Source organism: Triticum urartu, chromosome 7A (assembly GCF_056163025.1).
Source record: "Triticum urartu cultivar PI428250 chromosome 7A, HENAU_Tu73, whole genome shotgun sequence".
Taxonomy (NCBI): domain Eukaryota; kingdom Viridiplantae; phylum Streptophyta; class Magnoliopsida; order Poales; family Poaceae; genus Triticum; species Triticum urartu.
Genome location: NC_141879.1, coordinates 232,626,210 through 232,697,954, shown reverse-complemented (window position 1 = coordinate 232,697,954; position 71,745 = coordinate 232,626,210). Strand labels below are relative to the sequence as shown.

General features: G+C 50.5%; 3 protein-coding genes across 3 annotated transcripts; 1 reads left to right on the top strand and 2 right to left on the bottom strand.

Moving 5' to 3' along the window:
* Window positions 1-20,329: 20,329 nt before the first annotated feature.
* Window positions 20,330-20,951, top strand: LOC147959142 (uncharacterized). Its single transcript, XM_087532502.1, has 2 exons — window positions 20,330-20,881; window positions 20,938-20,951. Exons 1-2 carry the CDS (start codon window positions 20,380-20,382, stop codon window positions 20,949-20,951), a joined length of 516 nt encoding a protein of 171 aa, XP_087388628.1. The 5' UTR covers window positions 20,330-20,379.
* Window positions 20,952-50,456: 29,505 nt separating this feature from the next.
* On the bottom strand, window positions 50,457-51,524 carry LOC147959141 (uncharacterized). Its single transcript, XM_087532500.1, has one exon. It carries the CDS (start codon window positions 51,522-51,524, stop codon window positions 50,457-50,459), a length of 1,068 nt encoding a protein of 355 aa, XP_087388626.1.
* Window positions 51,525-51,572: 48 nt separating this feature from the next.
* Window positions 51,573-52,244, bottom strand: LOC147959140 (uncharacterized). Its single transcript, XM_087532499.1, has one exon. The coding sequence runs from the start codon at window positions 52,242-52,244 to the stop codon at window positions 51,573-51,575; it is 672 nt and encodes a 223-aa protein (XP_087388625.1).
* Window positions 52,245-71,745: the final 19,501 nt, after the last annotated feature.

Below are 71,745 nucleotides of genomic sequence, written 5' to 3'. Positions count from 1 at the left end.
TGTAATGCCTTCTAGCCGGATTGTAGATCGTTTGTCGTTGCCGACCTTTTCGCTTCAACCTCGGGACCTGACGGTCCAGAGTGTGTCCGAATACCATAGCGGTTATATAAGAACCGTGGTATGCGTGGAGACCAGGCGTAGGGGTCATTAGTGCTTTATCAGACAAGTGCCCAACTAGTTATGTTATATTACATGGTTAGTAAGAAACATCTTCCAGAGAGAATAGTTCCGTTAGGGGTTCCTTTCGCTGGGAGGCATGCCCTAAAGTGCATGTCCGGAATACGTAAAAAGACGCAGAAAAAAGCATCTGGGGGCGCATAAAATGAGTAAAAAGATCATCTTTTATCTCACCGACCGAATATTCCCTTAAGAACGCTAGCTTTCGGCTTCACCCAGTCTGAGGTACACATCTGGCTGACCCGGCAGTAACAATCGCAGAGGTGCTCCCTTTACCGCCTAGCTGAACAATCGGGAACGTAGGGGTAAGCACAGGAGGCAAGCAACCCAGCTTGGCCAAAACTTAAGTCATATCGATGCATATAATGGTGAAGAAAAAGGTACATGCGGAAGTTTGACAAATGTGTTGGGCGTGAAGCCCGTATAAATAAGCTTCTGTTAAAGAAGCCCCCAGGTTTAATGAGCGCGAGTGGCGCGTCACTAGATGAGCCTTCAAGGGCTATAAAAGAAAAGAGGGGAAGGAGAGAAATGTAAGACAGAAAAATGCAAAAAATGGACAGAGGAAGGAGACGAACACAGAGTCCGACGCTAGGCATAGAATCTTCGGAGACGGGTGGCATTCCACGGGTTCGGCTCGAGTCGGTTATCCGACGCATCTCGCAGGCGGTACGCCCCGCCAGTCAGGACTTGGTCGATTATGAATGGACCTTCCCACTTGGGCTTGAGTTTGTCCTTTTTCTTATCCGGCAGGCGTAGAACTAGTTCGCCAACATTGTAATTTTTGGCCCGTACTTCTCTGCTTTGATATCTTCGGGCCTGCTGTTGATAAAATGCGGAACGGGCTTTTGCCACGTCACGCTCCTCCTCCAAGGCGTCCAAGTTGTCCTGCCGATCGAGCTCGGCTTCTCTTTCTTCGTACATGCGCACTCTAGGTGAGTCATGAATTATGTGGAGGGCAGAACTGCCTCTGCGCCGTACACCATAAAAAATGGTGTGTATCCGGTGGTGCGATTTGGCGTGGTCCGCAGCCCCCACAGCACGGAGTCGAGCTCCTCTACCCAGTGCGTGTTAGATTCCTTGAGGGACCGCACCAGTCTGGGTTTAATACCGCTCATGATAAGACCATTTGCATGTGTGACCTGGCCGTTGGTTTGTGGGTGATAGACGGAAGCATAATCGAGCTTGATGCCCATGTTTTTGCACCAGAGTTTTACCTCGTCGGCGGTAAAGTTTGTACCGTTATCGGTTATGATGCTGTGGGGGACGCCATAATGTTGTACAACCCCGGATATGAAGTCTATCATAGGTCCGGATTCGGCCGTTTTAACAGGCTTGGCTTCTATCCATTTGGTGAATTTATCCACCATGACCAGTAAGTATTTTTTCCTATCGGTCCCACCTTTAAGGGGTCCGACCATGTCAAGCCCCCAGACCGCAAAAGGCCAGGTGATGGGTATAGTTTGGAGTGCGGTGGGTGGCATATGGCTTTGGTTGGCAAAAAGTTGGCAACCAGCGCATTGTTGGACTAGGTCCTGAGCGTCTGCCCGGGCCGTCGGCCAATAAAAGCCTGTACGGAAAGCCTTGCTAACAAGGAACTGAGCAGCAGCGTGGTGACCACCGAGTCCGGCATGAATTTCAGCCAGAAGGTTCCGCCCTTCCTCTTCGGAGATGCACCTTTGAAGGACTCCGGTAGTGCTTTTCTTATAAAGCTCTCCCTCATGGACTCTATAGGCTTTAGATCGCCGCACTATGCAGCGGACCTCGTTTTGGTCCTCCGGGAGTTCCTGCCTAGTAAGGTAGGCTAGGAATGGTTCTGTCCACGGGGCGATGACCGCCATTATTACATGGGCTGAAGGTGTAATTTCATTGGCAGAGCCTCCAATTGTGTCAGATTGTTCGGCGTCGAGTGGTGCGGCTGGGTCCGGGCTGTTATTTGCGGGTTCCCCCTCCCATGCTACGGATGGCTTGAACAATCTTTCCAAAAAGATGTTGGGGGGGACTGCATCGCGTTTTGCTCCGATGCGTGCCAGGACGTCCGCTGCTTGATTGTTTTCTCGGGCTATATGGTGAAACTCCAGCCCTTCGAACCGAGCTGACATTTTTAGGACGGCGTTGCGGTAAGCTGCCATTTTTGAGTCCTTGGCGTCGAAGTCTCCATTTATTTGGGATATCGCGAGGTTTGAATCCCCGCGTACCTCTAGGCGCTGGATACCCATGGATACTGCTATCCGGAGACCATGTAGGAGGGCCTCATATTCGACTGCATTGTTGGAATCCATGTACATGATCTGTAGCACATATTGGACTGTGTCTCCTGTGGGGGACGTCAGGACGACGCCAGCCCCCAGTCCGGCCAACATTTTGGAGCCGTCGAAATGCATAATCCAGTTTGAATATGTGTCGTACTCTTTAGGGAGCTCGGCCTCCGTCCATTCTGCGCCGAAGTCGGCCAAAACTTGCGATTTAATAGCTTGCCGTGGCTTATAGGTTATATCGAATGGGAGAAGCTCGATGACCCATTTTGCAATCCGGCCCGTTGCGTCGCGGTTGTTGATAATATCGTTGAGTGGTACTTCCGAGGCTACTGTTATGGAACACTCTTGAAAGTAGTCTCGTAGCTTCCGGGATGCCATGAATACCGCGTATGCAATCTTTTGATAATGCGGGTACCGTGATTTGCATGGAGTGAGGACAGTGGATACGTAGTAGACCGGCCTTTGAAGGGGGAATTTGTGTCCATCCGTTTCCCGCTCGACAACGAGCACTGCGCTGACAACTTGATGTGTTGCTGCAATGTACAATAACATTGGTTCGCCGGTGTTCGGCGCGGCCAGGACTGGGTTTGTTGCCAATATGGCTTTTATTTCATCAAGTCCAGCCGTGGCGGCCTCCGTCCACTCGAAGTGTTCGGTGCGCCGAAGGAGGCGATAGAGGGGTAGTGCCTTTTCTCCCAAGCGGGAGATGAAGCGGCTTAAAGCCGCCATGCATCCGGTTAATTTTAGTATTTGTTTGAGGTCCTTTGGGATATCCAATTGTGACAAAGCTCGGATCTTGGCTGGATTTGCTTCAATTCCTCTACCGGATACAATGAAGCCCAAGAGCTTTCCGGCTGGAACGCCGAAGACGCATTTTTCCGGGTTGAGCTTGATGTCATATTTTCGGAGGTTATCGAATGTAAGCCTCAAGTCGTCTACTAGAGATTCGACATCTCTTGATTTGACGACCACATCATCCACATACGCCTCCACTGTTTTGCCGATCTGATTTGCCAGAGATGTCTGGAACATGTGCTGATATGTTGCGCCGGCGTTTTTCAGCCCGAAGGGCATTGTGTTGAAGCAGAATGGGCCGTATGGTGTGATGAATGTTGTTGCGGCTTGGTCTGATTCTGCCATCTTGATTGATGGTATCCGGAGTATGCGTCGAGGAAACACAACGAGTCGTGTCCTGCGGTGGCATCGATAATTTGATCGATACGGGGGAGGGGGAAGGGATCCTTTGGGCAAGCCTTGTTAAGGTCTTTAAAATCGACACACAGGTGCCAGGATTTGTCCTTCTTTGGTACCATCACCAAGTTTGCTAGCCAGTCCGTATGTTTTATGTCTCTAATGAATCCGGCCTCCAATAGCTTGGCTAGCTCCTCTCCCATAACCTGTATCTTGGGTTCGGAAAAACGCCGAAGGGCTTGTTTGACAGGTTTGAATCCTTTTAGGATATTTAAGCTGTGTTCGGCCAGCCTGCGTGGGATCCCTGGCATGTCTGAAGGGTGCCAGTCGAAAATATCCCAGTTCTCTCATAGGAACTCTCGCAGTGCGGCGTCTACATCAGGGTTCAGTCGTGCCCCGATGGAAGCTGTTTTATTGGGGTCCGTTGGATGGACCTGGAATTTGACTATTTCGTCAGCTGGCTTGAAAGATGTGGATTTGGATCTCTTATCGAGTATCACATCATCCCTGTTAACTGTGGAGCGCAGCGCAGTCAGTTCCTCGGCCGCTAAGGCTTCGGATAGTGCCTCGAGGGCTAATGCGGCCGTCTTGTTTTCGGCGCGGAGTGCTACGTCCGGATCACTAGCTAGAGTGATAATTCCGTTCGGCCCGGGCATCTTAAGCTTCATGTACCCGTAATGGGGTATTGCTTGGAAGATTGTGAATGCTTCCCGTCCTAGTAAAGCGTGATATCCGCTTTTGAATGAGGCCACCTGAAACGTGACTTCTTCGGACCTGTAATTATCCGGTGTGCCGAACACCACATCTAGTGTGATTTTTCCTGTGCAGCGCGCTTCCCGACTGTGGATTATTCCTCTAAAGGTTGTGCTGCTTCGCTCGATGCGGTTCCAGTCTATTTCCATTTTTTTAAGGGTTTCCTCATAAATGAGGTTCAGTCCGCTGCCTCCATCCATGAGCACCTTGGTGAGGCGAAAGCCGTCCACTATGGGACTGAGGACCAATGCGGCTGGTGCTCGGGCTGTTCGGAATCTAGGTTCATCACTTGCGTTGAAGGTAATAGCAGTGTCGCTCCATGGATTTATTGTTGCAACTTGATAGACTTCGGCGAGGCTGCGGAGTGTTCTTTTTCGCATACTGTTTGATGCGAAAGTCTCGAAGACTGTGAGAATGGTACTGGTGTCCTCGGGCTGGCTTTTTGCGGCCTCCAGAATTAAGAGGTCCTCGCCAATTTTGGCCACCTGCCGGAGTATCCAACATGCTCTAAGGCTGTGAGTTGGTGTGGCGTCCTCTGTACTGTGGATTCTACAGGGTCCATCAAGCCACCTTTCCAGTACGGTTCCATGCCCTGTAGAGGGTTTTGGCTTTTTGGTGTTTATCCCGGGTCTCCTATGATGATGCACCCTCTTAGTTCGGACGGGATTACTATTCAAGGCCGAATTATCCCAAAATTTTATTTCGGTTTTGCAGGTGCTTTCCATCGCACAGTATTTTTGTACTATGGACGCCAAGTCAGCGAAGCGTGTAATATCACGACGACTTACGGCGTTAAGGATTCCCTCGTCCGTGCAATTACTGCAGAAAATTGAGATTGCGTCTCCCTCGCGGCAATCCTTTATCATGTTCATAACCAGGAGGAATCTGGCCCAGTAATGATGTACTGTTTCCTCGGGCCTCTGCCTGATTTGGGAGAGATCGCTTATGTTTCGGTGGGCGGGTGTCGTTGAATCTGAAACCTCACCCAATCCAAGATTCGGAGGCCGAAGAGTTTCCGAACTCTGAAGTTCGGATTCTTGGATGTTGTCCAACGAATCTAGCCCGTTGCCTGATCCTAAGCTCAGGTCTTGAGTTACATCCTCCTCTCCGCGGGTATCCGGCTTGGAGGAGTCGGGAATTCGGACATAGCTAGTCCTTAAAATAGATGAAGGGTCGCCGCACTGCGCCTCTACCACGGCAACGTGATGGGTGACTTGGGGAGAGTTAATTTCTCTTAGATCGGGTTTAAGCCCAACCTGGTCGTAATCCGTAGCGACCCCCAGGGCGGCGATGCAATCCAAGAGCTCGTTTACGGAAGAGAGCTCCATTGGATCTAGCTGCTCGACGAGCTCCGAGCCGACGTGTAGGTTGCTTTTGATGACCCGAGAGGTCACCGTCGGCGCAACAGCCGAACAGGCGGTCATGAGGAAACCACCTAGCCGGAGAGTTTGGCCGACAACCAAGGCTCCCTTAGCAACGGTGCCGTCTTTAAAGACGGGAGGAGGCATCCTTCCTGATTGCGACGGAACGGAGGAACTCTCAATGAAAGCACCAATGTCGGTGTCAAAACCGGCGGATCTCGGGTAGGGGGTCCCGAACTGTGCGTCAAGGCCGGATAGTAACAGGAGACAAGGGACACGATGTTTTTACCCAGGTTTGGGCCCTCTCTATGGAGGCAATACCCTACTCCTGCTTGATTAATATTGATGATATGGGTAGTACAAGAGTAGATCTACCACGAGATCAAGGAGGCTAAACCCTAGAAGCTAGCCTATGGTATGATTGTTGTATATGGAGTTGATGTCCTACGGACTACCACCCTCCGGTTTATATAGACACCGGATAGGGTTAGGGTTACACAGAGTCGGTTACAATGGTAGGAGATCTTGAATATTCGCATCGCCAAGCTTGCCTTCTACGCCAAGGAAAGTCCCATCCGGACACGGGACGAAGTCTTCAATCTTGTATCTTCATAGTCCAGGAGTCCGGCTGAAGGTATAGTCCGGCTACCCGAACACCCCCTAATCCAGGACTCCCTCAAGCCCCATGAAACAGTACATCATTATTGGGCCAGATTCCTCCTTGTGATGAACAAGGTTAAGGACTGCCACGAGGAAGACGCAGTCTCACTTTTCTGCAATAACTGCACGGACAAGGGAATCCTTAACGCCATAAGTCGCCGTGACATATCACGCTTCGCCGGCTTGGCGTCCATAGTACGAAAGTACTGTGTGATGGAAAGTGCTTGGAAAACCGTCATAAAATTTTGGGATAATCCGGCTCCGAATATGCACCCAGTCCGAGGTAAAAGGGTGCACTATCATAAGACACCTGAGTTCATTACAAAGAAACAAAAACCCTCTACAGGGCACAGAACCGTATTGGAGGGATGGCTTAACGGACCCTGCAAAATTCATAGGACAGCAGATACAATACCAACGCACAGCCTTAGAGCATGTTGGATACTCCGACAGGTGGCCAAAAGTGGTGAGGATCTTCTTATCCCAAATACCACAGAGCACCATCCCGTGGATAACAATACAGTTTTAACAGTCTTTGAGACCTTCGCGTCAAATAATAGGCGCAAGTGAACACTCTGCAGGATTGCCGAAATCTGCCACGTAGCAGCAATAAATCCATGGAGTGACACCGCTATTACCTTCAATGCCAGTGACGAACCTAAATTCCGAACAGCCAGAGCACCAGCCGCGCTGGTCCTCAGTCCAATCGTGGACGGCTTTCGACTCACCAAAGTACTCATGGATGGCGGCAGCGGATTAAACCTCATCTATGAGGATCTTCAAAAAATGGAAATAGACTGGAACCGCATTGAGCAAAGTAGCACAACCTTCAGAGGAATCGTACCCAGTCGGGAAGCACGATGCGCTGGGAAAATCACACTAGATGTGGTATTCGGTACACCAAAGAACTATAGGTCCGAAGAAATCGCATTTCAAGTGGCCCCGTTCAGCAGTGGATACCACGCCCTTTTAGGACGTGAGGCGTTCACGATCTTCCAAGCCGTACCCCATAATGGGTACATGAAGCTCAAAATGCCCAGGCCCAACGGAATCATCACTCTTGCCAGTGATCCGGACACAGCACTCCACGCCAAAAACAAAATAGCCGCACTGACCCTCGAGGCATTATCCGAAGCCCTCTCGGCCAAGGAATTAACCACGCTACGCTCCACGGTGGACAGGGACGACGTGATACTCGACAAGAGATCCCAGTCCACCTCTTTTAAACCAGCGGATGAAATAGTCAAATTCCAAGTCCACCCAACGGACCCTACAAAAACAGCCTCCATCGGGGCACAGTTAAACCCCGCCATGGACGCCGCACTACGAGAGTTCCTGCACGAGAATTGGGACATATTCGCCTGGCATCCCTCAGACATGCCAGGAATCCCACGCAGGCTGGCCGAGCATAGCCTCAATATCCTAAAGGGATTCAAGCCGGTCAAGCAGGCTCTTCAGGGTTTCTCCGAACCTAAGAGACAGGCCATGGGAGAGGAACTAGCCAAGTTATTGGAGGCCGGATTCATCAGAGAAATAAAACACCCGGACTGGCTAGCAAACCTGGTGATGGTACCAAAGAAGGATAAATCATGGCGCCTTTGTGTTGATTTCAAGGACCTCAATAAAGCTTGCCCAAAGGATCCCTTCCCCCTCCCCTGCATTGATCAAATTATTGATGCTACCGCAGGACACGAGTCATTGTGTTTCCTCGACACATACTCCAGTTACCACCAAATCAAGATGGCGGAGTCCGACCAAGCCGCAACGGCATTCATCACACCATACGGTCCCTTCTGTTTCAACACAATGCCTTTTGGGCTCAAAAACGCCAGCGCAACATATCAGCGCATGATTCAGACATGTCTGGAGAAACAAATCGGCAAAACAGTAGAGGCATACGTAGATGATGTGGTCGTCAAAACTAAACACATCGACTCTCTGATAGACGACTTGAGGCTCACATTCGACAACCTCCGAACATATGACATCAAGCTCAATCCAGAAAAATGCGTTTTTGGCGTACCAGCCGGAAAGCTCCTGGGTTTCATTGTCTCCAGTAGAGGTATTGAAGCTAATCCGGCCAAAATTCGAGCTTTGTCACAGTTGGCTACTCCAACAGACCTCAAACAAATCCATAAGTTAACTGGATGTGTGGCAGCTCTAAGACGCTTTATCTCCCGCTTAGGAGAAAAGGCATTACCCCTTTATCGCCTCCTTCGGCGCACCGAACACTTCGAGTGGACAGACGCTGCCACAGCTGGATTGGAAGAAATAAAAGCCATACTGGCAACCAACCCAATCCTGGACGCACCAAACATCGGTGAACCAATGCTATTATACATTGCGGCAACTCATCAAGTTTAAGCGCAGTGCTCGTCGTTGAACGAGAAGCAGAGGGACATAAATTCCCTCTTCAAAAGCCAGTATATTATGTATCCACTGTCCTCACTCCATGCAAATCACGGTACCCACATTATCAAAAGATAGCCTATGCGGTATTCATGGCATCCCGGAAACTGTGACACTACTTTCAAGAGTGTTCGATTACAGTAGCCTCGGAGGTGCCACTCAATGGTATTATAAACAACCGCGACGCCACGGGCCGGATTGCCAAATGGGCCATTGAGATCCTCCCGTTCGACATAACGTACAAACCCCGGCTAGCCATTAAATCGCAAGTATTGGCCGACTTTGTCACCGAATGGACGTAAGCCAAACTCCCTAAAGAGTACTGTGCATACTCCAATTGGATTATGCACTTTGACGGCTCCAAAATGCTGGCTGGACTGGGGGTTGGCGTCGTCCTGACGTCCCCAACCGGAGATATAGTTCAATACGTACTGCAGATACTGTACACAGACTCCAACAATGCAGCCGAATACAAAGCCCTGTTACATGGTCTTCGGATGGCAGTTTCCATGGGCATTCAGCGCCTGGAGGTGCGTGGGGATTCGAACCATGCAATATCCCAAATAAATGGAGACTTTGATGCCAAGGATCCTAAGATGGCGGCCTATCGTAACGTCGTCCTAAAGATGTCAGCTCGGTTCGAGGGGCTCAAATTTCACCATGTGGCTCAGGAAAACAATCAGGCGGCGGATATCCTCGCCCGCATCGGCGCAAAACGCGATGCGGTCCCCCCCCCCAACATCTTTTTAGAGAGGTTGTTTAAGCCATCCGTGGTATGGGAGGGGGACACCGGCAATATTAGTCCGGACCCGGCCACAACACTCGATACCGAACACTGACATAATCGGAGGCTCTGCCACCGAAACAACACCTTCAGCCCACGTAATAATGGCCATCATAGCCCCGTGGACAGAACCATTCCTGGCCTACCTAACTAGGCAGGAACTTCCAGAGGACCAAAATGAGGCACGCTGCATAGTGTGGTGATCTAAGGCCTACAGGGTCCATGAGGGAGAATCGTATAAAAAAAGCACTACCGGAGTCCTTCAAAGGTGCATCTCCGAAGAGGAAGGCGGAACCTTTTGGCAGAAATTCACGCCGGACTCGGCGGCCACCATGCCGCAGCCCAGGCTCTTGTAAGCAAGGCCTTCCGTACAGGATTCTATTGGCCGACGGCTCGGGCAGATGCACAGGACTTGGTCCAACGCTGCGCCAGTTGCCAGCTTTTTGCAAATCAAAGCCACATGCCACCCACCGCCCTCCAAACAATCCCCATTACGTGGCCCTTCGCGGTCTGGGGGCTTGACATGGTTGGACCCAATAAAGGGGGAACCCACAAGAAAAAGTACTTACTGGTCATGGTGGATAAATTCACCAAATGGATAGAAGCCAAACCTGTTAAAACAGCCGAATCCAGACCGGTGATAGACTTCATATCCGGGGTCGTACACCGTTATGGCGTCCCCCACAGCATCATCACTGACAACGGCACGAACTTCACGGCCGATGAGGTAAAACTCTGGTGCAGCAAAATGGGCATCAAGCTCGATTATGCTTCAGTCTATCACCCACAAACCAACGGCCAAGTTGAGCGAGCAAACGGTCTTATAATGAGCGGCATTAAACCCAGATTAGTGTGGTCCTTAATAGAGTCTAACACGCACTGGGTAGAGGAGCTCGACTCCGTACTCTGGGGACTACGGACCACGCCGAATCATAGTACCGGATATACACCCTTCTTTATGGTGTACGGCGTAGAGGCAGTCTTGCCCTGTGACATAATTCATGACACACCTCGAGTGTGCATGTACGAAGAAAGAGAAGCTGAGCTCGATCGACAGGACAGTCTGGACACCCTGGAGGAGGAGCACGACGTGGCAAAAGCCCGTTCCGCATTTTATCAGCAACAGGCTCGCAGATACCAAAGCAGAGAAGTACGGGCCAAAACTTATAACGTTGGCGAACTAGTTCTACGCCTGCCGGATAAGAAAAAGAACAAGCTCGAGCCCAAATGGGAAAGTCCCTTCACTATTGACCAAGTTCTGACCGGTGGAGCGTACCGTCTGCGGGATGCATCGACTAATCGACTCGAGCCGAACCCATGGAACGCGGCCAGGCTCCGAAGATTCTACGCCTAGCGTCGGACTCTATGTTTGTCTCCTTCCTCTGTCCATTTTTTGCATATACATTATCTGTCTTGTTTTTCTTTCTTTCTTTCTTTTATTCTTTCTCTAGGCCTTCAAGGGCCAACTTGTGCCTCGCTTGCACATTATAGATGTGCTAGCCGTGCTCATCATACCTGGGGGCTTCTCTCACAGAAGCTTAATTATTTATCTGGGCCTCATGCCCCGCACATGTGTTATACTTCCGCATGTACCTTTTTCGCCATTATATGCATCGATATGACCTAAGTTTTGGCCAAGCTGGGTTGTCTGGCTCTTGTATTTATGCCCTACATTCCCGTTAATTCGGCTAGGGCATAAGGGGGGCACCTCTGCGATTGTTACTGTCGGGTCAGCCGGATGTGTACCTCAGACTGGGTGAAGCCGAAAGCTAGCGTTCTTAAGGGAATATTCGGTCGTTGAACAAAAGATGATTTTTATTTATTTTCCATATGTTCCCCCAGATGTTTTTTCCTGCGTTTCCTATCGCAGTCTGGGCATGCACTTTAGGGCATACGTACCTAGGGAAAGGAACCCTTAACGGAACTATTCTCCCTGGAAGATGTTTCTTACTACCCATGTAATCTAACATAACTAGTTGGGCACTTGTCTGTTCAAGCACTAATGACCCCTACGCCTGGTCTCCACACATACCCCGATTCTTATATAACTGAGAGGGTATTCGGATACACTCCGGACTATCGGGTCTCAAGGTTGAAGCGAAAAGGTCTGCCATGACAAATGATCTACAATCCGGCTAGAAGGCATTATACATGTCACTTTAATTACATAGTCATGCAGACTGAGTAAATTCCTCTTCTATACCATCCAACAGGCGGTCTAGCCTACAATCCTATTGGGAATACTTTGCGGCTAATTCTACTTGCCCATAAACTAAGCTAACGGGAATCTCTTTTCCGTCAGGCCCCACAGGTCCGACCTCGGCCATGTGATTTGGGTCAGCCTTGGTATACCGCGTCTTCACCATGGCCCAGGCTGCCCTGGCACCTTGACGACAGGCCGATATCTTCCATAATAGGAAGCACCGCCATGCTCCCTTGAGCTTCTCCGTAAGCTCTGCAACGCCTTCTGGCAAGGAGACGGATGGCCACAAGGCCTGGGCAACACCTTGCATCACCTGTCGAACTTGTTCGTGCAGTTGTGAGAGCTCGGATAGAAGATCACCGGCAGAACCGGGCATTTCCTCCGCGGGACGACCCGTCAGCATACCTATAGACATAACACTGTTAGTTGGCTTCTTCGCCGAACTCCTTCAAAAGGATCCATTCAAGCACTTACTGAAAATGCCGCGTCGAAGCCGGTTATTCTCCTTCTCGGAGTAGGCAAGCTGGGCTCAAACGTCTTTCAGTTCCATGCTCAGCTTGGTATTGGTGTCTTGGAGATTGTTTTTCTCCCGCCTGACCTCAGTCAGCATGCGTTCGCCAGCCTGTAGCTATCGCACGACATGCTGGTCCTCCGGATTTTCTCCGGATTCATCTGCAACATCTATTGTTAGATCTGCAGCCATGCCGCACACTATATGGTAACCATCATTCTTTAAAGTAAATGTTACCAGCGTGGGACTTTTTCGGTTCCTTCAATCCGGCAACAGCGGCCCGCAGTTGGGTCTTGCATTCCTCCAGCTCCTGTGACAGCCGAGTATTCTTCTCTGTAAGAACCTACACAATAAAGATGATCCTTAAATCAGTTCTGCTAACTGTTTCAAGTCTCAGGGTCTACTGATACATATAATCGTCAGATTTACTTACCCGTACATCCTTTACATACTGATCTGTGGCTCTGGCTAGACCATCTTGAGCAGCACGGAGGTACGCCTCTCCAGAATTGAAGGCATCAAATGCCTCTGGTGAGAAACAAGCATCGCGGAGTACGGCCCGGCGGCGCCTATGATTCATGGTGCTTTCCACTTCTGAATTTGTGGCGGATAATCTATGTAGGAGGATTATCCGGCGCCCGCCCCATATTGGCTTCCACCTCTATGTCCGGTCCTGGCGCCTGACTGGTAGAAGCGTGATTAGCAACATCGCCGGACATATTCCAGCGAGTGTTTTTTCTGTTAAAGAAACACGGGCGTCATTCCATTTCGAGAAAGACGACAACCACGGAGCAGGGTTTCTGTTATACCTTTGCACCAGCGTCTCCGTCCTGACCGCCTTCCTTTTTGGCCTGCCCAGCCTCGGTGCCTCTTGTTGGCGAGTTGCTGCGGGTTCGGCAGGGCGTCCCGAATGCCTTCCTTGTAAAAATGCCATATGTACATGGTAGGTGAAGTGTCTAAAAGGGGATCCTAGTTTTTGGAGTTGGGATTTTTGGTTTTTCTTACGTGCGATGCAGGAAGCAGTCCGGGATAGTCGGCCGTAATGGCCACCATGGCATCATCGCAGCATAACTGATAGAACTGCCGGTCTATCAGCTCAACGAATATGACCGGATCTTCTTCAAGTCCGGAGTCGAGGGCCCGGTCAGGGTCCTCTTGTTGTGGGGAGGGGCTGCTGACCTCCTTTATGGCTTTTCGCAGTTCCTGCCGCAAAACGGCAAGGTGAATACCTATGATAAAGAATGCGGGAAAGAATGGGAGTAGGGAGATATAACTCACCCAGCTTGGAGGATTGTACATGGAGAATCCATCTCGTGGCTTCATGCGGATGAACTCCTCTTCCTCTCCCTTGAACAATTCGGACAAAATTTTTGCTAAAGCGGCAGCATTGTTCGGACACTTACGCCCGCAACGGGTGGCGTCATCCGCCCCGTTAAAACACCACAAGGGGTGCCCTCAATATTGAAGTGGTTGCACTCCCCGCATTATGCATATTGACATAACTTCGATTACTATCAATCCTGATTGAGCCAGTGCTTTATCCGGTTCATCAGGCAAAGGATTTCTCCATTGTCTTCCTCCTGGGGGCTCCGTGGGCGCCAACTTCGGCGTTTCTTCAGAGGAGCATTGCTGAACTCAGGAAGACCCCACCAAACAGGATCCGAAAGGGGAACGTCCTCCATATAAAACCATTCCGAAGGCCAGTCTTCGGACGACTTCTTCGGGGTACCGGACAGGTATCCTATTCCGGCGATGCACCATATTTCGGCTCCGCCCACTTGATAAAGTGACCCCCTCTGTGTGCGAGGGACGAGGCAAAATAGCCTTTTCCACAGCTCGAAATGAGCCTCGCAGCCCAGGAACAACTCGCAGAGAGCAACATAGCCGGCGATGTGTAAAATGGAGGCAGGGGTGAAATTGTGTAATTGGTGGCCATAGAACTCCAGGAGCCCGCGGAGGAACGGATGAATTGGAAATCTGAGTCCCCTTAATAAATAAGGAACAAGGCAGACCCGCTCCCCCGTAGAGGGACTGGGGAAGCTCTTCGCTTGCTCCCCGCCATTGTAGGTGGCAAGCCCGGCTCGAACGGGCACCATGTATGCTGGAGGGAGAAATCCCTTAGTCTGCAGTTCGATTAATCGACCGTGTGGGACTGAACACCTCTCCCAATCACCGGGCTTAGGGCTACAGGAGCGGGAGGAGGAGCTGCGGAGGTCGGCCATGTTGGAATGGATCTTTCCAGAGCACGCTCTGATGGATTCTCGCTGGGGGAGGATGGTATGGATCGGATCTGAGAATCCCCATCCTTTTAATAGACAATTTATTTATCTGGCTAGGGGGGCGAATGTAAAAATGCCCTGGCACCTCGTATTCATTCGACGCGTGGGAGATAGCCCTTATTGGGCGCAGAAGCCAAGAGGTCCAAACATTTATGGGACCAAACACTGCTTAACAAACGTTCGAAATTTGGAGAAGAACCCGCCTTGCAATGCCAAAGACAACACTATGCGCCGGACTCGTCGTCATTGAAGCCTGGTTCGGGGGCTACTGAGGGAGTCCTGGATTAGGGTGTCTCCGGACAGCCATATTATATCCTTTGGCTGGACTGTTGGACTACGAAGATACAAGATTGAAGACTTCGTCCCGTGTCCGGATGGGACTCTACTTGGCGTGGAAGGCAAGCTAGGCAATACGGATAGGTATATCTCCTCCTTTGTAACCGACCTTGTGTAACCCTAGCCCCCTTCGATGTCTATATAAACCGGAGGGTTTTAGTCCGTAGGACAATATACAATCATACCATAGGCTAGCTTCTAGGGTTTAGCCTCTCCGATCTCGTGGTAGATCAACTCTTGTAATACTCATATCATCAAGAATAAATCAAGCAGGACGTAGGGTTTTACCTCCATCAAGAGGGCCCGAACTTGGGTAAAACATCGTGTCCCCTGCCTCCTGTTACCATCCGCCTTAGACGACAGTTCGGGACCCCCTACCCGAGATCCGCCAGTTTTGACACCGATAGTTATAATACAGCAAATTTTCCCATTTTTCTCTATAGAGAAGGACCGATTTGGAAACTCAGGATGAGGTAACCTGTGCTAATACCTCTGCTATCTTCAAGAATGCTTGGTGACAGTATCAGAATTACCTGAAGAAAACGTACTTCACTAGCAAAGAAACTCATCAAATTCCCTTACGTTCTCCTAAGACACATTTACTGGACGATGACTGGGAACTCCTTGTTCTTTACTGGTCCCGAACCAAGAATGTGGTAAGGTCTATGAGCTCATTTTATTTTAAGTATTATATGCTTGCATCTTACTGTACTCTGTTCATGTAGAACAAGTGCTTAAACCTGAAGAACAATTGTTCTCATTTAAGATTCCATTGCTATCGTGCATACTGCTTTTCTCTTGTATCACTGTATTTACTCATACAAACTTATTTTTAAATTTATACAATGGAAACTCCAATGGCACAACACGTATGTTTATGCATGTTTCTTTAATAGGTTTGCTCTTATAGATAGCTCTGTTGATTTCAATTTCAATTGTGTATACAGTTGACTTCTCATATCATGCACATTACTAGCATCATAACAGGGCCAATAGTGTTGTTGTACATGTAGACCCGTGGTACCCATCTGAAATCTTGTTGTGCCGTTTAGTCTCCCACGCTTTGTATTATTTCAGTGCTGCTTTCTCTTGAAATGATATGATTTGAACCGTGTCTCTATTTTGATTTGGCAAGACAATGTAGTGACCATAGTATATAGATATATGTTTGTTTGATGCTTTTATAATGTACTACTTGGCTATAGAAGACTTGGTAGTTTAATCTTGTCCACCTTACTAATGAACCCGTTCACCGAAATGAGTTTCATATACTAGTACATGCTAAACCTGTTATGTGTATGCTTGTTTCTTCTTTTAGAATGCTAACAGAATATTGGGGAAGAGTGCCTTATTAAGCAATTATAAAGGAAGTAATGCAAATAAGGTTCAGGATCGTGAGACATCCTTGTTGGTCTCCAACAAAGCTGATAAAACAGCTAAGGAAAACTATCTTGAAGACAGTGAGGCCACCCCAAAGTCCTGTCTTGGTTTACTGTTTGAGTTACTGTCCACTACTACTTGGACAAGCTATTCAAACTCACTGTCTGAATCAGTTCGATTTCTTGAGTTCCAACTACAAGTTGAAATACATCGATCAGCTGTGCTGCGACAAGAAGCGGAAGGACTGCGAAGGTCCCTGGAGCATTCAGATGCATACTTTCTGGTGCAACAGCAAGCGTTGGAGGATTTTAGCACCAAACAGGACAAAGCTAATAAGCTTGCTAAGCTTATTGTCAGCATGGTGGATACCCAGGATAACGTTTCTTGAGCTCTTCTGATGTTGTTTCAGTTATGGACTTGTTTTGCTGCTGCGTTTATTTGCACTGGTGGCCAATTTTTACGGCCAGTGTATGTAATATGCTGCTTTGTTCCCTATATTTGCACTGGTGGCAAACTTTGATGCCCAGTGGATGTAATATGTGTAATAGCTATAATAGGCTAGTGTCAGTTGCTTGCTTATTTATTTCCTTATTGTCTTGTTTAGTTGTTTGCTTGTAGTCACTGCAGTTCTTTTTCCGTGTTTTTTTAGTGGCCACAATAACCTAGTTTTGGTAACTAGGCCACAATAATCATGGCAACACACGGACTATTGTAACCATGGGCCTCCTGCGGGCCATAGGATCCGTGGGACTTCTACGGGCCGTAGGATCCATGAACTTTCTATGGGCCGTATGATCCATGGGCCTTCTACGGGCCGTAGGATCCATTGGTCTTCTACGGGTCGTAGGATCCATGGGCCTTTTACGGGCTGTAGGATCCATGGACTTTCTACGGGCCGTAGGATCCATTGGTCTTCTATGGGCCGTAGGATCCATGGACTTCCTGCGGGCCATAGGATCCATGGGCCTTTTACGGGTCGTAGGATCCATGGACTTTCTACGGGTCGTATCATCCATGGGCCTTCTACGGGCCGTAGGATCCATTGGTCTTCTACGGGTCGTAGGATCCATGGGCCTTCTACGGGGCGTATAATCATTTCGCCAGACATGGGTCGTACTATTCATGGACCATAACGGGCCGTTAATAGGCCGTATTTGATAATGCTATGAAAACAGCCCAACGGGTTAACGGGCCAAATGTAACCACGGGCTGTATTTGGCCCACAAACGGAATAGTCCAATAACGGACCGTATCTAATCGAATTCTAGAAATGAGCCCAAGAATAAATGGGCCCTTAAAAGGCCGAAAGTTAACATGGGCTGGAAACGGCCGACGGAATAATGGGCCGTTAATGGGTATAAAGCGATACACGGTTCATTATGGGCCAGTTCCATCTCGGGCCTTTAATGGGCCGAGAGTTACAAAGGGCCTCATATGGGCCGAAAGACATCATGTGCCATACATGGGTCGGAAGTTACAATGGGCTAGAATCTTATTTGATGGCCCAGATGAAGCTACTGGGCTTAATTCCGATAGGCCATAACGGGCCGGTAGTAAGCGGGCCGTAAATGGGCTATATACGAACAGGCCATTAACAGGATTTCCATGGGCCGGCCCGTTACCTTTTGACCAAGTCAAATGGCCCGGCCTTTTCACCGGAATGGGCCTCTGTTGGGCCGTGCCACGTGTCGATGTATCATAGGCTCCTCCTGTCCAATGAGTGGAAGACATCTGTCTGAATGTTGAGCCAACACGTGTTTCCTACGGCCAATGAGAATTTTACAGGTGGAAAATTCCCATTGGTCCGGGCTGTTAACGGGTTATCAGATCCAAAACCGGACCCGATAGCTTAACATCATCCCGTTATGGTGGATGCCACGTGTCGGTCATCCTTGATGAAAGCACTTCTATGACACGCGATTTATCATCATGGAAGTGGACACTTCCGTGATGATAATTTTGGTAATGTCATGGAACACTTCTACAATAGCACATGTATGACTATCTTGATTCTGTCATAAATTTGTCATGGATGTACATGCATGACAGAAAACGTGACCTACTGTGACAAACATGTATCATCACGGAAGTGTCTTTTTTTGTAGTGCCCCCTTCACCATAATCCACCTCGGTCATATCGTAGTGGTGCTTAGGCGAAGCCCTGCTCTGGTAGCATCATCATCATTGTCATCACGTTGTCGTGCTGACGAAGCTCTCCCTCGACACTCTGCTGGATCGTGTGTTCATGGGACATCACCGAGCCGAACGTGTGTAGATCGTGGAGGTGACGTACTTCCGGTACTAGGATCGGTTGATCGTGAAGACATATGACTACATCAACCGCGTTGTCATAACGCTTCCGCTTACGGTCTATGAGGGTACATGGACAACACTCTTCCCCTCTCATTGCTATGCATCACCATGATCTTGCGTGTGCGTAGGAAAACTTTTGAAATTACTACGTTCCCCAACAGTGGCATCCGAGCCAGGTTTATGTGTAGATGTTATATGCACGAGTAGAACCCAAAGGAGTTGTGGGCGTGGGTATATACATATTGCTTGCCATCACTAGTTGTTTCTTGATTCGGCGGTATTGTTGGATGAAGCGGCCTAGACTGACATTACAAGTACACTTACGCAAGACTGGTTCTACCGACGTGCTTCGCACACAGGTGGTTGGTGGGTGTCAGTTTCTCCAACTTTAATTGAATTGGATTCAATGAACAGGGTTCTTTCTAAAGATCAAAAAGAAATCACTATACCGCGTTGTGGTTTTTGATGCGTAGGTAAGAACGGTTCTTGCTCAGCCCGTAGCAGCCATGTAAAACTTGCAACAACAAAGTAGAGGACGTCCAACTTGTTTTTGCAGGGCATGTTGTGATGTGATATGGTCAAGACATGATGCTAAATTTTATTGTATGAGATGATTGTAACACAGTTATCGGCAACTGGCAGGAGCCATATGGTTGTCGCTTTATTGTATGAAATGCAATCGCCATGTAATTGCTTTACTTTATCACTAAGCGGTAGCGATAGTCGTAGAAGCAATAGTTGGCGAGACGACAACGATGCTTCAATGGAGATCAAGCTGTCAGGACGGTGACGATGGTGATCATGACGGTGCTTTGGAGATGGATATCAAAGGCACAAGATGATGATGGCCATATCATATCACTTATATTGATTGCATGTGATGTTTATCCTTTATGCATCTTATTTTGCTTAGTTCGGCGGTAGCATTATAAGATGATCTCTCACTAAATTTCAAGGTATAAGTGTTCTCCCTGAGTATCCACTGTTTCTATAGTTCGTCGTGCCGAGACACCACGTGATGATCGGGTGTGATAAGATCTACGTTCACATACAACGGGTGCAAGCCAGTTTTGCACACGCAGAATACTCGGGTTAAACTTGACGAGCCTAGCATATGCAGATATGGCCTCGGAACACTGAGACCGAAAGGTCGAGCGTGAACCATATAGAAGATATGATCAACATAGTGATGTTCACCATTGAAAACTACTCCATCTCACGTGATGATCGGACATGGTTTAGTTGATATGGACCGCATGATCACTTAGATGATTAGAGAGATGTCTAACTAAGTGGGATTTCTTAAGTAATTTGATTAATTGAACTTTAATTTATCATGAACTTAGTACCTGATAGTACTTTGCATGTATATGTTGTTGTAGATAGATGGCCCGTGCTGTTGTTATGTTGAATTTTAATGCATTCCTAGAGAAAGCTAAGTTGAAAGATGATGGTAGCAACTACACGGACTGGGTCCGTAACATGAGGATTATCCTCATTGCTCCATAGAAGAATTACGTCCTGGAAGCACCGCTAGGTGACAAACCCGCTGCAGGAGCAACGCGAGATGTTGTGAACACCTGGTAGAGCAAAGCTGATGACTACTCGATAGTTCAGTGTGCCATGCTTTACGTCTTAGAACAAGGACTTCAACGACGTTTTGAACGTCATGGAGCATATGAGATGTTCCAGGAGTTGAAGTTAATATTTCAAGCAAATGCCCGGATTGAGAGATATGAAGTCTCCAATAAATTCTACAGCTGCAAGATGGAGGAGAATAGTTCTGTCAGTGAACATATACTCAGAATGTTTGGGTACCACAACCACTTGACTCAACTAGGAGTTAATATTCCTGATGATAGTCTCATTGAAAGAGTTCTTCAATCACCGCCACCAAGCTACAAGAGCTTCGTGATGAACTATAATATGCAAGGGATGGATAAGACGATCCCTGAGCTCTTTGCAATGCTAAAGGCTACGGAGGTACAAATCAAGAACGAGCATCAAGTGTTGATGGTCAACAAGACCACCAGTTTCAAGAAAAAGGGTAAAGGGAAGAAGGGGAACTTCAAGAAGAACAGCAAGCCAGTTGCTGCTCAAGTGAAGAAACCCAAGTCTGGACCTAAGCCTGAGACTGAGTGCTTCTACTGCAAAGGAACTGGTCACTGGAAGCGGAATTGCCCCAAGCATTTGGCGGAGAAGAAGGATGGCAAAGTGAAAGGCATATTTGATATGCATGTTATTGATGTGTACCTTACTAATGCTCGAAGTAGTGCCTGGGTATTTGATACTGGTTTAGTTGCTAACATTTGCAACTCAAAACAGGGGCTACGGATTAAGCGAAGAGTGGCTACGGACGAGGTGACGATGCGCGTGGGAAATGGTTCCAAAGTCGATGTGATCGCCATCGGCATGCTACCTCTACATCTACCTTCGGGATTAGTTTTAGACCTAAATAATTGTTATTTGGTGCCAGCGTTGAGCATGAACATTATATCTGGATCTTGTTTGATGCGAGACGGTTATTCATTTAAATCAGAGAATAATGGTTGTTCTATTTATATGAGTAATATCTCTTATGGTCATGCACCCTTGATGAGTGGTCTATTTTTACTAAATCTTGATAGTAGTGATACACATGTTCATAGTATTGAAGCCAAAAGATGCAGAGTTGATAATGATAGTGCAACTTATTTGTGGCACTGCCGCTTAGGTCATATTGGTGTAAAGCACATGAAGAAGCTCCATTCTGATGGACTTCTAGAATCACTTGATTATGAATAACTTGGTACTTGTGAACCATGCCTCATGGGCAAGATGAATAAAACTCCGTTCTCCGGAACAATGGAGCGAGCAACAGAGTTATTGGAAATCATACATACTGATGTATGCGGTCCAATGAACATTGAAGCTTGCGGTAGATATCATTATTTTCTCACCTTCACACATGATTTGAGCAGATATGGGTATATCTACTTAATGAAACATAAGTCTGAAACATTTGAAAAGTTCAAAGAATTTTAGAGTGAAGTGGAAAATCATCGTAACAAGAAAATCAAGTTTCTACGATCTGATCATGGAGGTGAATATTTGAGTTATGAGTTTGGACTTCATTCGAAACAATGCAGAATAGTTTCGCAACTCACGCCAGCTGGAACACCACAACATAATGGTGTGTCCGAACGTCGTTAGATATGGTGCGATCTATGATGTCTCTCACTGATTTACCGCTATAATTTTGGGGTTATGCTTTAGAGACGGTTGCATTCATGTTAAATAGGGCACCATCTAAATCCGTTGAGACAACACCTTATGAACTGTGGTTTGGCAAAAACCCAAGTTGTCGTTTCTTAAAGTTCGGGGCTGCGATGCTTATGTGAAGAAGCTTCAACCTGATAAGCTCGAACCCAAATTGGAGAAATGTGTCTTCATAGGATACACAAAGGAGACTGTTGGGTACACCTTCTATCACAGATCCGAAGGCAAGATATTCGTTGCTAAGAATGTATCCTTTCTAGAGAAGGAGTTTCTCTCGAAAGAAGTGAGTGGGAGGAAAGTAGAACTTGACGAGGTAATTGTACCTTCTCCCTTATTGGAAAGTAGTTCATCACTGAAATCAGTTCCAGTGATTCCTACACCAGTAAGTGAGGAAGGTAATGATCATGATCATGAAACTTGTGATCAAGTTACTACCGAACCTCGTAGGTCAACCAGAGTAAGATCTGCACCAGAGTGGTACGGTAATCCTATTTTGGAAGTCATGTTACTTGACCATGACAAACCTATGAACTATGAGGAAGCGATGATGAGCCCAGATTCCGCAAAATGGCTTGAGGCCATGAAATCTGAGATGGGATCCATGTATGAGAACAAAGTATGGACTTTGGTTGACTTTCTCGATGATCGGCAGGCCATAGAAAATAAATGGATCTTCAAGAAGAAGACTGACACTGACGGTAATGTTACTGTCTACAAAGCTCGACTTGTTGCGAAAGGTTTTCGACAAGTTCAAGGAGTTGACTACGATGAGACCTTCTCACCCGTAGCGATGCTTAAGTCCGTCCAAATCATGTTAGCAATTGTCACATTTTATGATTATGAAATTTGCCAAATGGATGTCAAAACTGCATTCCTTAATGGATATCTTAAAGAAGAGTTGTATATGATGCAACTAGAAGGTTTTGTCGATCCAAAAGGTGCTAACAAAGTGTGCAAGCTCCAACGATCCATTTATGGACTGGTGCAAGCCTCTCGCAGTTGGAATATACGCTTTGATAGTGTGATCAAAGAATATGGTTTTATACAGACTTTTGGAGAAGCCTGTATTTACAAGAAAGTGAGTGGGAGCTCTGCAGCATTTCTGATATTATATGTGGATGACATATTGCTGATCGGAAATGATACTGAATTTCTGAATAGCATAAAAGGATACTTGAATAAGAATTTTTCAATGAAAGACCTTGGTGAAGCTGCTTATATATTGGGCATCAAGATCTATAGAGATAGATCAAGACACTTAATTGGACTTTCACAAAGCACATACCTTGATAAAATTTTGAAGATGTTCAAAATGGATCAAGCAAAGAAAGGGTTCTTGCCTGTGTTACAAGGTGTGAAATTGAGTCAGACTCAATGCCCGACCACTTCAGAAGAGAGAGAGAAAATGAAAGGTGCTCCCTATGCTTCAGCCATAGGCTCTATCATGTATGCAATGCTGCATACCAGACCTGATGTGTGCCTTGCTATTAGTCTAGCATGGAGGTTCCAAAGTAATCCAGGAGTGGATCACTGGACAGCGGTCAAGAACATCCTGAAATACCTGAAAAGGACTAAGGATATGTTTCTCGTATATGGAGGTGACAAAGAGCTCGTCGTAAACGGTTACGTCGATGCAAGCTTTGACACTGATCTAGATGACTCTAAGTCACAAACCGGATACGTGTTTCTATTAAATGGTGGAGCTGTTAGTTGGTGCAGTTCCAAGGAGAGCATCATGGCGGGATCTATGTGTGAAGCGGAATACATAGCTGCTTCAGAAGCAGCAAATGAAGGAGTCTGTATGAAGGAGTTAATATCCGATCTAGGTGTCATACCTAGTGCATCGGGTCCAATGAAAATCTTTTGTGACAATACTAGTGCAATTGCCTTGGCAAAGGAATCCAGATTTCACAAGAGAACCAAGCACATCAAGAGACGCTTCAATTCCATCCGCGATCAACTCAAGGAGGGAGACATAGAGATTTGCAAGATACATACAGATCTAAATGTTGTAGACCCGTTGACTAAGCCTCTCTCACGAGCAAAACATGATCAACACCAAGACTCCATGGGTGTTAGAATCATTACAATGTAATCTAGATTATTGAATCTAGTGCAAGTGGGAGACTGAAGGAAATATGCCCTAGAGGAAATAATAAATTGTTATTTATATTTCCTTATATCATGATAAATGTTTATTATTCATGCTAGAATTGTATTAACTGGAAACTTAGTACATGTGTGAATACATAGACAAACAGAATGTCACTACTATGCCTCTACTTGGCTAGCTCGTTGAATCAATGATGGTTATGTTTCCTAACCATAGACATGAGTTTTCATTTGATTAACGGGATCACATCATTAGTTGAATGATCTGATTGACATGACCCATTCCATTAGCTTAGCACCCGATCATTTAGTATGTTGCTATTGCTTTCTCCATAACTTATACATGTTCCTATGACTATGAGATCATGCAACTCCCGAATATCGAAGGAACACTTTGTGTGCTACCAAACATCACAACGTAACCGCATAACTGGGTGATTATAAAGGTGCTCTACAGGTGTCTCTGATGGTGTTTGTTGAGTTGGCATAGATCGAGATTAGGATTTGTCACTCCGATTGTCGGAGAGGTATCTCTGGGCCCTCTCGGTAATGCACATCAATATAAGCCTTGCAAGCAATGTGACTAATGAGTTAGTTGTGGGATGATGCATTACGGAACGAGTAAAGAGACTTGCCTATAACATGATTGAACTAGGTATTGATATACCGACGATTGAATCTCGGGCAAGTAACATCCCGATGACAAAGGGAACAACATATATCATTATGTGGTTTGACCGATAAAGATCTTTGTAGAATATGTGGGAGCCAATATGAACATCCAGGATTCACTATTGGTTATTGACCGGAGACATGTCTCGGTCATGTCTACATAGTTCTCAAACCCGTAGGGTCCGCACGCTTAAAGTTCGGGACGATCGGTATTATGAGTTTATGTGTTTTGATGTACTGAAGGTAGTTCGGAGTCCCGGATTTGATCACGGACATGACGAGGAGTCTCGAAATGGTCGAGACGTAAAGATCGATATATTGGAAGCCTGTGTTTGGATATCGGAATGGTTCCGGATGAGTTTGGGCATTTTTCGGAGTATCGGGAGGTTACCGGAACCCCCCAGGGAGTATATGGGCCTTATTGGGCCTTAGTGGAATAGAGGAGAGTAAGGGAAAAGGTGGGCGCGCCCCCCTAGTCCAATCCGAATTGGGTGGGGGCCGGGCCCCCCATTCCTTTCCCCTTTCCTCCCCTTCCTTCTCTCCTACTCCTACTACTTGGAAGGGGGAATCCTACTCCCGATGGGAGTACGACTCCCCTAGGGCGCGCCATAGAGGGCCGGCCCTCCCCCTCCTCCACTCCTTTATATACGGGAAGGGGGCACCCCATACACACAAGTTAATCATTGATCTCTTAGCTGTGTGCGGTGCCCCCCTCCACCATAATCCACCTTGGTCATATCATAGCGGTGCTTAGGCGAAGCCCTGTTCCGGCAGCATCATCATCATCGTCATCACGCCATCGTGCTGACGAAGCTCTCCCTTGACACTCTTCTGGATCGTGAGTTCGTGGGACGTCACCGAGCCGAACGTGTGCAGATCGCAGAGGTGTCGTACTTTCGGTACTAGGATCGGTCGATCATGAAGACGTACGACTACATCAACCGCGTTGTCAAAACGCTTCCGCTTACGGTCTACGAGGGTACATGGACAACACTCTTCCCCTCTCATTGCTATGCATCACCATGATCTTGCATGTGCGTAGGAAAACTGTTGAAATTACTACATTCCCCAACAAAAAGGCTTAGGTAGGCAAATGTAAAACCAAGGTTGGGCCTTGTTGGAGGAGTTTTATTCAAAGATGAGGTGATTTCGGTCGAAATCGATATAAAGATCACCGGAAACGGATGCACGGTTTGCAAATGACAAGCAAAGCAAGAATGACGCAAATGTGCGATTAACAGCATGATAGCACTTAGAATGCAAAAAGAAACTATGCTACAGCACTCCAACATGGCAACAAAGCATATGACCATAAAGTACACATGAAGCTCTACAAAACATGAACACTAAGCTCCTGGTAGTTCTCACTAGAACAAGCTCAAAATAGCATGTCAAAATGCAAATGATACCAGCTTAACAGACTTGGCAGAAATTCAAGCATCAAGACAGAAACAGCACCAGGTTGCAAAGTTAAGCATAGCAAACTATATGCTATAGGAACACATTCCATTACATAAGAACATGGCATGATGGTACTAAATGCACTTAACAAGGGATCCCGCACACGCGCAAGGCAAGCGCGACACCGGATGACGACACGAATGACGCGGCGACGAGGTGACACGGACAGCTGCGGCGATCGCGAACGCGGTGAAACAGATGCCTACGCGGGCGGCAGAACACGCGGATCGGACGCGCGTGTCGGCGTTCTGGGAATGGGGTCCCCAGACTTACCTGCCTGCGGCCTGCGGCGTGGCTCAAGTGGGGGCCCAGTGCGGCCCATCCTCATCAGCTCAAGCTCAAGACCCTCGCTAGGGGCCAAGCCTCGTGGGGCGGATGACAGGAAGCTTCCTCAGAAGCAGCCTCATCAGGCAGGCTCGCGAGGAGGCGGAGAGATCAAGGCAGGGGTACCTCGCGAGGAGCCCATGACGCAAGCCATGACAATTGAGACCAGGCGGGCACCAGGCGGGTGCCGGCCTGTGCAGTGTCCTTGTTTCCCCCTTGGTGCAAAGGGGGCAAGCACAGGCCAAGGCATTGGGCAAAGGTTACCATTCCGGTGCAATGAGACCAAGACCAGCAGAGCGGCAGGACGGAGGTCACCGTAGAGCCCAAGACGGCGTCATCACCAGTACTTTTGGCAGCCGAAGACCACCTTTGGTCAGGATAACTTGTACTAGATGTTCCCCTTCAAAATGGCCAATTGTTGGTGCCCTTCTCGCTCATTATTTTGGGGAGAGGCCCAGGGCCTCTATAAATGGAGCTAACCACCACAGAGTAGGGGAGGAGGAGAGATCTGGTAGAACCCCAGCAGAGAGAGAGAGAGGAACATACCCATCCATCTAGAGAGAGAGAGAAAGAGAGGCGATTGAACTCACCCCAGCAGTTCATCGCACCAGCTCAAGAACACCACTTGCGAGGCTGTTCTTCCCTTGTACTATTCATCATCAGCCCCTGAGGCAATCAACCACACCACACACTGGAGTAGGGTATTACACCACAACGGTGGCCCGAACCAGTATAAACCTTGTGTCCCTTGTGTTGTTCGTTGTTTCCAGCTCAAAGCACGCGAGGAGATCGGACGTAGATCGGTAGGGGAGAGATCTCCGCGCGCACCCCAGTGTTCGAACCTCAAGGGTCTACCGGAACCCAAAATCCGGCATTTGGCGCGCCAGGTAGGGGTGCGGCCGGAATCCTTCTTCCGCTGTTTGCGTGCGATCTTCCGTCGTGTCCATGGCTGACGCTCGCCGGGCTCGCGCCGAGCGCCGGGCTGCTCTTGCCACCCGCGTCGCCCAGACGGCGCACGTCAGCGGACGCCCTCGTCGTTCCCCATCGCCTGCCGCCAATGCCGCCATCGGCCCGGCGGGGAACGAGCAGCAGGCCTCATCCCAGCATCCTTCGGTACGGCGGGAAGGCCGCACTGCCACACCGTCGCTAACTCCAGCCGCTTCGTCGTCCCATGCCCGTCGCGCCCCCACAGATGCGCACGCCGTGCTACTCCTGGCAAGAGAGCTCTTGCACTACCGCCCCGTCGACGACCTCTACGAGGATTGGCTCGCCCGCATCACCGAGCTCGTCAGCGCTACAGGGGGCTCCCCCTTGCTGTCCCTCTTGCTGCCTCGCCCTCCATTCCACACAGGAGGCAGGGATCAGGAGGTGCCTCCACCACCTCCTCCCCAAGAAGGCGCCCTGGCTCCAAGGCGCGTAGCCCCAGGGCGAGACCCTCCGTGTCCGGCGCCTACGCAGCAAGAAAGGAGCTGCCAAGAGATCCCTCGTCCCCAAGAAGGTGCTCGCGCGCTCCCAGCGCCGGCGCGCCAAGATCGCGTCCCTGCACCTCCACACCAAGACCCCGCGCTGCTCCAAGTGGCGGCACGCGGTAATCCCCAGGAACAAGCCCAGCACCAGCAAAAGGCACCGGTGGCCACGGCAGGCTGCCACGCCCTCACCCCCGAGCTACGCGGCGTCGCATGGCCAGGCAAATTCAAGCCTGACCTGCCCCCTCGCTATGATGGCACGACGGACCCCGCGGAGTTCCTACAGCTCTACGAGCTATGCATCAAAGCCACCAACGGAGATGAAAGGGTCATGGCAAACTGGTTTCCCATGGCGCTCAAGGACGGGGCCCGCACCTGGCTCCTGAACCTAGCTCCTGGCACAATCTCCTCCTGGGACGAGATGCACATTCGCTTCATCACCAACTTCTAGGGCACTCGCGACCGGCCCCCGGCCGTGAGCGATCTGCGCCGCATCAAGCAGCAGCAAGGGGAAACCCTGCAAAAATACATCCAGCGCTTCAACAACGCTCACCTCAAGATCCCCAAGGTGACTGAAGAAGCCATCATCTAGGCCTTCTCCGACGGCATACGCAACATCAAGATGAAGGAGGAGCTAGCAATCCATGAAGACCTGTGCACATCCCTGGAGTTGTTCAACTTGGCGACCAAGTGCACCAGGGCTGAGGAAGGGCGCCTTTCCCTCCTCGAACTCCCGGCTGCTGACCCAGAAGAGAAGAAGCCCAAGGCCAAGGACGTGAAGCGCAAGGGGGCTGCCGTGCTTGCAGCGGAACCAGACACCAAGCGAGGCAAGGATCAGCCTGAGTCATCCAAGGGCAGCCGGTACTGCGTGTACCCCGACCTCCACACCCACAACACCAATGAATGTCAAGAGCTCAGGGCCGTGAGAGATGGGCGTGTCGGCCGATGCCCCGAGCGCAATGATAGGGGCTATGGCCGAGGAGGAGGAAGAGGTGGAGGACGATGGGAAGACAGTGGCCCTCGCCAAGGGTGGCGTGACCGACCTCGCGAGGATCGTTGGCAGGACCAGCCTCGCGAGGGAGGCTGGAGAGATCAGCCTCGTGAGGATCGCCCGTACGGCAACGCAGGCCTTCCTCCTCTGCCGCCACCGCCAAGGAGGGACGAAGACCAACATCAAGATGAGGGGGCTGGGGGATTCCAGGAGCCGCGCACGATCGCTCGCATCTTGGGTGGCGCGCAGGCCCCAGCCTCACAGCGCATCTTCAAGCAGTTTGCTCGCGAGGTGAATGTAGTCCTCCCCAAGCTTGAGGCCACGCGCCCTCTCAGGTGGTCCACGTGCGCTATTACGTTCAGCTCAGCGGATCAGCTCAAGTGCGTGGCAACGGTCAGGGTCCTCCCGATGCTTTGCTCCCCAGTCATCAGCAACGTGCAGGTCACCAGGACCCTCATTGACGGCGGAGTAGGACTCAACGTCCTGTCCGTCGAGACGTTCGACAATCTCCAAGTGTCATACGATCAGCTTCAGCCAACAAAGCCATTCTCGGGAGTCACTGATGGTTCCACTGTTCCAATAGGGTAGATTCGCCTTCCATTCACCTTTGGGCAGCGCAACAACTACCGCACCGAGCTCATCGACTTCGACGTCGCCCACATCCGTCTGCCATACAACGCCATCCTTGGGTACCCAGCCCTGGCCAAGTTCATGGCGGTGACTCACCATGGATACAATGTCCTCAAGATGCCAGGAAGCGGTGGAGTCATCACCGTACCCTATGAAGAAAGAGACGCAGTGTGTTCACTTGAGCGCGCGTTCCAAGCCGCAGCAATCGAAGACCCGGACCGCAGGAACGGAACACTTCCCGAGTCGACCCTTAAGAAGAAGAAGGTTTCACCTGGCCCAAGCCACAAGGAGGCAGGCGCCTCTGGAGGTGTCGCGTCAGGGTCAGCGCCCAATCAGGGAGCACCACCCTCTCTCGCATAGGAAGGCGCGCCCGGCACCCTCCTCAGGCAGGGCTCGGGGGCTCTTTCTTGGAGAGCCACCGACTTTGCCAAGGTCGCGAAGGAGGCGCTCGGGCACCACTTGGAGGGGTGCTTCCAGGCACGTTTCCCTCAAGAAGGTACAAGGCAAGGAAGACTAAACCCACAGGAGTTCATCGCAAGGAGCACCCAGGAGCTACAGGAGTCGAGAATCATGCGCGGCAGCCGCCGCTTGCCCACCGTGGCCCCACATCCAGGCGAGGATGGTGGGCTGCGCGTCCGCGTAGACGTGCCAGGGCTCAACCGAGCCGCGTCTCAGGAGCACCTCTGGCCTTCGCGCGTGGGGCATTGTGAGGGTCCACCTCACATCTACGTTCGCATGCCTTCCGGCCTGCCGAACGCGGACGCCACTCATCAGCGCCTGCTGAGGAGCATTCTGGAGGCTCAGGAGGTCAGGCATCGTGCGGTCCTGGCGGAGATGGAGATGGCTCTCGGAGACCCACCTGTGCCCCCGGAGCCTCCCAAGGCTCCTGGGCCTGGGGGCTCGTGAGGGTCGACGCCTTCATCGTGCATCGCCCGCTTCTGCAACATCACTCCATCTTCAATGGCACCAGGTGACATCTTTCTAAGTCCCATTTTTAGCTGGGAGCACCCACAGGGCCGCATCATTCCCAGGTCGCGTGGATCCGTCCCTGCGGCATGTATCCGTTTTGCTTATGATCTTTACTTACCTTGTTGGGGGCGCCCCTCGGGCTGCATCATCCCCGAGCTGCTCGGGCCTGGCCCAGCGGCGTTTGCTTTTCATGCGTCTACTCAAAATGAATTTCCTCCTGCGTGCTTAACACACCCGACCTAATCGCCTGCTCGATTGGCGCCTACCTATGGAGCTGCTCGCTCTGGCACGGCGTCTGCGCACGGGTCCGTCCCTACAACACCGATAAATCTGAGTGGTTGAGCTCTAGCCGCGGCAGCCCCGCAAGGCGCCACCTCACCAGGCCCTCAGTGCCCCGATCACTTCCCCAGAGCGACAAAGGTTGGCCGGCAACCGTAACAACAGGTCTTGTTTCTCTTCATGATTGGTGTGCAGGACCTACTCCAGGAGCAACGGCAGGGACATCGCGAGCTGTCTCTCCCTCTCTCCGGCATGGACCGCTTGCACGTTAAAAGGGGGTACCTGAGCATCGCGACTCATGGGCTCCTACTGGCTCTCCAGCCCTCACCCCCTGGCCTTGACCCACGGCATCGCGACCTGTCATACCAGCGGCGGCTGAGCTTGCTCGAGGGCCGGGACCTGAGGATGTAGATCATTAAGGAAAGTGCTGGGGAGTGGGAAGGAGCTCGCGAGGACCTAACCCAGCAGCGCCTCAGCTGCCACCACTCGGGCCGGGCGCTTCACCGAGGAACTACACCAAACTCAAGAGATAAGTCACGCCCTTACAGGAGTTGGACTAACGCTGCACCAAACCCTCGCCTAGTGCGGCTCTGTCACGGCGACGTTACCTTCCTTTCTCGCCCAGCGAGGGCTGCTTGAGCGCTAAAGGGGACCTCTCGAGCATCACGACTCGGGGCTCTTATCGGACCTCGGGCCGCTCACGTCCTGGCCTTGACCACGGCATCACGACCTGGCATACCAGTGACGGCTGAAGCCTGCCTGGGGACTGGGACCTGTCAACATAGAGCGCCAAGTCCTCGTGAGGATAGAAAGGGGGAGTCGAGCCGAGACAGGACAAGCACCTCACATTGATTCATATAAAGGATATAATATTCATAAAAGACATGGCAGATGCCTTACATACCCCCACGGGGTGTTGCTTTGATTCCTCACAGGGAACAAGAGTACTAATCCTAAGGAACGCTAATCGCCCGAACCTCCGTCAGGGACGCCATCATCAACAGTGGGCTGCCCAACGTCGACGCCAACCCCATCCAGATCACCGGCGTCGGCGGCTGGACGTAGCTGCCCCGCTCCGAGCACGGCGCGAGCTCGGGGGCTTGTAGCTGTCGTCTCTCGTCTCTGGAGTCGCGAGGAGCTCGGGGGAGCCGCTGGATTCCCCAGCTCCTCCGCTGCCGCCTGAGGAGCTACTGGAGGGCTGGTGGGCGGGCCAGGTCCTCGCCGGTTCGTCGCCCCTGCAGCTCTCCCTGGGGCAGCACTCCAGTCGGTGTCCTTTAGCATCGAAGACCTTGAAGAACATCAGGGAGGTGCCGTCATATTCAAGATGAATTACGAGGGCACCTACCGTCCGGCAGACCCGGGCGATTTCGCCCCAGCCCCAGGTCATGAAGACCTTGCCCGAAGCGATGACTGCGACCTCCGCTCCGGTTGCAATGGTGCTGCAGTCAGCATGCTGCAGCCAGAGCTCCAGAGCCCCGCTCGGCGGCATCTCGAAGGCGAATGAAGAAGGGAGGCGAATCCAAGAGCTTGGAGGCATGGCGGCATGGAGCATGAGCTCGCGACAGGAGCGTTCGGCGTGGACTCCGGGAGGAACGACACGCACCACCGTGACTCGCCAGCATCGACGATGGCACCGTCGATGTCGCTCGACGCCTTCTCCCCCAGGACCCACGACGCAGGCGTACAAGGGTAGCGGATACCCAGGCAGCGGCCGCTCGTACCAGGGCCTCAGTGCCTTCTGCTGAGCACCCTCTTCTCAGTGGCAGAGGACCATCCGCCTCTTCGACGGAAGTGGGTCAGGACCCTCTCGGGGGGCCTTTCCCTTCTCTTCTGCAGAAAACCGGCGGATTGGTGCCATTGGCGTAAGGAGAAGCAAGAACGAAGATGAAGAAGCAAAGGAGCGGCAGCAAGGGATGGACTGAAGGGACTCGCGCAGCCCCGTACTTATAGCCGGAGGAGGCCAACCGTCGAGCACCACGATCATAGGTAATCATGACCGGTTTCTCTGCATGCAGGGACTTGTCAAGTCGTGCGGTCGCTGAGGCATCATGGGGAAGCGCAGTCGCCCACGTCCAATCAATCGCCACACGGCGCCCAAGGCCGTAGGCTGTTAGGGCCCGCGGCGCTTCGCGCTTGCCCCTTCACTTCCCTGCTAGGCCAAGCCCAGGCGCGCCTTGGGCCCGGGGGCTACTGTCAGCGTTCTGGGAATGGGGGTCCCCAGACTTGCCTGCCTGCGGCCTGCGGCGTGGCTCAAGTGGGGGCCCAGCGCGGCCCATCTTCATCAGCTCAAGCTCAAGACCCTCGCGAGGGGCCAAGCCTCGCGGGGCGGATGACAGGAAGCTTCCTCAGAAGCAACCTCATCAGGCAGGCTCGCGAGGAGGCGGAGAGATCAAGGCAGGGGTACCTCGCGAGGAGCCCGTGACGCAAGCCATGACGATCGAGACCAGGCCGGCGCCAAGCGGGTGCCGGCCTGCGCAGTGTCCTTGTTTCCCCTTTGGTGCAAAGGGGGCAAGCACAGGCCAAGGCATCGGGCAAAGGTTACCATTCCGGTGCAACGAGACCAAGACCAGCAGAGCGGCAGGATGGAGGTCACCGTGGAGCCCAAGACGGCGTTATCACCAGTACTTTTGGCAGCCGAAGACCACCTTTGGTCAGGATAACTTGTACTAGATGTTCCCCTTCAAAATGGCTAATTGTTGGCGCCCTTCCCGCTCATTATTTTGTGGAGAGGCCCAGGGCCTCTATAAATAGAGCTAGCCACCACAGAGTAGGGGAGGAGGAGAGATCTGGTAAAACCCCAGCAGAGAGAGAGAGAGGAACATACCCATCCATCTAGAGAGAGAGAGAGAGAAAGAGAGGCGATTGAACTCACCCCAGTAGTTCATCGCACCAGCTCAAGAACACCTCTCGCGAGGCTGTTCTTCCCTTGTACTGTTCATCATCAGCCCCTGAGCCAATCCACCACATCACACACTGGAGTAGGGTATTACACCACAATGGTGGCCTGAACCAGTATAAACCTTGTGTCCCTTGTGTTGTTCGTTGTTTCCAGCTCAAATCACGCGAGGAGATCGGACGTAGATCGGTAGGGGAGAGATCTCCGCGCGCACCCCAGTGTTCAAACCTCAAGGGTCTGCCGGAACCCGAAATCCGACATCACACGGCGCTAGGAATCTACTGGACATGCCAACTACGGCGGACGAGGTCAGGGTCCTCGCCGAAGACGAGACCCGACGCCGATGAGCTCCGGTGGTCATGGAAAAATGCGACAGAGCAAGCTAAAGTGAGGGAAAAGGGGATGGGGAACAGGGTAGGCGTTGACAAGTGGGACCCGAGGGACGACGTGGCAGGTGGCTAGTGGGGGTACGCGCGGGCGCGGGTGAGAAAAGGCAGGGAGAGAGAGCGTGGGTGGGTGTGCTGGGCTGCGGAGCGTGGGGCCAGATGGGCCGGCCTGGGAGGCCGAGGCCCAGGTGGGTGCTGCTGCTGCTGGGCTGCTCTTCTGCCGCTGCCGCTGCTGCTTCCTTTTTTCTTTAACTGCGAGTAGAAAATAAAAAGGAAAAGCACAGAGGGATTTGGGAGGAGTTTGAGGAATATGGCAATATTCTCAGGATCCCGAAATTTTGTAATATTTGAAATAATTGTCCTGGACATTTTTAGAGGTAGAAAAATAGAGCAAGTTTGAATAAAATTCAAACTTGATGCATTTTTGAACCTGACCAAAACAATTCCAAAAGGGGTGAAATTTGGCAGAGGGGTTTAGGACATGAAGCCAGAATTATAGAGGGAAAAAGAACATTAATGGGGGCTAAAAATATTAGCTTGCCAAAATAAAGAAAGGAGGAGGTAGGGAGAGAGAGGGGAAAGATGATGCCATGACTCACAACTACCATGCCACAATGCAATGTGCTACACAAGAAGATGCACATGATGATGATGACAAGTCCAAAGGCAAGAAACACACATGCAACACTATGGCAAGATCATAATGCAAACATAGATGACAAATGCAATACATAAAAGGAAAAGGCATAGCAATGCAACAATTGACAACACAAAGGCAACCAAAAGAATCCAACCATGATAGACCCAAGGAATTGGATGAAGACCAAAATTGATAGATTGCGAAAAAGGAAGGTTTTACATCTGGGGTGTTACAACACTCCACCACTATAAGAGGATCTCGTACCAAGATCTAGGACTGAAAGAACTCCGGATATTCATAATGGAGGTCATCCTCGCGCTCCCAGGTGGCTTCTCGGTCAGAATGGTGTGACCACTTCACTTTTAGGAATTTGATTGACTTGTTGCGAGTCTTGCGCTCAGTTTCTTCAAGAATAGCAACGGGGTGCTCATGATAAGACAAGTCTTCTTGAAGGTCAACCTATTCAAAGTTGATAGTGCGCTCAGGCGTCTTGAAGCACTTACGAAGCTATGACATGTGAAACACATCATGCACATTTGCGAAGTTGGACAAAAGCTCAAGTTGATAGGTGAGGTCGCCTCTTTTGCCAATGATCTTGAAAGTACCCACGTATCTTGGGGCAAGCTTCCCTTTGATACTGAAGTGACAAGTGCCTTTCATTGGAGAGACGTGGAGGTAGACATGGTCTCCGATCTCGAAAGCCAAGTCACGGTGCTTGCTACCATAGTAACTCTTCTGGTGCGATTGCGCGGCTTTGAGATTTTCACGGATGACTTTACACATTTCTTCATCTTTTGTGATCAAGTCATTGCCAAGAATTTGGCGTTCACCAGTCTCTGACCAATTGAGAGGAGTACGGCACTTTCTGCCATAGAGAATTTCGAATGGGGCCTTGCCCGAACTCGCTTGGAAGTTGTTGTTGTAGGAGAACTCGGCATATGGAAGACAGTCTTCTCACTTTATACTGAAAGAGATAACGCAAGCCCTAAGCATGTCTTCGGGGATTTGATTGACTCGCTCGACTTGGCCACTTGTTTGAGGATGGAAAGCTGTGGTGAAGCGAATGTTGGTGCCCATGGCCTTCTGGAAGGAGTCCCAAAACTTAGAAGTGAAAATTCTTCCATAGTCTGAAGAGATCAATTGTGGAATACCGTGCAAGGAGACAATTCTAGATGTGTATAGCTCTGCCAACTGATCTGCCGCAATAGATTCTTTGATTGGGAGGAAATGAGCCACTTTTGTAAGCTTGTCAATGACAATGAAAATAGCATCATTCCCACGCTTGGACTTGGGAAATCCAGTAACGAATTCCATTTTGATATGATCAAACTTCCATTCTGGAATAGCAAGAGGTTGGAGGAGACTAGATGGTTGTTGGTGTTGTGCTTTCACCCTTCGGCAGACATCACATTCATTCACAAACTGAGCAATCTCTTGCTTCATTCGAGTCCACCAATACGACTTCTTGAGGTCATGGTACATCTTCGAACTGCCAGGATGAATGGAAGAAGAGAATTGTGTGCTTCATTCATTATGACCTTCCTTAGACCACCTTTAGGAACCACAATCCGGTCCTCGAAGAATAAAGTGTCTTTGTCATCAATGCAATAGCACTGGTATTTGGGTTGGCTCTTGGAAATACCATGTTTCACTCTCTTCACCATGGTATCAAGGAGTTGTGCCTCATGAATTTGGTCTTCCAAAGTAGGAGTGACTTGAAGGTTGGCAAGAAAACCTTGAGGAACAACTTCGAGGTTGAGTTTGCGGAAAGCTTCACAAAGATCCGGTTGGAATGGCTTGAGAATTAAGTTGTTGCGATAAGCCTTCCTGCTCAAAGCATCTGCAATGACATTGGCCTTGCCTGTAGTATATTCAATACTCGGATTGTACTCTTGAATCATTTCGACACAACGAGTTTGCCTGAGGTTGAGGTTGGGTTGAGTGAAGATATACTTGAGGCTCTTGTGATCTGTGAAAATGTCCACTTTCCTTCCCAACAAGAGATGTCTCCATGTTATTAATGCATGGACAACTGCCGCCAGCTCAAGATCGTGAGTAGGGTAGTTCCTTTCATTGGGATTCAACTGACAAGAGGTATAAGCCACAATTTTCTTTTATTGCATTAACACAGCACCGAGACCTTGCAAAGAGGCATCATAGAAAACTTCGAATGGCTTGGATTCATCAGGAGGAGTCAAGACAGGAGCTGAGACAAGCTTCTCTTTGAGGGTGTTCAAGGCAACGTCACACTCAGGTGTCTAGACATACTTGACATGCTTCTGGAGGAGGTTGGAAAGAGGCTTTGCAATCTTAGAGAAATTCTCAACGAATCTTCGGCAATAGCTCGCAAGTCCAAGAAAACTGCGGAGCTGCTTGACATTCTGAGGAGGTTCCCAGTTCATAATTGTAGAAACCTTTTCCGGATTAACAGCGATGCCCTTGGTGGAGATGATATGACCAAGGTAAAGAACTTCATCAAGCCAAAACTCACATTTGGAAAACTTCGTATAGAATTGATACTCTCTGATCTTGTCGAGCGCCAATCTCAAATGCTTGGCATGATCCTTCTTATTCTTGGAGAAGACCAAGATATCATCGAGATACACCAGGACGAATTCATTTGTGTATGGGTTGAAGATGAAGTTCATCATGCGAGAGAACGTTGGAGGAGCATTCACAAGGCCGAAAGACATGATGGTATATTCATAAGAACCATAGCTTGTTCTGAATGTTGTCTTGGGAATATCTTCTTCACGAATATGAATCTGATGATAACCCATACGGAGATCAAGCTTGGAGATTACTTTAGCACCTTTAAGTTGCTCGAATAGCTCATTGATGTTGGGAAGTGGATACTTGTTCTTTATTGTCTTCTTGTTCAATGGACGATAGTCGACACAAAGTTGGTCAGTGACATCCTTCTTCCAGACAAAAAGAACACCACAACCCTATGGAGATGAACTCGGTCTAATCAAACCCAGACGCTTTTGTTCATCGAGATGTTTCTTCAATTCCTTCAACTCCTTTGGTCCAAGCTTGTATGGACGCTTGCAAACAGGTTCCGTAATAGGCTCAAGATCGATAACGAATTCAACTGGCCGGTGAGGAGGCATTCCCGGAAGCTCTTCTGGAAAGACGTCTTGGTATTCACAAACGACTGGAATCTGAGAGATCGCATCCAACTCGCCATTCTCATTGAGAGAAAATAGTCGAATGGTTTCATCCCGAGCAGCATAGATGACCACATCATCAGAAGAGTGTGTCAATGGAATCTTCCTGGTAGCACAATCAAGCTGAGCCTTGTGCTTAGAAAGCGAGTCCATGCCGAGAATTAGATCAATATCCGAGTCACCAAGAACAATTGGAGAAGACAGGAATTTATAGTTGCCCATCTTGATGGAAACATCCGGAACCACCAAACTAGAGCTCAATCGTTTACCCAGAGAAACGACAGCCATGTGTTTACCCAAATGTGAAGAAGTGAATTCATGCTTGGCAAAAAACGGTCTTGACATGAAACAATGTGATGCACCAGTATCAAATAAGTCTTTTGCAGGAATGTCATTAACTGAGAGATTACCCATTATCACATCAGTAGATTCCTCCGCTTGAGCTACATTCAACAAGTTCACCTTTGCATGCTTGGGATTATGCTTGACCACTGCATTGCTGGAAGATCTCACACGAGGAGGAGGCGAAAGGCGCCTTTGGTTGAAGCACTTGTTCGCATAGTGACATTTCTGCTGACACTTGTTCCAAGTCACCTCTGAGAGCGGACGATGATAAGGAGCACTTGACCTTGGAGCTTGAGACTGAGACTTGTTCTGATAGCCTGGGTTGGGTGGGTGGGAAGATCCATGGCCACCTTTATTCTTTTGCTGGTAGGGCTGACGAAACGGAGGAGGAGGAGGAGGAGGAGGAGGAAGCCAGAACTTCTATTGCTTAGCTGCCACTTGTGAGGAAGAAGAAGACTGAACTGCATCCTTGGTTCTCTTCTTAGAAGCCTCACACTTGAGCTGAGCACCTTCTTGCTTGAGGGCCATGTTATAGAATTGATCAAACTTAGTAGGCTCAAGAAGCACGAGTGCTAACTGCAGATCTTCTCTGAGGCCACCCCTGAAGTGATATATCATGCTCTTTTCATCAGGAACATCCTGCCTTGCAAAGCGAGCATGTTTCTGAAACTGGATGTTGTATTGGTACACGGACATGCTGCCTTGCTTGAGATTGTGGAACTCCTCACGCTTACTCTCAGCAACACTTGTTGGAATATAATGAGCTTTGAAGTCTCGGCAGAAATCATCCCAGATAATCACACGACCTCCTCTAGAATCTTTGTATTGTTGATACCAATCAGCAGCTTGGTCCTTGAGTTGAAACGAAGCGAACTTGACAAAGTCCTCAGTCCTGACATTGCTACATTCAAAATGCTTGTTGATGTCCATGAGCCAATCAACGGTGTCCGTGTCCTCAGCACAGTAGCTGAAAGACTTCGTCTGATTTGCAAGGAACTGGTTGAGGGTAGCGAACTAAGGCTGATTGTTGAAATTCCCTTGGCCTTGATTTCCTTGGTTGCCTTGGCCTTGGTTGCGCTCTTGCAAGAGTTGCAAAAGCATTTGGGCATTGGCGTTGGTGGCTGCCATGACAGCTTGCCATGCCTCTGGAGGTGGAGGTGGTGGCAGAGGGTTCGTCTGACTCCCATCATTGCATTTTGGATTCAGACGTGTTGGAGGAGCCATCCTGAAGAGGGTGACATCTGTTAGAATCTTGATAGACAGATATACAAGCTGAATCAATGGATAGAAATTGCAACATGTAGTCTTCACAATAAACATTGCAATAAGGATTGAACGAATGAATTCCAAAGTTAACATCACACATCCATTAAGTTGAGAAGCCACTTAGATAAAGGTTGATGAATGAAACAACAAGGTACGGCTGGAACAAATAAGTGGTAAGGATTACCCAATCACAAACCAAATATCTGCGGGAAGAAATACTAGAGCTACTTGAATTCCCACCTATAAACTCCCAAAACTTTTTGGTTATGCAATATGCTGTTGGGGATACAGGGAGGCACAATAAATATCACACAATTAACAAGCCCTACGCTCCAACTGTATCCATCCGTCAACACATAACCAAGAAAACTTTGGAAATCATGTACCTCAACCTTCGAAAAGCATCCGTTATATGAGTTATGGCAATACTCCCGAACTCCCGCCCCAGTACTGGGTGGCATCGAGCTTATCTCACCAACAACTGCATAAAAGAGATTTTCAATGTCGGCGAACTCAGGTATTCCAGAACGGCAACGATAAAATTGTGACGACAACACCTCGGAGCTCAACTCCCCGGGACACTTCTACAACCCCTAAATGTCAGGAGGCACCAAGAACAATGTTCTCGTCACAAGAATATCAGAATGATTCCAAGATACTCGTGTGATCCTAAATTCTTTTCCGTGAAATTTGAGGAGAGGAAAGACAAAACATCTATGTTAGGAGGCCTCACCTGAGCGACTAAGGGACTGAGGAGTAAAAAGAATCCTACTCTTTGATATATATAATCCTAAGACTCAAAAATTTTTTGTTCTAGACTCAACAATGTCAGTGATTCGATCAAGCAAGGGTCTCCTAAGTCGGGGATGGCTCTGATTACCAACTTGTAACGCCCATGATGCGGCTATATCTCCCACGCATCGAGGCACGACTTAGAGGCATAACCGCATGGTGATTTTGTCGCAAGAGGGGTAATCTTCACACAATCCCATGTACAGAATAAGAAAGGGATAAAGAGTTGGCTTACAATCGCCACTTCACACAATACATAAATAATTCATACATCATCCAAATACACTCATAGACCAACTATGGTCAAATCCAAACTAAAAGGAAGATAAACCCCAAATGCTAGATCCCCGATCGTCCCAACTGGGCTCCACTACTGATCATCAGGAAACGAAACATAGTAATGACCAAGGTCCTCGTCGAACTCCCACTTGAGTTCGGTAGCATCACCTGCACTGGTATCATCGGCACCTACAACTGTTTTGGAAGTATCCGTGAGTCACGAGGACTCAGCAATCTCACACCTGCGAGATCAAGACTATATAAGCTTATGGATAGGATAAGGTAATGAGGTGGAGCTGCAGCAAGCGCTAAGCAAATATGGTGGCTAACATACGCAAATAAGAGTAAGGTGAGAAGCTACGCAACAGCCGTGAAGCTAGAAGTGATCAAGAAGTGACCCTGATACTACTTACGTTCAAACATAACCCAAACCGTGTTCACTTCCCGGACTCTGCCGAAAAGAGACCATCACGGCTACACATGCGGTTGATTCATTTTATTTAAGTCAAGTGTCAAGTTCTCTACAATCGGATATTAACAAATTCCCATCTGCCACTTAACTGCGGGCATGGCTCTCGAAAGTTTATACCCTGAAGGGTGTCCCAACTTAGCCCATCACAAGCTCTCATGATCAACGAAGGATATTCCTTCTCCCGGAAAGACCCGATCAGTCTCGGAATCCTGGTTACAAGACATTTCGACAATGGTAAAACAAGACCAGCAAAGCCACCTGACTATGCCGACAAATCCCGATAGGAGCTGCACATATCTCATTCTCAGGGCACACTAGATAGGCCAAGCTACAAGTAAAACCAACCCTCAAGTTTCCCCGAGGTGGCCCCGCAGGTTGCCCGGTTCGGACCAACACTCAGAGGAGCACTGGCCTGGGGGGTTAAAATAAAGATGATCCTCGGGTCTGCAGAACCCAAGGGAAAAGGCTTAGGTAGGAAAATGTAAAACCAAGGTTGGGCCTTGCTGGAGGAGTTTTATTCAAAGCGAACTGTCAAGGGGGTCCCATAACCCCAACCGCGGAAAGAACGCAAAATCAAGGAACATAACACTGGTATGACGGAAACTAGGGCGGAAAGAGTGGAACAAAACACCAGGCATAAGGCCGAGCCTTTCACCCTTTACCAAGTATATAGATGCATTAATTAAAATAAGAGGTAATGTGATATCCCAACATATCCATGTTCCAACATGGAACAAACTTGAACTTCACTTGCAACTAACAATGCTATAAGAGGGGCTAAGCAAAAGTGGTAACGTAGTCAAACAACGGTTTGCTAGGAAGGTAGATTAGAGGCTTGACATGGCAATGTGGGAGGCATGATATAACAAGTGGTAGGTAGCGCGACATAGCGATAGAACGAACAACTAGCAAGCAAAGATAGAAGTGCAATCAAGGGTATGGTCATCTTGCCTGCAATGTACTCAGAGTTGTCGAAAGCTTGATCCTTATTAGCGTACTAAATAGGTTCCTCGTTCACGTACTCATCTCTTGGATCTACCCAAAGCAAGAACACAAGCAATGGAACAACAATCAATCACGGTGCAATGCACAAGCAACATGATGCAATACATGGCATGGAACGCAAGATATGATGTGCAATGCATATGGGTACTCCGGAAGGAAAAGGATGAACGAGGCATCAACTTGTCAAAACAAGTATGCCGCTGGAAATATGAGGTGATTTCGGTCGAAATCGATATAAAGATCACCGGAAACAGATGCACGGTTTGCAAATGACAAGCAAAGCAAGAATGATGCAAATCTACGATTAACAGCATGATAGCACTTAGAATGCAAAAGGAAACTATGCTACAGCACTCCAACATGGCAACAAAGCATATGACCATAAAGTACACATGAATCTCTACAAAACATGAACACTAAGCTCCTGCTAGTTCTCACCAGAACAAGCTCAATATAGCATGGCAAAATGCAAATGACGTCAGCTTAACAAACTTAGCAGAAATTCAAGCATCAAGACAGAAATAGCACCAGGTTGCAAAGTTAAGCATAGCAAACTATATGCTACCGGAATACATTCCATTACATAATAACATGGCATGATGGTACTAAACACACTTAACAAAACTCCCTTACTGAACATGATCCAAAAACCTGCAGAAATGATGATAGCATCCATGCAAACATGGTAAAAGATGCTAAATAGGTTTCTGTCGGATTTCGGGCTTCGCAAAACCCTTAAGATTCGAACACAGGGGCGTGACGAAGATCTCTCCCACTACACGTCTACCTAGCGCCTCGCTCTTCTCCTGGTGGTGGGAATGGAATGCAAGTAAGCAAGTAGAGCACACAAGAGTTTACCCAAGTTCGGGCCACCTTGCGGTGTAAAACCCTATGTCCTGCTTTAGTGGATTGGCCTCGCGAGGGCTCGAGTATGAACAAGTACAGTGGTTTCCTGAGCTCAGGAGGCGAGCTCAAGAAGCGTGAGGAGGCGGATGTTCTTGCTCCCTTTCTAGTCTAAGTCCCAATGGGTCGATCCCCCTCTATGATGGAACCCTAGCTACTTATATAGGCGGCCAGGGTCCTCTACCCCCGAAATGTTTAGGTGGGAAGGGAATCCCACAACGGCCATTTGAGCGGGAACACAGGGACGCTCCTATCCTGACAAAAGGTGGTCTTCGCCTGCAAAGAGGGCAGGCGGTGACACGGTGGTGGGCTCGGTGATGACATCCTTCCTGCCGTCCTTGCGGTCTTCGGTCTTGTTGCACCAAAGAGGAAACCTTTGTATCGCCCCTCGGGAACCTGCACCTGTGCGGTCTCCTTTACACCGATATGGAAACTGCGCCCGCTGGCACGGTTCGTCATGGCTTGTGTCACTGCCTCCTCCTGAAGCATCCCATGCCTTGAGATCTCCGCCCTCCCGAAGTAGCTTAGCCGAGGCCACTCTAGGGAGAGGTCTTGGTCTCCCCTCCGGAGCAGCCTAGGTGAGGCCGCTCCCCGAGAAGGTCTTGGTCGTTCTCCTCGCGAGGGCTGGCCCCCTCGCGAGGGTCTTGAGCAGGTAGCCGATCAACTGGGCCCTACCGGGCCGTACCAGGAACGTGATGTGGGCCGCAGACAGGCAAGTCTGGGTACCCAGGTTCCCAGTACGCCGACAGTAGCCCCCGGGCCCAAGGCGCGCGCGGAGTTGGCTTCTGGGCGAAGCCTAGTCGAGGACAAAGCGCCGCGGGCCCCAAAGGCTGCGGGCCAGGCTGGCGCGTGCCGGTTGGATGGGACGTGGCGACTCCACTCCCCATGCAACCTTGGTAACCGTGTGATTAGATGACTCCCTGGCGCGGGTGACGCGGCCATCATGGCCATGACCAAGCGATGGTTGGCCTTCCTCACCCTATAAATGAGGCCCTGGGAGGAAGCCCCTGGGCCATCATCAAGCCGGCACCACCATCCTCCCTCCTTCCCTTGTTCCCCTTCTGTAACGCCCCAGATATACTTTCCATATTTGTATCCAACTCTTGCCGTTTCCGGCATTAAGTTATATTTATTTCTCGGGTTCGGGTTTTTGTCTCCGTGTGTTGTTTTTGTTTTCATGCATCTCATATCATGTCATCACGTGCATTGCATTTGCATACATGTTCATCTCATGCATTCGAGCATTTTCCCCGTTGTCCGTTTTGCATTCCGGCGCTTCGTTCTCCTCCGGTGGCCATTTCTAGCTTTCTTTCATGTGTGGGGATTAAACATTTCCAGATTGGACCGAGACTTTCCATGCGGCCTTGGTTTACTACCGGTAGACCGCCTGTCAAGTTTCGTATCATTTGGACTTCGTTTGATACTCCAACGGTTAACCGAGGGACCGAAAAGGCCTCGTGTGTGTTGCAGCCCAACACCCCCCCAAAGTTGGCCCAAAACCCACCAAACTCTTCTCCATGTCCTAGAGCGTTCGATCACGATCGCGTGGGCGAAAACCGCACCTCATTTGGACTCTCCTAGCTCCCTCTATGCCCATATATACACCCCCCCATTTCAGATCTCGTCTTCCTCCCCGTCCTCCTCGTTTTAAAAAAAAAACAGCTCCACCGCGCCGACGGACGTGTCCGCCCCGGCCGGACAACGTCCGCCGCCGCCGCCTCCCGTCCAGTCCACGCGCGCCACGTGGGCCGCGCCCACATCGCCGCCGCCGGGCCCGCCTGGCCCGCGCGCCGGCCCCCTTCCTCCTCCTTCCGGGCCAGAGGTGGCCGCCGCGACCGACCGCCGCCGCCCGAGGCCACCGGCCTCCGCCGCCGCCCGTAGCTCCGGTGGCCGGAGCCACCACCGCCGCCATCGCCGCCCGCCGCCTCGCTCGGCCCCGCCTCGGGCCCCGCCGCCTCTTCGCCGCGCCGCCGCCGCCGCCCCCGCCGGCGCCGCCAACCGCCGCCGCCGCCCCCGCCGGCGAACCCCTCCACTCCTCCGGCGAGCTTCAAATCCGGCGGTGAACAGTGCCGCCGCCACCTCGGTTTCCGTGCGCTGGATCTGGATCTGGGTTGACCTCTCCCCCGAAACCCTAATCTCCATATTTTTTTATGCCTACTTTGACTGCTTGTATCTCCGCAACCGTAGCTCCGTTTTGGGCGTTTAATATATCAAAATCTTCGCTTCGACATGTACATCATTTCATTCCATTGCATCATTTGCATTTGAGTTCATCTTGATGCCCAAAATGCTGTTAGAAGGAGGCTTCGTGAGTTAAATTGCAGATCCGTTAGTTCATCATGCACTTTTGTCATTTTTGCCATGTTTAATCCGTGCATGATATGCCTGTACCCCTTTGGGATGAATTGTTAAGCATCTTGTCTTCTTTCCAGAGGTGCCACCCATGCATTTTTAGGATGTGTGTGTTGTCTTGTGCAAGCTTGCGAAGAGAGGTACCTGAGATTGCTGATTTCAGGGACTTAGTGATTTTCACTAAGTCTGGGATATTTTAGTTCGTGATGCTATATGTCCAGCTTGTTTCCTAGTGATCCGTGCCTCTTTTGAGGATGATCAGTAAGGGAGTTTTGATATTTATGTTATGCTCTATCCATCCATGTCTTTGTTTGCATATGTGGAGTGCTCTAGGTTGACTCAATCGAGCTCAACTTTTGCTTCGTTGCTAATCTGGGCAGATCGTCAACTTGTTTGCGATTTTGCCGATGCTACCGTTAGTGTTCAATGCATGCTATGCCTTTGTTCTTGCCATGTGTAGCTAGCATATTGTGTCTTCTTTCTGGATATATGCTTGCCTTGTCATGACTTGCACCGTAGTGAGTGCATCGAGCTCGTTTACATGCCTTCGTGAGTTATTATTTCAGCATGTCTCAGTTTTCACTAAGTCTGAAAACTGATTGTGTTTGAGCTATGTTCGTGAGCTCGGTAGAGTATTTTGTGAACCCTTTTGGCCCCAGCTCAATTTGGGTGTTTTGTTAAGCTTGTTGAGTAGCTCCATGCCATGTTCTTACTTGTCATGTTCAGGTCATTTATCATGTTGTTTTGCTGCTCCAAAGAGAGCATCGTGATCTGGAATTTCAGGCTAGTGTTATTTTCACTAAGTCTGGAATCTGTTTTGCATTTGCGTTTTTGCCATGCTTGTTTGAACCTCTTAATGGATGAATTTGCCTATGGCTCAGTGCTAGAGTTTTGTTAAACATCTTTTGTAAATCACTGCCATGCATTTTGTTTTCATGTTTGGTGGCTGTAGCATGTTCATTTCGTTGCGTTGAGATGCCTACTTGCTGTAAATCGCAGACCGGTGTCATATCTTAAAACGCTTGCCATTTCCAAACCGTAGCTCCGATTCCAATGATCTTTATATCGTTTTCAAGCGATTTCATCCCCTCTATCCAGTGGCACACTTGGTTTTCCAAGTTGAGCCCAGGTTCATGCATTTCCTGTCATATCTTGCATTTTGCATCCCGCATCGCATCCCGCATAGCATATCATCATTTCATCATATTGCTTGGTCTTGCACGTGGTTGATTGTATCATTGTTGCTTGTTTGTATTGTTGGGTAGAGCCGGGAGACGAGTTCGCTACCGAGGAGCCCGTTGAGTTTGCTTGTGAGGATCCAGTCAACTCTGACAACTGTGCAGGCAAGATGATCATACCCTCGAAATCACTACTATCTTTGCTATGCTAGTTTGCTCGCTCTTTTGCTTTGCCACTGCTACGATGCCTACCACTTGCTTGTCAGCCTCCCAATTGCATGATTGAACCTCTAACCTACCATTGTCCTAGCAAACCGTTGATTGGCTATGTTACCGCTTTGCTCAGCCCCTCTTATAGCGTTGTTAGTTGCAGGTGAAGATTGGAGCCGTTCCTTGTTGGAACACTTATTTACTTGTTGGGATATCACTATATTACTATGTTATTTTAATGCATCTATATACTTGGTAAAGGGTGGAAGGCTCGGCCTCTCGCCTAGTGTTTTGTTCCACTCTTGCCGCCCTAGTTTCCGTCATATCGGTGTTATGCTCCCGGATTTTTGCGTTCCTTACGCGGTTGGGTTATAATGGGAACCCCTTGATATTTCGCCTTGATTAAAGCTTTTCCAGCAATGCCCAACCTTGGTTTTACCTTTTGCCACCTAGCCTTTTCTTTCCCTTGGGTTCTGCAGACTCAAGGGTCATCTTATTTTAACCCCTCCGGGCCAGTGCTCCCTCTGAGTGTTGGTCCGAACTGAGCTGCCTGCGGGGCCACCTCGGGGAAACTTGAGGGTTGGTTTTACTCGTAGCTAGTCTCATCTGAGTGTGCCCTGAGAAAGAGATATGTGCAGCTCCTATCGGGATTTGTCGGCACATTCGGGCGGTGTTGCTGGTCTTGTTTTAACCTGTCGAAGTGTCTTGAGTTACCGAGATACCGAGTCTGATCGGAACGTCTTGGGAGGAGGTCTTTTCCTTCGTTGACTGTGAGAGCTTGTCATGGGCTAAGTTGGGACTCCCCTGCAGGGATTGAACTTTCGAAAGCCGTGCCCGCGGTTATGGGCAGATGGGAATTTGTTAATGTCCGGTTGTAGAAAACTTGAACCTTAATTAATTAAAATGAATCAAATGAGTGTGTTGCCGTGATGGCCTCTTCTCGGCGGAGTCCGGGAAGTGGACACGGTGTTGGAGTTATGCTTGCGCAGGCTGTTCCTCTAGTTTCTCGCTCGCGCCTTGCCTCCTCTTCTCGCTCTCTTTTGCGTATAAGTTAGCCACCACATATGCTAGTCGCTTGCTGCAGCTCCACATACTTGCCTTATCCTTCCTATAAGCTTAAATAGTCTTGATCGCGTGGGTGTGAGATTGCTGAGTCCCCCGTGGCTCACAGATACTACAATTCCAGATGCAGGTCCAGGCGATTCCGCTCCAGGTGACGAGTACGAGCTCAAGTGGGAGTTCGACGAGGACTCTCAGCGTTATTATGTTTCCTTTCCCGATGATCAGTAGTGGTGCCCAGTTGGGGTTATCGATTCAGGGCCTTGTCGCATGTTGGGGGTCTTTTCTATTTTGGCACCGTAGTCGGGCCATGAGTGATCTGTATGATGGATGTTATTTAAAAACTTTGATGTGACGTGGCGAGTGTAAGCCAACTATGTATCTCCCCTTTATTGTGTACATGGGATGTGTGATGATTTCCTGACTTGCGACATTGCTTTCAATGCGGTTATGCCTCTAAGTCGTGCCTCGACACGTGGGAGATATAGCCGCATCGAGGGCGTTATACCTTCGCCCCAAGATTTCCATGGCGCCGCTCAGGAAGTCCTCCGCCGCAAAGAGGGGCAAGGGTGTGAAGGAGCTGGTCTCGCCGCCGCTGAAGAGGGGCCGCGGGCGTCCCCGCAAGCATGCCGCCACGGCCGTGACGGTTCCTCGAGGAAGCGGGCGTGGCTTCTCGGGCTCCGACGGGGTCACCGGCGAGAGGCGTGGAGCCTCTCCTCTTGGTGGGGGCGGCCGTGGCCGCGGTGGCGCAGGGGGGCGACCGGCGCCCAACCGTCCCCCGCGCCGGCAACTCCACTCCTTCGATGTGGCCTCCAAATTCGTGATGTGTGTGGAGAAACCCGGCAGCATGTGGCTCCGGCTTCCCCGCTGGTTCCGCGCGAACTGCCGGAAGAAGGGCCCGACGGCGTTTGGCTGCAAGCCGACGGGTGCTGTAGCGGAGCCTTCTGGGTGGGGGTCGAGGTCCTTGCTTCAGGCGACGTGTTCCTTGGTCGTGGCTGGCAATCCTTCGCCCGTGCGCGCCGGCTGCAGGGAAAGTGCACCTTCCACTTCTAGTACGACGGGGTGTCGTCGCTGCTCATCAAGGCCTTCTCGGAGGGAGGAAGGCGCCTTGGGTGTTGCCCAGAGGTGGACGATGCCGAGGAGGCTGGCGACGGCGTCCTGAGGGGCAGCTCTTCCTCTGAAGGCGAGCTCGGCCTCGGCAGGCCCCGCGGGTCCCCCCTCAGTGGCAGCAGCAGCGGCGGCTACCCTGGGCGGCCGCTCCGCCGCGCCCGGCTCGCCGAGGAGGAGCGGCCCTCGCGCCGCCGCTCTTCGGTGAAGCGCGAGGAGTAGGGCTCCGACTTGGTTGAGGTGCTGACTACACCGATCCACGAGCTCCGAACCCGCCTGGCCCTCGTTTTAGATTTTCTTCATTTCCTTCCTATATTTAGTTTAAGCTGCCTCGGGTGGGCGTGTAATGAACAATTACACGTATGCCTGAAATGGAAGTCTACTGTTATTTTCGTTCTGGATGAAATTACTTAGCTTGTGTACTGCGCTTGTCGTGAGACGAAGTCCTAAGGCGGGTGGCCTCCTGATGTCACGAGCCCCCAGGCGAGTTATGAGGACCGCCGGGCTCGGAGCCCCCGAGCATAGGTGAGCTTTGGTGAGTTGAGGAGGGCTTGCGCCCTTGAGCTCACTTGAGAGCGCGGAGCGAGTACTGATATGCCAAGGCCCGAGCAGGCTTGGCGAAGTAAGTCATGAGGGTTGAAGAGCCTGACACCAGAGCCTGAGCAGGCTTGGCAAGGTGAGGTCGTGAGGTCACGGTAACCGAGAGCTGAGACTGGCCGTATCCCAGCCCCCACGCATGAGGCGCGCAAGGGAGGATAAGCGGCGCAGCTCGGCCCGAAGAACTGAACTTGAGAGCAGTGCGAGAAAAACGAGCAAAACCAGAGCAAACCACAATAAACTCGGAAAACTTCATAGCATGGGGTAGAGGAAGGGCTGACATCCAAGGAAGTAGAAAAGGCTGACAGCCAAACACCAAGGCGAAAAAAAGGAAAAAGGTCGCGTCCGACCCCTAGCAACGTCTTCTTCCCAGCGCGGAGCTAAGGACTGCCATTGGGACGTGGGTAGGAGCCCGATCTGAGGACCCGTAGGCAACGCACAGGAGTCTCCGAGGCGTGTACAGCCCCAACTCATTATTACGTGAGAGTGTCACGAGCGGAGACCTTCACGGGCACGGAGCCTTGATTGTCTTCACGGGCACGGAGCCTTGATTATGGATAGAACCTCCTGAGGTGCTAAATGTTCCAGGAATTCTGGATGAGTATCCCATCCTGCGTCTCCAGGCGCACAACGCTAGGCCTAGAGACACGGGCGGTTCTGAACGGGCCCTCCCACATAGGTGAGAGCTTGTGTAGCCCTTCCCTGGAGAGGACCCGCCTTAGGACCAAGTCACCAACTTCCAATGTTCTTGAGCGGACGCTGCAGCAATGATACCGCCATAGCGCCTGCTGATATCGCGCTGCCCTGAGCGCAGCTCGGCGGCAGCCCACCTTGCCGAGCACGAGGTCCATCCGCCAGGCGGCGTCCTGGCGTTCCTCATCGAAAGCCAAGACCCATGGGGAGCGACGCTTGACCTCGTGAGGGAGGACCGCTTCCGCACCATAAACGAGAAAGAACGGGGTTTCTCCCGTAGGTTTGGTTGCGGTGGTGCGAATTGACCACAGCACGGATTGGAGCTCGTCGATCTAGCCCCTGCCGCAGGCCTCTAGCTTTTTCTTGAAGCTGCGCGTCTTGAGGCCGCGCAGGACCTCTGCGTTGGCGCGTTCAGCCTGCCCATTGCTCCTAGGGTGGGCCACTGAGGCGTAGCAGATCTGCGTTCCAAGGTTAGCACAATATGATCTGAAGAGATTGCTCGTGAACTGCGAACCGTTATCCATGATGATGAGGTTGGGGACGCCGAAGCGGGTCACGAGGCCCTTGATGAACTTGACGGCCGATCCTGCGGGAATCGTGCACACCGGCTCCACCTCGGCCCACTTGGTGAACTTGTCAACAGCGACACAGAGGAAACGGTAGCCCCCTGCCACTCGGGGGAATGGTCCCAGGATGTCCAGCCCCCAGACCGCGAAGGGCCAGGAGAGCGGGATGGTCTGAAGATCTTGCAATGGCTGATGGGTTTGCTTGGCATGGAACTGGCATGCCTCGCGGGCTTGCACGAGCTTCGTGGCGTCGTCCAACGCTGTGGGCCAGTAGAAGCCGCTGCGGAAGACCTTGCCCACGAGGGTGCGGGACGATGAATGATCGCCGCAATCCCCTCCGTGGATGTTGGCCAGCAGCTCCTGTCCTTGCCTCCTCGAGATGCATTTTAGCGAGACGCCATTAGGGCGCCTCCTGTAGAGCTCACCGTCTTGGGTGCAGTAGGCCGAGGCCTGCCGAGCCACACGTTCCGCGCCTTCCTCCTTCTCCAGCAAGGTGCCGCGCAGTAGGTATGCCTTGAGTTCCTCAGTCCAGCAATCTTCCTCAGGTTCAGCAGCGAGCAGCAGGCGGGCTCTGGAGGGCGGTCCACAGGGTGGTGCGCCGACCTCGGGAGCCGCTGGCAGCCCCTCACGCGTGGATGCCGGCTCCGGAGTAGGTGGCGCCGCCGATGGCCTGAGCAAGCGCTCCTCGAAGACACCTGGTTCATACGGCTCTCGTCGAGAGGCCCGCTTGGCGATGTCGTCTGCTTCCTTATTCGTGCCCCTCGGCACGTGTTGCAGCTCCAGCCCTAGGAACCGCTCCTCCATCTTGCACACCTCCTCCAGATACGCTTCCATGTGTTCGTCCTTGGGCTTGTACTCTTTGTTAGAGAAGTTGACGAGGAGCTATGAGTTGCCTTTGATGGTGAGACGCTTCACCCCTAGTGCGGCCGCGGCCTTGAGCCCGGCGATTAGGCCCTCGTACTCCGCGATGTTGTTGGAGACCTTTTCGCCACACTGGAAGCAAAGTTGCACAGCGTAGCGGAGCTTGTCCTGAGTGGGTGATACCAGCACGGCGCCAGCCCCCCCACCGAGGCGCGAGAAGGCACCATCAAAATATACCACCCATCCATCCGGAGTTTCGTCGCCCGGGGCCAGCGAGCGGTCCTCGCCAGCCCCCTGGTCTGGAGCGTCGGTCCATTCTGCCATGAAATCAGCCAGCGCTGCCCCCTTGATGACCCGTGTGGTGCTAAACTCTGGCTGAAATGCCTGCAGCTCGATGTTCCACTCAGCAACCCTCCCGACGACGTTCGGGCCCCGGAGTACCTTCTCCAGGGGGTAAGCTAAGACGACCTTGATGGGATGGCCTTGAAAATAGTGGCGCAGCTTCCTGGAAGCAACGAGGAGCGCCAGCAGCAGCTTCTGGGGCATGGGGTAGCACGAGCGAGCGTCGTGGAGCACGGTGCTGACGAAGTACACGGGATGATCCACGAGGGTTGGTGAGGCGGGACCCTCAGGCGCTTCCGATGGCTCAGGAGCTCTACACAGGCCGGCGGGGTCACCAGACGTTGCGGCCATGTCGGCTCCTTAGGTTGTGTCGTGGGAAAGCGGAGTTCCGGAGGGCATCGGGTCGTTCCGTGAGCTCTGGCCCCTGGCCCTTTCCTCTCGTGCCACTACCAGCGCCGCGCTGGCGGAGTGAGGCATAGCGGCGAGATAAAGGATCAAGGGCTCCTGAGGTCTTGGTGCCACCATAACCGGCGGGCTGGTGAGGTACTTCTTGAGATCTAGGAAGGCAGCGTCGGCCTCCGGAGTCCACTCAAAAGGCCCCTTCCTCTTCATGAGCTTGAAGAAGGGGAGGGCGCGCTCGCCGAGCTTCGAGATGAAACGCCCCAAGGACGTCACACATCTCGCAAGTTTCTGCATTTGCTTCAGGGTTGTGGGCGGCTTCATTCTCTCGATGGCTTTGACCTTCTCCGGGTTGGCTTCAATGCCCCAGTGCGAGACCAGGAATCCCAGCAGCTTGCCCGAGGGGACCCCAAACACACATTTTTCCGGGTTGAGGCATAAGTTCACCTTGCGCAGGTTGGCGAACGTTTCCTCCAAGTCCCCGTCAAGGGTCTTGGCCTCCTTGGACTTGACCACGATATCGTCGACGTAGGCCTCTGCGTTCCTCCCGATCTGAGGGCCGAGGGTGATGTGCATCAGCCGCTGGAGGTGGCGCCTGTGTTCCTCAGCCCGAAGGGCATGCAAATGTAGCAATAGGTCCCGCATGGGGTCAGGAATGACATCTTCTCTATGTCTTGTACTGTCATTTTGATCTGGTGGTAGCTTGAGAAGGCGTCGAGGAAGCAAAGCAGGTTGCACTCGGCCATTGAGTCCACGATCTGCTCGATGCGAGGGAGAGGGAACGGGTCCTGAGGGCAGAACTTATTGAGGCTCGTGAAGTCGACGCACATGCGCTCTTTGCCCCCTTTCTTCGGGACGATGACGGGGTTGGCCAACCATTCAGGGTGGCGCACCTCCCGGATAACGCCTGCTTCTTCTAGCTTCCGGGTCTCTTGGACGATGAAGACCTGCTTTTACGGAGCCTGCCGCCGCGCCTTTTGCTTGATAGGTCGTGCGTTCGGGCACATCGTAAGGTGGTGTTCAATGACGTGCCTAAGCACCCCAACCAGGTCGGTCGCCTTCCATGCGAACACGTCCTTGTTCGCCCTGAGGAAGGCCACCAACGCCTCCTCTTGCTCTGGAAGCAGGCCCGCGCCGATGGTGAGAGTGGAGCTCGCGTCTCCCTCATCGACGGGTACCTGCTTGGTCTCGACGCGATCCTGAGAGAAGAGCTGTTTCTTTTTGGCTGGAGCGGCTTCGGCGGCCTCCTGAGCCTCCTCTGCGCTTGGGCGAGCCGCGACAGCGGCTAGATAAGCATGCTCGAGGACCTGAAGGGCGGCCTTGGTGTCTCCTTTGATGGTGATGGTGCCACTGCTCCCGGGCATCTTGACGATGTTGTAGCCCGGGTGAGTCGCCGCCATGAACTTGGCCAGGGCCGGGGAGCCGAGGATGGCGTTGTAGGGCAAGTGGATAGGTGCGACGTCGAAGTCGATGAGCTCGGTCTGGTAATTGGCGTGCGTCCCGAAGGTGACGGGGAGGCAGACCAGCCCAAGCGGGACGGCCGAGCCCGCGACCCCCGAGAAGGGTTTGGTGGGGAGGAGCTGCCCGTAGGCCACCGGCAGACGACCAAAGGCCTCCGCAGAGAGGATGCTGAGCCCGGTGCCGCCATCGACGAGGGTCCTTGTGACGGCCACCCCGCAGATGGTGGGGGTACATACCGTGGGGAGGAAGCATGTGCCGGTTGTAGCTCTGGTGTGGTCATCGGGGCCGAAGACGATGACGTGCCCCTGCGCGTCTAGCCCCCGCAGGGCCTCCTGCGGCCGAGCGGCAGCCCCCAGCCGTCGAAGGTGTGATTTGGCGTGACGGGCCGATGCTGGTGCCTGGGATCCTCCGATGATGCAGGCAACCCCGCGGGACGGTGGCGCTCCGCCGGCAGCGTCCGGCAGCTCGCCGAGGCGAGCCACCCAAGCGTCAAGCTCCGCCGCAGGCGGCCGGTGTTGGAGCATCTCCTGGGCCGTTAGAAGCGCCGCTGGCGAGGCCATGGGAAGCGGGAGTGGCGTAGTGGGCCACTCCCCAGTGGCCGGGCCGGCGACGGGGTCGTCGACATGGAGGACGAAGAGCCCGTGAGCGATGCGGTCCGCCAACGCCACCCGGGCGACGGGAACGGCTCCAGCCTCCGCGCGGATGCCGCCAGCAGGTGTCGCCATGGTGATGCAGGGCAGAAGAGGGGAGGCGAGGTCGTCGGAGAGGCGAGATTTCGACACGCCCCTACCCGGCGCACCAAATGTCAGATTTCGGGCTCCGCAAAACCCTTAAGATTCAAACACATGGGCATGACGAAGATCTCTCCCACTACACGTCTACCTAGCGCTTCGCTCTTCTCCTGGTGGTGGGAATGGAATGCAAGCAAGCAAGCAAGTAGAGCACACAAGAGTTTACCCAGGTTCAGGCCACCTTGCGGTGTAAAACCCTACGTCCTGCTTTAGTGGATTGGCCTCGTGAGGGCTCGAGTATGAACAAGTATAGTGGTTTCCTGAGCTCAGGAGGCAAGCTCAAGAAGGGTGAGGAGGCAGATGTTCTTGCCCCCTTTCTAGTCTAAGTCTCAATGGGTCGATCCCCCTCTATGATGGAACCCTAGCTACTTATATAGGCGACCAGGGTCCTCTTCCCCCGAAATGTTTAGGCGGGAAGGGAATCCCACAACGGCCATTTGAGCGGGAACACAGGGACGCTCCTATCCTGACAAAAGGTGGTCTTCGCCTGCAAAGAGGGCAGGCAGTGACACGGTGGTGGGCACGGCGATGACATCCTTCCTGCCGTCCTTGTGGTCTTCGGTCTTGTTACACCAAAGGGGAAACCTTTGTCTCACCCCTCGGGAACCTGCGCCTGTGTGGTCTCCTTTACACCGATATGGAAACTGCGCCCGCTGGCGCCCGTTGGCACGGTTCGTCATGGCTTGCGTCACTGCCTCCTCCTGAAGCAGCCCTTGCCTTGAGATCTCTGCCCTCCCGAAGCAGCCTAGCCGAGGCCACTCTAGGGAGAGGTCTTGGTCGCCCCTCCGGAGCAGCCTAGGTGAGGCCTCTCCCCGAGGAGGTCTTGGTTGTTCTCCTCGCGAGGGCTGGCCTCCTCGCGAGATCCTTGAGCAGGTAGCCGATCAGCTGGGCCCTATCAGGCCGTACCAGGAATGCGATGTGGGCCGCAGACAGGCAAGTCTGGGCACCCTGGTTCCCAGTACGCCGACAGTTTTAGACTTAGAAGAAAACATGGCATGTCAAAATAGATCATGACAACAACTTTGCATGCTTGTGGCACTCATCACAGTGCACTAAATGACATGGAATAAATACTATCATGGAGTAGGCATGAAAATGAAGCTAACCATGTGCCAAACAACCTCATAGAATGCTTGAAATAAATCACACAAAAATGACAAAACATCATCATGATGCAAAATAACATGTTCATGAACTTTCTCAAATGCAAAAAATAATGCGACCACTAGAATGGTGGGATTTTTCTACCCCAAAAACATATATAATATGTTTAGGTTACTGTAGAAAAATCATCACAAATGCTAATAGTCAAACACTGCCTAAAATGGAAAAAGGACATAAATGGAAAAACCTAAAATGGAAATGTCCCGATCTGGACTTGCCAGATAAGGAAAGGCCCGAATTAGAAAAGGCCCAAAATGGACAAACTGCCCGATTTGGCTAGAGACGGAGTGGTGTGGATGACAGGTGGGCCCGTGGGTCCACGTGTCAAGTGAGTGTGTGTGTGTGTGTGCGCTTGAGAGGCTGGCAGGTGGGGTTCGTGGTGAGAGAGGCTGACTGGTGGGACCCACGGGCGGTTGAGACAGAGCAAAAATAGGGGCGCTGCCGGCCGGCGACGAGCACGGCGGAGGGCCTCACCGGAGTTGTCTCTCGGGACCCTACGGCACGGCGGAGATGTGCAACGGGATCGCCAGGGGACCCCGCACACGCGCAAGGCAAGTGCGGCACTGGACAATGACATGAACGACGCCGATGACGAGGTGATAGGGAGGGCTGTGGTGATCGCGAACGCGGCGAAACAGAGGCCTGCGCGGGCGGCAGAACGCGGGGATCGGACGCGCACGGTGCTAGGAATCTACTGGACATGCCAACTACGGCGGGCGAGGTCGGGGTCCTCACCGGAGACGAGACCCGACGGCGATGAGCTCCGGTGGTCATGGCAAACTACGACGGAGCGAGCTAAAGAGAGGGAAAAGGGGACGGGGAATAGGGTAGGCGCTGACAAGTGGGACCCGAGGGACGACGTGGTAGGTGGCTAGTAGGGGTACGCGCAGGCGCGGGTGAGAAAAGGCAGGGAGAGAGAGCGCGGGTGGGTGAGCTGGGCTGCGGGGCGCGGGGCCAGATGGGCCGTCCTGGGAGGCCGAGGCCCAGGTGGGTGCTGCTACTACTGGGCTGCTCTGCTGCCGATGTTGCTTCCTTTTTTTCTTTAACTGCAGGTAGAAAATAAAAAGGAAAAGCACAGAGGGATTTGGGAGGAGTTTGAGGAATATGACAATATTCTCAGGATCTTGAAATTGTGTAGTATTTGAAATAATTGTCCTGGACATTTTTAGAGGTAAAAAAATAGAGCAAGTTTGAATAAATTCAAACGTGATGCAGTTTTGAACCTGACCAAAACAATTCCAAAAGAGGTGAAATTTGGCAGAGGGGTTTAAGACATGAAGCCAGAATTATAGAGGGAAAAAGAACATTAATGGGGGCTAAAAATATTAGCTTGCCAAAATAAGGAAAGGAAGAGGTAGGGAGAGAGAGGGGAAAGATGATGCCATAACTTACAACTACCATGCCACAATGCAATGTGCTACACAAGAAGATGCACATGATGATGATGACAAGTCCAAAGGCAAGAAACACACATTCAACATTATGGCAAGATCATAATGCAAACATAGATGACAAATGCAATACATAAAAGGAACAGGCATAGCAATGCAACAATTAACAACACAAAGGCTACCAAAAGAAGCCAACCATGATAGACCCAAGGAATTGGATGAAGACCAAAATTGATACATTGCCAAAAAGGAAGTTTTTGCATCTGGGGGGTTACAAGCAAGTACCTCCTTATTACGCCAAAAAGAATGAATACTCCCAATGACAGCTCGGACCCACCAGCTATATCTTCGCACACAAGTGCCTCCTTATTACGCACAAAAAAATGAATACTCCCCCTGTTAGTTGGGACCCACCATAGTGGGAGGCTGACTTGTGGGCCTACTAAGTTGACACGGATGGAGGGCTTTGTCAACTTAGTCAATATGAACGATTCTAGCTCCAGTGACCGTATGATGTCCATCCAGCGGTTGTATTGCTTCTTCAACCTTTGGTCTTGTTGCTCCAGCCGCCCAAACCAGCGTCGGTCATGTCGCGTTCTCCTGCCTCCCGTGGCCGGCTATGCTACCAAGGAGGCCTCACCGCCCCCTGCTACTCTCACAGCTGGCCAGACCATCCCTCTACTCACCCACACCCCCTGTTATTCTGCGGCGACGGCAGCCTCACACCACAACCGAACTAGTGAACCCTCGTACTCCTCTCCACGTGGGCATCCACTACCGCATCTTCCCCGGCTCCGCGTTGTCCCCTTCCTAGGCCTCGCCATTGTCCATTGTCTCGTTGCCCTCGGCGTGGCGTGGTCAATGTGGTCAAGGAACAACTTCCATCGGAAGAGTACTGTACATGGAGAGGCTGGCAGCTGGGTCCACGGCCGCAGCAAGCAGGAAGTGCAACCTTATTACACGCAAAATAATGATTCCTCCACCTGACAACAGGGACCCATCGGACGGGCCACCGTATTTCACGAAAAAAATGTTTCCCCCTGACTGCTGGGACCCACCAACTACATCTTCGCATACAAGGAAGTGCCTCCTTATCTTCCCTGACAGTCGGGACCCACCAGGTCGAAGCGTACGTAGCATTGTCATTCCGGTCGCGAAACGTGAACATACATACGATCGGTCTGTCTGCAGGCTACAGCGATGAACCGTGGCCGAGTAAGGAAGGGCACGTGTCGTAGTATAGGCGCGCACATGTCGTAGTAGAGGCGCGCATGTAGCATGTGACGCAGTCCCGTTAATATCGTGTACACGTACGTACAGCCAGGGTGCAAGAAAGTAAATACGGCCACGTACGTACATACGGGCAGGGTCTTGAACGCCTACTCATGCATACGTATGGACAGGGCTCCTGTACATGGCTGGGTCAAAACGGGGAAACTGCATCGTCATGTTCATCGGGAGCCAACCGGCTTGGACGGAACAGTCGATCAAAACGAGGCCTGGCGTACCGCAGAACGGAGGAAACGGCCTTCTGTTCGACGGACCACGGTCGAAACGGGATCCTGTTCATCGGGAGGGGTCTGGCGTACCACAAAATTGGAGGCAACTAACTTGTTTTCGAGTGCCTACGGTCGAAACGGGATCTTGTTGTTCGAGAGGGGTGTGGCGTACCGCAAAACGGAGGAAACGGACTTGTGTTGGAGCGCTATGGTCAAAACGGGGGTCCTATTCATCGGGAGGGGTGTGGCGTACCGCAAAATGGGACTCCACGGGCTACTGTTCATCTCCACCATCGACCTCCTCTAGCCTCCATGGGCTACTGTTCATCCACCGTCGACCTCCTCCAGCCTCTACCTGCGACTATGTAACACCCCGGATGTAATTTACCTTATCTGTTCTCCAACTCTTGCCGTTTCCGGCCTAAGTTATTTTATTTTCCTCGGTGTCGGGTTTTTGTCTCCGTGTGTTGTTGCCTTTGTCATGCATCTCATATCATGTCTTCATGTGCATTGCATTTGCACACGTGTTCGTCTCATGCATCCGAGCATTTTCCCCGTTGTTCGTTTCGCATTCCGGCGCTCCTATCTCCTCCGGTGCCCCTTTCTACCTCTTTTCGTGTGTGGGGGTTAAACATTTCCGGATTGGACCGGGACTTGCCAAGCGGCCTTGGTTTACTACCGGTAGACCGCCTGTCAAGTTTCGTACCATTTGGACTTCGTTTGATACTCCAACGGTTAACCGAGGGACCGAGAAGGCCTTGTTTGTGTTGCAGCCCAACACCCTTCCAATTTGGCCCAAAACCCACCAAAAACCCTTCCATCATCTAGAGCATTCGATCACGATCGCGTGGCCGCAAACCGTGCTCAATTTGGAGCCTCATAGCTCCTCCTACCTATAGAAAGGTCTCTCCCTCAAAAATCTCGGATCTCCTTCCACCCTAACCCTAAAAATTTCGTCTCCTCCGCCGCCGGACACGCCCCGCGCCGCCGCGCCCGGCCAACCGGGGGCCGCCACATGGCACGCCGGCCACCTCCCGCGCGCGGCCCACCCGGGCCCGAGGAGGGCCCCCGCGGCCCGAAGGAGCCCCGCCGCCCGCGCCTGTTTCTTCCCTCCGCCCGACGCCGACCAGCGTCGCCGCCCGCCACCTGCTCCGGCCGGCGAGCTCCTCGCCGCCCGCGAGCGCCACCACTTACTCCGGTGACGGCGCCCGCGCCGCCCGCGGCCACCTCGTCGCCGGCGCTGCCGCCTCGCTCGTCTCCGGCGAGCGCCGCCCGAGACCGCCGTCTCCGCTGCGCCTCCTCACCCCGGCAACCTCTCCTCCGTCAAGTCCGGCCACCATCGCCCCATTTTTGGCGATGAACTCCGGCGACTCCCTCCTGCTACAGTAACCGCCCGGATCCAGATCTGGATCTGGGAGATGGTTGACTTTTTATCCCCCGAAACCCTAGTTTTTGGAAATTTTCATCATGTTGTAACTCTGCATTCGTAGTTCCAATTCGTGCGTGTAGCATATCAAAATGTTCGCCTCGACGAGTACATAATTTCATCTCATTGCATAATTTTCATTTGAGCTCATCTTGATGCCCGAAATGCTGTTGGAAGAGGGCTATGTGGTGAATTTGTCAGATCTGTTTCATCAAATAGCTATTTGTCATTTTTGCCATGTTTAATGTGTGCATGCTATGCTCCTGAGCTCTACATGTGTTTTGTTATATGCCATGCCATGTTTATAGTGGTGCTTGCCATGTATTTTTGTGATATTTGTGGTGACTAGCACAAGCTTGCAAAGTAGCGTAATCGGTAATGCTGATTTCAGGGACTTAGAATTTCACTAAGTCCTTGTCCTGATTTTGTCGTTATGCCATATGTTCATGTTGTTTCCTAGTGATCCGTGCCTCTTTTGAGGATGATCAGTAAGGATGTTTTGTTAAAATTGTGGTTCTCTATCCATCCATGTCTTTGTTTGCATTTATGGAGCACCCTGGCTTGAGTCAATCGAGCTCTACTTTTGCTATAAAGTGAATCCTGGCGGATTGTTGACGTGATTAGCGATTTTGCCGAGGATGTTGCTATTGATCCGTGCATGCTATGTTATTGTTCTTGCCATTTATAGCTTCTATGCCATGTATTCTTGATGGGTGTATGCTTAGTTTGTCATGCAATGCTCTGTACTGAGTGCATCGGGCTCGTAAACATGCCTACTCGTTAACTGTTTTGCATGCTCTGTACTGAGTGAATTTGTTTATGTTTTTGCCATGTTCACATGCTTGCAATTGTATTTTCTGATCCCTTTTGGCTCAAGGTCACTAAGGGACTTTTTTTAAGTGCTTTGAGTAGCTTCATGTCATGCCTTGCTTTGCCATGTTCAGTGCTTGTAGCTTGTAGTTTTCATGCTCTAAAGTGTGCTTCCTGATGATAAATTCTAGACTGGTGTTAATTTCACTAAGTCTGAAACCTGTTATCATTTGCACTTTTGCCATGCTTGTTTGAACCTGTTAATGGATGAATTAGCCGTAGCTCAGTGTTCATATTTTGTCAAGCATCATGAGTGGATCCCTGCCATGTATTTTTTTGTCATGTTTGAGTGTTGTAGCATATTTATCTTGATGCATTTAGTTGATCACTTGCTGATTATCGCAGACCGGTGCCATATTTGTTTTGCTTGCCATTTTCAAACCGTGCATCCGATTCTGGTGATCTTTATATCGATTTCAACCGAAATCACCTCACCTTTCCAGTGGCACTCTTGGATTTCCAAGTTGAGGCCAGGTTCAACCATTCCTTGTCAAATCATGCATATGCATCGCATACCGCATCCCGCATATCATACCATGTTTGCGTCATATTGTTTGAGCATTGCACGTGGTTGATTGTGTTCCGTTTGCTTGTTGTTCCTGTTTGGGTAGAGCCGAGAGACGAGTTCGCGAACGAGGAGACCGTTGAGTTCGCTTACGAGGATCAAGTCAACTCTGACAACTTTGCAGGCAAGATGATCATACCCTCGAAATCACTTCTATCTTTGCTTGCTAGATGCTCGCTCTTTTGCTATGCCTATGCTACGATACCTACCACTTGCTTATCATGCCTCCCAAATTGCCATGTCAAACCTCTAACCCACCATGTCCTAGCAAACCGTTGATTGGCTATGTTACCGCTTTGCTCAGCCCCTCTTATAGCGTTGCTAGTTGCAGGTGAAGATTGGAGATCGTTCCTTGTTGGAACATTCCTTATTGTTGGGATATCACCATATTATCTTGTTATCTTAATGCATATATACACTTGGTAAAGGGTGGAAGGCTCGGCCTTTTGCCTAGTGTTTTGTTCCACTCGTGCTGCCCTAGTTTCCGTCATATCGGTATAATGTTCCCGGATTTTGTGTTCCTTACGCAGTTGGGTTATAATGGGAACCCCTTGACAGTTCGCCTTGTATAAAACTCCTCCAGCAATGCCCAACCTTGGTTTTACCATTTGACACCTAGCCTCTTTTTCCCTTGGGTTTCCGGAGCCCGAGGGTCATCTTTATTTAAACCCCCCCGGGCTAGTGCTCCTCTGAGTGTTGGTCCACCTCGTCAGCCGCCGGTGGCCACCAGGGGCAACTCTGGGCTGGCCTACCGGAAGTTTGGACAATCTAAGTGTGCCCTGAGAACAAGATATGTGCAGCTCCTATCGGGATTTGTCGGCACATTCGGGCGGTGTTGCTGGACTTGTTTTACCATTGTCGAGGATGTCTTGTAACCGGGATGCTGAGTCTGATCGGAATGTCTCGGGAGAAGGAATATCCTTCTTGACCGTGAGAGCTTGTGATGGGCTAAGTTGGGACTCCCTTGTAGGGTTTTGAACTTTCGAAAGCCGTGCCCGAAATTTATGGGCAGATGGGAATTTGTTAATGTCCGGTTGTAGATAACATGAAACTTAACTTAATTAAAATGAATCAATCGCATGTGTAACCGTGATGGTCTCTTCTCCGCGGAGTCCGGGAAGTGAACACGGTGTTGGAGTAATGCTTGACGTAGGTTGTTCTAGGATCACTTCTTGATCCTAGTTGTTCGTCCGTGCTTTGCTTTCTCTTCTCGCTCTCTTTTGCGAATAGGTTAGCCACCATATATGCTAGTCGCTTGTTGTAGCTCCACATCTTACCTTGCCTTACCTATAAGCTTAAATAGTCTTGATTGCGAGGGTGTGAGATTGCTGAGTCCCCGTGACTCACAGTTTACTTCCAAACCAGATGCAGGGACCGATGATACCATTCCAGACGATGTGCTTGAGCTCAAGTGGGAGTTCGATGAAGACTCTCGCCGTTACTATGTGTCTTTCCCAGATGATCAGTAGTGGTGCCCAGTTGGGGCGATCGGGGACGTGTCGCATGTGGGGTTTGATCTTTATTTTGGTACCGTAGTCGGACCATGAGTGTATTGGATGATTGTAATGTTATTCATGTATTTGTGTGACGTGGCGAGTGTAAGCCAACTATGTATCCTTTTCCCCTTTTATCTATTTACATGGGTTGTTGTGAAGATTACCTTACTTGCGACATTGCTTTCAATGCGGTTATGCCTCTAAGTCGTGCTTCGACACGTAGGAGATATAGCAGCATCGAGGGCGTTACAAGTTGGTAATCAGAGCCTTCCCCGACCTTAGGAGCCCCCTTCTTGATCGAATCGTTGGCGTTGTTGAGTCTAGAAAAAAATGTTTTGAGTCATTTAGGAATTATATATCAGAGAGTTTAGGAATTCTTTTTACTCCCCAGTCCCTTCATCGCTCTAGTGAGGCATCCTGACGTAGAGTTTGACTCGTCTCTTCTCAAATTTCACTAAAAAAATTTAGGATCACGCGGGTATCTTGGAATCGTTCCGATCGATTTGTGACGAGAACATTGTTCTTGGTGCCTCCTGTCATTTAGGGGTTGTGGCAGTGTCCCGGGGAGTTGAGCTTCGAGGTGTTTTCGTCACAATTTTATCGTTGAGATTCTGGAATACCTGAGTTTCGCCGACATCGAAAATCTCTTTTATGCAGTTGTTGGTGAGATAACCTCGACGCCACCCAGTACTGGGGCGGGAGTTTGGGAGTATTGCCATAACTTGTATAACGGATGCTTTTCGAAGGTTGAGGTAGATGATTTCCGAAGGTTTCTCGGTTATGTGTTGAAGGATGGATACAGCTGGATGTAGGATTTGCTAGATTTGGGTGAGATATTATGCTTCCCCTGTATCCCCAACACCTGATTGCATAACCGGAAAGGTCCAGGAGTTTCATAGGTGGGAATTCTTGTAGCTCTAGTTCTTCTTCCGCAGATATTTGGTTTGAGATTGGGTAATCCTCACCAAGTATTTGTTCTTATCCGTACCTTGTTGTTTTTCTCCTACCTCAATTATAAGTGGCTTCTCAATTTATGGATATGTGACCATTTCAATTGGAATGCATTCGTTCATTTTGTTCGGATGTGAAGACTTTATGTTGCAATTTCAACCCGTTTGATTCAGCTTCAATATTTGTCTGTCAATGTGCTAACGGATGTCAACCTCTTCAGGATGGCTCCTCCAACGCGCACGACTCCGAATCCTAATCCGCCACCACCACCTCCACCTCCGGAGGCATGGCAAGCTGTGATGGACGCTACCAATGCAAACATGCAGCTGATCATGCAACTTCTTCAAGAGCGCAACCAAGGGAACCAGGGCCAGGGCAACAATTAGAATCAGTTTGCTACACTCAACCAGTTCCTTGCTAACCATCCAAAGACCTTCAGCAATTGTGTTGAGGCAACAGACGCTGATGATTGGCTCGTGGACATATGCAAGCATTTCGAGTGCAGTAACGTCAGGCCTGAGGACTTTTTCAAGTTCGCCTCCTTCCAACTCAAAGACCAAGCTGCATAATGGTTTCAGCAGTACAAAGATTCCAGAGGAGGCCGTGTGATTACCTGGGATAAATTCCGTCAAGACTTCAAAGCTCATCATATTCCTCAGAGTGTGGTTGAGAGCAAGCGTGAGGAATTCCGCAGCCTGGAGCAAGGCACTATGTTTGTCTACGAGTACAACAAAATGTTTCAGAAGATCGCCCGTTTTGCTAAGCAAGACGTCCCTGACGAGAAGAGCATGATATACCAGTTCAGGGGTGGTCTCAGAGAAGAAATCCAGCTAGCTCTCGTCCTCTTTGAGCCCAAGAGGTACGATGAGTTTTACAACATGGCAATGAAGCAAGAGACTGCTCAACTGAAGTGCGATGCTTCCAAGAAGCGAGTCAGAGATGCAACTCCTTCTTCCTCAACTCAAGTGGCTAAGCAGCAAAAGTATTGGCTTCCTCCTCCTCCGTTCCGTCAGCCTTATCAGCAGAAGAGCAAAGGTGGCAGTGGATCTTCCCACCCACCCAACCCTGGCTTTCAGAACAAGACTTCGTCTCAAGCTCCAAGATCAAGTGCTCCGTATCACCGTCCGCTTTCAGAGGTCACGTGCAACAAGTGCCAACAGAAGGGTCACTATGCCAACAAATGCTTCAATCAGAGGCGTCTCCCTCCTCCTCCTCATGTGAGATCGGCAAGTATAGCTATGGTTAAGCATAACCCCAAGCACACCAAGGTCAACTTGATGAATGCAGCTCAGGCAGAGGACTCGTCAGATGTCATCATGGGTAACCTTCCTGTTAACGATGTTCCTACAAAAGTACTTTTTGACACTGGTGCATCACATTGTTTCATCTCGAGACCTTTTGCATCTAAGCATGAGTTGTCTTCTCAAGTTTTGCATAAACCGTTAGCAGTTGTCTCACCGGGTAAATGTTTACTCGCAAACTATGAGATTCCGGATATTTCTATCATGATGGGTGATTTCAAGTTTCTGGCTTCTCCAATGGTTCTTGGTAACTCGGATATTGATCTTATTCTTGGAATGGACTGGCTTTCTAAGCACAAGGCTCAGCTTGATTGTGCAGCCAGGCAGATTCAATTGACTCATTCGTCTTAGGATGTAATTGTCTTTGCCGCTCGGGATAATACCATCCGTCTGTTTTCTCTCAATGAGAAGGATGAACTGGATGCCATCTCTCAAATTCCAGTCGTTTGCGAATATCAAGACGTCTTTCCAGAAGAGCTTCCAGGAATGCCTCCGCACCGGCCAGTTGAATTCGTCATCGATCTTGAGCCTGGCACGGAACCTGTTTGCAAACGTCCTTACAAGCTGGGACCCAAAGAGTTGAAGGAGATGAAGAAACAACTCGATGAACAAGAGCGTATGGGTCTCATCCGACCTAGTTCTTCTCCGTGGGGTTGTGGAGTTCTTTTTGTGAAGAAGAAGGATGGAACGGACCGACTCTGTGTTGACTACCGTCCATTGAACAAGAAGACTATAAAGAACAAGTACCCACTTCCCAACATCAACGAGCTGTTTGAACAACTCAAAGGTGCTCAAGTATTCTCCAAGCTTCATCTCCGTATGGGCTATCACCAGATTCGAATTCGTGAGCAAGATATCCCCAAGACGGTGTTCAGAACAAGCTATGGTTCATATGAATACACTGTCATGTGTTTTGGCCTCGTCAACGCTCCTCCGACATTCTCTCGCATGATGAACTTCATCTTCAACCCCTACACAAATGACTTTGTTTTGGTCTACCTTGATGACATTTTGGTCTTTTCCAAGAACAAGGAAGATCATGCTAAGCACTTGCGTTTGGTGCTTGATAAGCTCAGAGAACATCAGTTCTACGCCAAGTTTTCAAAGTGTGAGTTTTGGCTCGATGAGGTTCTCTATCTTGGGCATATCATCTCTGCCAAGGGCATAGCGGTGAATCCTGAGAAGGTGTCTGCAATTGTGAATTGGGAACCACCTCAGAACGTGAAGCAACTCCGCAGCTTCCTTGGTCTTGCAAGCTATTGTCGAAGGTTCGTTGAAAACTTTTCAAAGATCGCGAAGCCTCTTTCAAACCTTCTCCAGAAGCACGTGAAGTACGTTTGATCTCCGGAATGTGACATCGCTTTCAACACCCTGAAAGAGAAATTAGTCGCTGCTCCAGTTATGACTCCTCCTGATGAATCCAAATCATTCGAGGTCTTCTGTGATGCCTCTCTTCAAGGTCTTGGTGCAGTGTTGATGCAAGAGAAGAAAGTTGTGGCTTATACTTCCCGCCAGTTGAAGCCCAACGAGAAGAACTACCCCACTCATGACCTCGAGTTGGCGGCAGTTGTGCATGCTCTTTTGACTTGGAGACATCTCTTATTGGGAAGAAAACTGGACATCTTCACTGACCACAAGAGTCTCAAGTACATCTTCACTCAGCCTAATCTCAACCTCAGGCAGACTCGTTGGGTCGAAATGATTCAAGAGTATAATTCGAGTATCGAATATACTCCAGGCAAGGCCAATGTAATTGCTGACGCATTGAGCAGAAAGGCTTACTGCAATAGTCTGATTCTCAAGCCTTACCAACCCGAGCTTTGTGAAGCTTTCCGCAAACTCAATCTGCAAGTTGTTCCTCAAGGTTTCCTCGCCAACCTTCAAGTCTCTCCTACTTTCGAAGATCAGATTCGCGAGGCTCAACTTCTTGATGCTATGGTGAAGAAGGTGAAGATTGGGATTGCCAAGAGTCAATCCAAGTACAAGTGTTATCGCCTTGATGACAAGGATACTCTCTTATTTGAGGATCGCATTATGGTGCCTAAAGGTGACCTTCGTAAAGTCATTATGAACGAGGCTCACAATTCACTCCTCTCTATCCACCCTGGAAGTACAAAGATGTACCAGGACCTCAAGCAGGCATATTGGTGGACTCGAATGAAGCGCGAGATTGCTCAGTTCGTGAATGAATGTGATGTCTGTAGAAGAGTGAAGGCAGAACACCAACGACCAGCTGGTCTCCTCCAACCTCTTGCCATTCCAGAGACCGGTGAAGTCAACTTCTTGGAAATGACTTGATCACAGAGGCAGAGGAAATGTGCAAAGTCATTCGTGATAACCTCAAAGCAGCGCAATCGTGCCAGAAGAGCTACTATGATAGTAAGCATCGTGATTTGGCTTTCGAGATCGGAGATCATGTTTACCTCCACGTCTCTCCAATGAAAGGTACTCGTCGCTTCAGTATCAAAGGGAAGCTAGCCCCTAGATACGTGGGTCCTTTAAAGATCGTCAGCAAGAGAGGCGATCTCGCCTATCAACTCGAGCTTCCCTCCAACTTTGCAAACGTGCACGACGTGTTCCATGTCTCTCAGCTCCGCAAGTGCTTCAAGACCCCTGACCGCACCGTCAACTTCGAAGACGTTGAACTCCAAGAAGACCTTTCTTATCGTGAGCACCCCGTTTCTATTCTTGAAGAAACTGAGCGCAAGACTCCCAACAAGTCAATCAAATTCCTCAAAGTCAAGTGGTCACACCATTCCGACCGTGAAGCCACCTGGGAACGCAAGGATCACCTCCGTTCTGAGTACCCGGCGTTTTTCCAGTCCTAGATCTCAGGACGAGATCCTTTCCTAGTGGTGGAGTGTTGTAACACCCCGGATGTAATTTACCTTATCTATTCTCCAACTCTTGTCGTTTCCGGCCTAAGTTATTTTATTTTCCTCGGTGTCGGGTTTTTGTCTCCCTGTGTTGTTGCCTTTGTCATGCATCTGATATCATGTCTTCATGTGCAATGCATTTGCATATGTGTCCGTCTCATGCATCCGAGCATTTTCCCCGTTCTCCATTTCGCATTCCGGCGCTCCTATCTCCTCCGGTGCCCCTTTCTACCTATTTTCGTGTGGGGGGGTTAAACATTTCCGGATTGGACCGAGACTTGCCAAGCGGCCTTGGTTTACTACCGGTAGACCTCCTGTCAAGTTTCATACCATCTGAACTTCGTTTGATACTCCAACGGTTAACCAAGGGACCGAGAAGGTCTTGTTTGTGTTGCAGCCCAACACCCTTCCAATTTGGCCCAAAACCCACCAAAAACCCTTCCATCATCTAGAGCGTTCGATCACGATCGCGTGGCCGCAAACCGTGCTCAATTTGGAGCCTCCTAGCTCCTCCTACCTATAAAAAGGTCTCTCCCTCAAAAATCCCGGATCTCCTTCCAACCTAACCCTAAAATTTTCGTCTCCTCCGCCGCCGGACGTGTCCGCTCCCGCCGGACACGCCCTGCGCCGCCGCGCCCGGCCAACCGGGGCCGCCACGTGGCACGCCGGCCACCTCCCGCGCCGTGGCCCGCCCGGGCCCGAGGAGGGCCCCCGCGGCCCAAAGGAGCCCCGCCGCCCGCGCCTGTTTCTTCCCTCCGCCCGGCGCCGCTCCATCCGCCCGACGCCGACCAGCGTCGCCGCCCGCCACCTACTCCGGCCGGCGAGCTCCTCGCCGCCCGCGAGCGCCGCCACCTACTCCGGCGACGGCGCCCGCGCCACCCGCAGCCACCTCATCGCCGGCGCCGTCTCCCCGCCGCCTCGCTCGTCTCCGGCAAGCGCCGCCCGAGACCGCCGTCTCCGCCGCGCTTCCTCACCCCGGCGACCTCTCCTCCGTCAAGTCCGGCCACCGTCACCCCATTTCCGGCGACGAACTCCTGCTACAGTAACCGCCCAGATCCAGATCTGGATCTGGGAGACGGTTGACTTTTTATCCCCCGAAACCCTAGTTTTTGGCAATTTTCATCATGTCGTAACTCTGCATCCGTAGCTCCGATTCGTGCGTGTAGAATATCAAGATGTTCGAATCGACGAGTACATCATTTCATCTCATTGCATCATTTTCATTTGAGCTCATCTTGATGCCCGAAATGCTGTTGGAAGAGGGCTATGTGGTGAATTTGTTAGATCTGTTTCATCAACTAGCTATTTGTCATTTTTGCCATGTTTAATGTGTGCATGCTATGCTCCTGAGCTCTACATGTGTTTTGTTATATGCCATGCCATCTTTATAGTGGTGCTTGCCATGTATTTTTGTGATATTTGTGGTGACTAGCACAAGCTTGCAAAGTAGCGTAATCGGTAATGCTGATTTCAGGGACTTAGAATTTCACTAAGTCCTTGTCCTGATTTTGTCGTTATGCCATATGTTCATGTTGTTTCCTAGTGATCCGTGCCTCTTTTGAGGATGATCAGTAAGGATGTTTTGTTAAAATTGTGGTTCTCTATCCATCCATGTCTTTGTTTGCATTTATGGAGCACCCTGGCTTGAGTCAATCGAGCTCTACTTTTGCTATAAAGTGAATCCTGGCAGATTGTTGACGTGATTAGCGATTTTGCCGAGGATGTTGCTATTGATCCGTGCATGCTATGTTATTGTTCTTGCCATTTATAGCTTCTATGCCATGTATTCTTGATGGGTGTATGCTTAGTTTGTCATGCAATGCTCTGTACTGAGTGCATCGGGCTCGTAAACATGCATACTCGTTAACTGTTTTGCATGCTCTGTACTGAGTGAATTTGTTTATGTTTTTGCCATGTTCACATGCTTGCAATTGTATTTTCTGATCCCTTTTGGCTCAAGGTCACTAAGGGACTTTTGTTAAGTGCTTTGAGTAGCTTCATGCCATGCCTTGCTTTGCCATGTTAAGTGCTTGTAGCTTGTAGTTTTCATGCTCTAAAGTGTGCTTCCTGATAATAAATTCCAGACTGGTATTAATTTCACTAAGTCTGAAACCTGTTATCATTTGCACTTTTGCCATGCTTGTTTGAACCTGTTAATTGATGAATTAGCCATAGCTCATTGTTCATCTTTTGTCAAACATCATGAGTGGATCCCTGCCATGTATTTTGTTGTCATATTTGAGTGTTGTAGCATATTTATCTTGATGCATTTAGTTGGTCACTTGCTGATTATCGCAGACCGGTGCCATATTTGTTTTGCTTGCCATTTTCAAACCGTGCATCCGATTCCGGTGATCTTTATATCGATTTCAACCGAAATCACCGCACCTTTCCAGTGGCACTCTTGGATTTCCAAGTTGAGGCCAGGTTCAATCATTCCTTGTCAAATCATGCATATGCATCGCATACCGCATCCCGCATATCATACCATGTTTGCATCATGTTGTTTGAGCATTGCACGTGGTTGATTGTGTTCCATTTGCTAGTTGTTCTTGTTTGCGTAGAGCCGGGAGATGAGTTCGCGAACGAGGAGCCCGTTGAGTTCGCTTACGAGGATCAAGTCAACTCTGACAACTTTGCAGGCAAGATGATCATACCCTTGAAATCACTTCCATCTTTGCTTGCTAGATGCTCGCTCTTTTGCTATGCCTATGCTACGATACCTACCACTTGCTTATCATGCCTCCCAAATTGCCATGTCAAACCTCTAACCCACCATGTCCTAGCAAACCGTTGATTGGCTATGTTACCGCTTTGCTCAGCCCCTCTTATAGCGTTGCTAGTTGCAGGTGAAGATTGGAGATCGTTCCTTGTTGGAACATTCCTTATTGTTGGGATATCACCATATTATCTTGTTATCTTAATGCATATATACACTTGGTAAAGGGTGGAAGGCTCGGCCTTTTGCCTAGTGTTTTGTTCCACTCGTGTTGCCCTAGTTTCCGTCATATCGGTATAATGTTCCCGGATTTTGCGTTCCTCACGCGGATGGGTTATAATGGGAACCCCTTGACAGTTCACCTTGTATAAAACTCCTCCAGCAATGCCCAACCTTAGTTTTACCATTTTCCACCTAGCCTCTTTTTCCCTTGGGTTTCCGGATCCCGAGGGTCATCTTTATTTAACCCCCCCCCCCCGGGCCAGTGCTCCTCTGAGTGTTGGTCCACCTCGTCAGCCGCCGGTGGCCACCAGGGGCAACTCTGGGCTGGCCTACCGGAAGTTTGGACAATCTGAGTGTGCCCTGAGAACGAGATATGTGCAGCTCCTATCGGGATTTGTTGGCACATTCGGGCGGTGTTGCTGGACTTGTTTTATCATTGTTGAGGATGTCTTGTAACCGGGATGCCGAGTCTGATCGGAATGTCTCGGGAGAAGGAATATCCTTCGTTGACCGTGAGAGCTTGTGATGGGCTAAGTTGGGACTCCCCTGCAGGGTTTTGAACTTTCGAAAGCCGTGCCCGCAGTTATGGGCAGATGGGAATTTGTTAATGTCCGGTTGTAGATAACATGAAACTTAACTTAATTAAAATGAATCAACCGCGTGCGTAACCGTGATGGTCTCTTCTCGGCGGAGTCCGAGAAGTGAACACATGTTGGAGTAA

What these genes read in the sequence shown, in the direction of transcription:
- LOC147959142 (XM_087532502.1), top strand. Translation starts at nt 20,380, where the DNA reads ATGGAGGAGAATAGTTCTGTCAGTGAACATATACTCAGAATGTTTGGG.
- LOC147959141 (XM_087532500.1), bottom strand. Translation starts at nt 51,524, where the DNA reads ATGGAAGCGTATCTGGAGGAGGTGTGCAAGATGGAGGAGCGGTTCCTA.
- LOC147959140 (XM_087532499.1), bottom strand. Translation starts at nt 52,244, where the DNA reads ATGGCCGCAACGTCTGGTGACCCCGCCGGCCTGTGTAGAGCTCCTGAG.